Source organism: Ictalurus furcatus, chromosome 4, assembly GCF_023375685.1.
Source record: "Ictalurus furcatus strain D&B chromosome 4, Billie_1.0, whole genome shotgun sequence".
Lineage (NCBI taxonomy): Eukaryota > Metazoa > Chordata > Actinopteri > Siluriformes > Ictaluridae > Ictalurus > Ictalurus furcatus.
In genome coordinates, this window is record NC_071258.1 from 24,851,777 (window position 1) to 24,923,865 (window position 72,089).

The window sequence follows — 72,089 nt, forward strand, 5'->3', positions numbered from 1 at the left end:
GTAATTCATACAAGCTTAATCTCCATCTCTCTGATAGATATTTGTTAATTCATTCAAATAAATGGAATCTTATCACACTACTTTATCTCTGTGTCTGATTTATATCGGGCAAAATTCCAGATCTAACGACCTAACTAATGGAAATTAACGGTCATTTTAAACTTCTAATCAAAGCTTGCGCTTCTAAAATCAATAACAGCTTTAACGTTATTTATTGTGGAAAGACCATGGTATAAGTGGGGTAATCCATGACTAGGTGTGCATTAAATGATTTGAATGAGTAGTCCTTTGCCTCCACATCACGCATTAGAATTGTTTAATTCACACCTATCCGTGGATTACCCCTTACATATCATCTGAGAGAGACAGATAATTCTGTATGTAAACAGATATACTTGCCAATCACAACCTCCCTGAGTTGGAGAGTTGCCAGTGAAGTCTTTCCATTGACTTCCCTCCAATTGAGGGTCTTTACCAGGGAATTGGCAATCACCCTCTTCAATATGCGCCAGGTGCAGTCGCACACATCCGCCCTGTCAATAAGCGCCAACCAGTTTACCTGAAACCGATTTTTTTTTAATATAAAATAATATAAAATAAATAATTAATAAGCATGATACACACTACAAAACTATACAACTCCATCCTCAGTCTTATTCCTAACCTACACAAATTCCAGTAAGAATAGTGGAAATTACGGTTACCTGGTTCTGATGATTACTGGGGGACTCCTTGTAAACTCTCACACACTGTCAGCGCAACAAGCGAACACTGTGTTAAGGGAAGTGAGGAAAAATGTTCTACAAAATTAATACCTACAAAAGAAAGTCAATCAGAAAGCAGAAGAAAACACTCACATGGCATATCATCCATCGGCTGCCAGTTCTGCAGCAGCTCTGTGAACGAGTAATGTGCTGCTGGTGGTGGTGCTGCTGATAAAGTGGTAGTGGGAACAGGGGTGAAAGTGGTGTTTGGGGTGACTGTGGGGAAGTTAACAGTGGGGGCAGGTGGAAGAATGTGTTTGGGTGGTGTGGCACACATCCTCTGAGTAGAACAAACAATACTCCTGATCTCCAAGGGGACCAATCCGGACACTTCTCCTAATAAAAAACTTAATTGATCAAAACTAAATGTACGCTTCTAAAATATTGACTATATTGTCAAATTCTACAATGTTTCATGAAAAATACAACATTAAAATGGCCTCAAAACATCAAGGAATAGTAAAAGTGATGTGCTGAACAAATATCTGTATGTTTTACACCTTGGTGGTCTTTGCCCATACACTTCCGCTTCTGACTGGAGGTCTGACCAGGTCCTGCCCTCTTTGGCTTTCCTCCTGCCCTCTTTATAACTGTCTGCAAAATACAGTTGCATTTAAACATTATTCAATCCCTTCAGGATCACTCAATGAGACAAAAATTTATTATGTTGCTAGACTAAGGCTAAGAATTGCACAAATGCAAAAGTTTTGAGCCGGACAACAGGTCTGTTATCATGCCAAGTGGACAATATGATCTAATAACGGGACCACAGCATGCTGCAAACTGTGTGGGTTTTCTGACAGAACATATTAAATTAGCATTATCTCCATGTTCCAGAAAGTTCTAACCAAACATTCAGGAAAAATGAGTAAAAGAGGAAAGGGAAGGAATAAATGAGGAGTTTGTGTCTTAGTTGTAGAGCAATAATAATAATAAAAAAACTAGATAAAACTGTTGAGCTGTGAGAATCAGCATTTGTCATGACCATGCCAAACGCTCTGCGTTTCCAGACTCTGCAGTTATCCCGAAGAAAAACTGAGAGATCAAGGTTATTTAGCCAAGCTGTGGACCCTCCGTTTCATAATTTCTGCCCAAACATTAGTGAGTTAGTTATCCTGAGGTAGCTATTCAAATAAATAAAAGCATAAAATAAAAAACCATCATGATCTACTGCATGAATGAATATACAATTTCAGCACTTTGTCACGTCCTCCTGCCTCTTATACGCATCATTAATGTTAGCTAAATTAGCTAACCAGCTAGCTAGCTGATAGTACACCATCTGATGTTATGTTCTCATTGCCATTACACATACCATTATAAAAATATAAAAAACATTTTCTTCCTGACATTTTAAACATCAAACAATATTGTAGACTGAAATTACTCAATTAAATTACTTACCTTAGTTGAAATGATTCCTCTTTAAAACGAAGAATGACTACAGCCTCGAGAATCCTAACTGATTTTACCACCAAATTTTTAATTTTTTTTTCCAGGTGGCTGAGCTCCTTAATTCTAGCTGTGGCCTGACTATGACATAACGAACTCGGGCCAAAATTAGATACACACAGCACAACGAGTATGGACCTGCTGCAAGTACACCTGCTTTCAGCCGAGATTGGCCCACATAGCAAAAACCATCTGTCAGCCATAAGTGGTGTGAACAGTCGGCAGGGCTCTGGGCAATTACCTTTTCACTGACTCCGGCATTGAGCCGACAGTGGTGCATTTCTATCGGAATCGGCCCAAATGTGCTTGCTATCTGAGTAGGAGTACTTCCAAGTCCTAGAAGTAAGTGAAAGTCTGAACTCCAGTTATCAGAAGCATTTTAATTGCAGTTATTGCTGATAAAGGTGGCACAACCAGATTTTAATTTTAAGGGGGCAATTAGTTTTTTGCATGGGTGATAGGTGTTAGAGATTTATTTATTTTTTTTTGGCTTCAGTAAAATAAATCAATAAACAAAATCTGTATTGTGTGTTTACTCAGGTTGCCTTTGTTTTATGTTGTATTTTGTTTGAAGATCGAAAAATATTTAGTATGAGATAGACACAAAATATACACAAAATAACTTTTCACAGCACTGATTATATATATGTGTGTTTTTGTTTAAATCTTGTTTGTTTATTTATTAGACAAACTACTCATAAAAGTGTCAAGTAAACATTTTTTGTTTTGCTCTTCTTCATGCAACTTTATCTTTACTTCATTGTCTATGAAGTTCATCTTAGACCTTTCATTATCATCTGAAACAAGCAACAGCACAAACAAGCTACTGTGCTGAAATTGTTTACCATATATGGAGATGTGAAGGTGTTTCTTTATGCAAATGGGTGTGGCTGTGCATGTGCAAATCAATTTAGAATGAGTGGGATTTATCAACAGTCACTGCTTACAGCTGTGCACACACACACACACACACACATTTTCTTTTGCACAAGTATGGGTCAGACAGTACTTCTTATATGCATGCTTTGACAAATGAGACCCCTGAGCAAAATTTTTAACCTGTTACAAAATATTAATGAAACCAAACATACATAATACACCTAGTGTTGTGTACATTGTTTGTAGTAACATGATATGCAAAAGCCTGTATTTACAGCTCAAAATGTTTTACACATTTACACACAAAACTGTTATATTATGTCATTCTATTTCTGAAATTATAAACATGTCTGGCCAACAACAAATAACTCTGAAATGCTGATTTGATTAGAGCACCATACGGAACTGATGCCGCTTGACTGAGAGCGTACATTACACACATACCATTTCTTAAAGAAAAACATGCTGTTTTTCATCACAAAAAAAACAGAAATCCAGTGGAAGTGAAATTACACATGAAGTGTGGCAAGCATGTCTTAGATGGAGCAAGACCAAATATTGGAATCAATCAAAAAATTATCTGGTTTACTTTGATGATCTGGTTTCTTCAGCTTCAATGCTGTTCAAAGGAGCAACTATAATTTATTTGTAATTTGTCTATCGGGGGGGTGGCATGGCAGTTTACTGGTAACTCTATGGTTGGGGGTTGGATTCCTACCTCCGCCCTGTGCGCATGGAGTTTGCATGTTCTACGCATACTTCAAGGGTCTTCTCCGGGTACTCCACCTTCCTCCCCCAGTCCAAAGACATGCGTTGTAGGCTGATTGGCATTTCAAAATTGTTTGTAGTGTGCAAGTGTGTGTGATTGTACCCTGCAATGGATTGGCACCATGTGCAGGGTGTGCCCCAAGTACCCTGTGATAAGCTCCAGGCTTCCCGTGATCCTCTGTAGGATAAGTAGTACAGAAAATGAGTGGATGGAATTGTTCTATTTGCTGAAAGAAAACCATTAAGGGCATTATATTCATATTCACACACCTGGAATGATCCATTATGGACTTTTAAGAGAGTAGGAAAGAGAGAAAGGCCTTCAATTTTTCTTCTTTGGAGCAGAATGAGGTTTGTGATACCCATTCTAAAGTAGACAGAACCTGTGGAGTAATCAGCAAAAAAAACAAAACCCTTCCATTCACTCATACCATTCCTCTTCCTTTAGCTTATTGTTAGTTTACAGCAAGTTAGGATATGGTGATTAGCTGATGAGAGTTTACAGTAAAGGAGAAGCATAAACTGAAAATAGAAACCCTTAATGAAAGGCTGGCCCCCTTTTTTTTTCCTACATTAGGATTATTCTAGTACTGCACCAGAACCAGACATCTAGTAATATGCTACCTAATGAAATCTGGCATTGAAGTCCTATAAATATAAGTGCAGGTTTACAATTAGTTTCTTAGTGTTCCTTAAGTGTGTGTTCTGACTAATGATGTCTATAGTGTGCAGGCTCACAAACCATTTACACTGTTCAGTGCTGGTTGTCATTGCTTTCTTTGCTTCATAATTAGCTCTCTGGCTCTTCTTCTATGCTACATTAGCGATGTTCTCTGGAGCACTGCTAGTCCATGTCACTCTATAAGGGTGCAGGGATGATAATTAATCACTTGTCTCAGCCAAGGCAGGTCATGTTAATGGAAAAGATGTCTGCATTGGTGCAGTGCTAACCAGGCCCTGATCTGCTCAGCCACCATGTAAAATATTATTAGGCCAGGCTTGCCTTCCTCTCAATATTATCTTAAACTGGATAACTAATTTTCCCCTTCTTAATGCCCTCTCTATCCCTCTTCTTGCATCTTTCTCAGTGAGTAGGGAAAATTTTCTGAGGTAATTAAATCTTCTTTCAGCTGGGCACCAGCTCATCATCTCCTTCAACCTGCACACACCTTATTTTTATGTTGGGGATTTAGTCAAGGAAGCCAACCATGGATTTGTGCTGAAAGGGGAGTCATTCTGATTGGCTGATATTCTGGATCATTAACACAATGACCAATTGTAACTCAGAATAATGGTTCTCACCTGTCAGGAATTTCCTAGTCTTGGCAGTGGCAACGATCAATTTAGTTAACAAGAAGACAAGAACTGTAAAGCAAAGCCAATCAGTTCAGGCTGTTTTTGCTTTGGCTAATGAAGGACCGAAGTGAGCACTTGCTTTTGATGTAAATATTTTCTGGATGATTAAAATGCTTCAATCTCACCAGAAGTAAGATGTTTGGAGTATCAGCAGATCATGAGCCATAGTATAGTCAAAGAGATGGTTTATTACATTTACATTTACATTTATTCACTTAGCAGACGCTTTTATCCAAAGCGACTTACAAATGAAAAAGATACAAGCAAAGCGATATATCAAGCAGAGAACAATACAAGTAGTGCTACCATACAAGATCCATTAATTGAATTCCAGAAGAAGCAAAGTGCAGAGTAGAGGTGTAAGTGCTTTTTTTTTTTTTTTTTTTTTTTTTTTTTTTTTTTTTTAATTATGAGTTGGTTAGGTGTTCATGGAAGAAGTGGGTCTTTAGCTGTTTTTTGAAGATGGTGAGAGATTCTGCGGTCTGGATTGAGATTGGAAGTGCATTCCACCACTGAGGAACAGTTAGTGTGAAGGTTCTGGAAAGGGACCTTGCGCCATGCTGAGTTGGAACTGCTAAACGTCGGTCGCTAATCGATCGCAGATTGCGAGAGGGAACGTAGGCCTTCAGGAGAGAGTTGAGGTAGGAGGGTGCTGTTCCTGACAAGGTCTTGTAGGTGAGCATCAAGGCCTTGAACTTGATGCGGGCAGCTACAGGAAGCCAGTGGAGGGAGATGAAGGCGGGTGTGACATGGGTTCTCTTGGGCTGGTTGAAGACGAGGCGCGCTGCAGCATTCTGAATCATCTCAAGGGGTTTGATGGAGCTGGCTGGGAGGCCTGAAAGCAGTAAGTTGCAGTAGTCCAGTTTAGAAATAACAAGAGCCTGGACTAGTATCTGTTATTATTAGTACATAGTATTATTATGCATGCAGAGACACCCTGGGCACTATAGCATTTTGTAGTCTCAATCTTAGTCTAAACATAAGTTGGATACAGTTTTTGTACATGCAAGCAACATACTCAAGGCCAGTTAAGGAAAACATGTGACAAAAACATAAGACAAAAGACAAAACACCTTGACAAAAACACAATTAAGGACAGAAACCCAAAAACTTCATGAGACCATGAATAAGCAAAAATCACATTGAACTCATATTAAATGATTGAATCATAATCAATGAAAATAAGGAAAAATATTTCACACTTTTATGCCCAATTTGAATGTGGAATGCATAATCTCAGTATGGTGAACACTGATGGCAAAATGTGAGGATGAAAGTGCTGTAAGCTGCTGTCTACTCAGCTTAGTTTGTGGTGCATATCGAGCCCCTGCCGAGAAACCCTGCCGTTCTTGTTTCACCTGACACTGCATAGCCTTCTGAGTCAGGCTGAACATGTGGAGCAGGTAAATAAGCAGTGTGATTGATTCAGTGTTGTTGAGATTAGTGAGGGGAATGCAGACACACTATCAGCCATAAGGTGATTTAGTGCCACGGGTATGTGCATGTTGAAGATGGTGACCATTTATTCTAGTATGAAACGTAATAAATCTCAACACTCCTCTGGGCACTCACAGACTCCTGCTGTGGTCATACTTTGGGCTGTGCATCAGGAACTGGCTATGCATGTGGGCTGGAAACACGTGTATGACTGTGTCCACTCCCTATGGACATAATAATAATAATAATAATTCATTACATTTATATGGCGCTTTTCTAGGCACTCAAATGCGCATTGCATTGTATGTTGGGGAAATCTCCTCAACAACCACCAGTGTGTAGCATCCAGCTGGATGATGCGATGGCAGACGTACTGCGCCAGAACTCCCACCACAAACTAGCTATTAGTGGAGAAGAGGGGAGAGGGATGTAGCCAATTCAGTGATGCAGATTATTAGAGAGCCATGATAGATAAGGGCCAATAGGGGAATTTCACCAGGACATTGGGGTTGTACCGCTACTCTTTTATGAGAAGTGTCCTGGAATTTTTAATGACCACAGAGAGCCAGGACCTCGGTTTAATGTCTCATCCGAAAGACGGTGCTGTTTTTACAGTACAGTGTCCCCGTCACTATACTGGGGAATTAACACCCACACAGACCACAGGGTGAGCACCCCCTGCTAGCCTCCCTAATATCACTTCCAGCAGCAAACTTAATTTTCCCCAGGATGTCTTCTCTCCAGTTACTGGCCAGGCTCAACCTTGCTTAGCTTTAGTGGGAAACCAGGCGAGAGCTGCAGGGTGATATGGCTCTGGCTAATGATGTTTGTGATACTCCTTCATCAGACATACAGTATCTCACAAAAGTGAGTACACCCCTCACATATTTGTAAATATTTGATTATATATTTTCATGTGACAACACTCAAGAAATGACACTTTGCTACAATGTAAAGTAGTGAGTGTACAGCTTGTGTAACAGTGTAAATTTGCTGTCCCCTCAAAATAACTCAACACACAGCCATTAATGTCTAAACCGCTGGCAACAATAGTGAATACACCCCTAAGTGAAAATGTCCAACTTGGGCCCAATTAGCCATTTTCCTTCCCCGGTGTCATGTGACTTGTGAGTGTTACAAGCTCTCAGGTGTGAATGGGGAGCAGGTGTTTTAAATTTGGTGTCATCGCTCTCACACTCCCTCATACTGGTCACTGGAAGTTCAACATGGCACCTGATGGCAAAGAACTCTCTGAGGATCTGAAAAAAAGAATTGTTGCTCTACATAAAGATGGCCTAGGCTATAAGAAGATTGCCAAGACCCTGACACTGAGCTGTAGCATGGTGGCCAAGACTATACAGTGGTTTAACAGGACAGGTTCCACTCAGAACAGGCCTCGCCATGGTCGACCAAAGAAGTTGAGTGCACGTGCTCAGTGTCATATCCAGAGGTTGTGTTTGGGAAATAGATGTATGAGTGCTGCCAGCATTGCTGCAGAGTTTGAAGGGGTGGGGGGTCAGCCTGTCAGTGCTCAGACCATACGGCGCACACTGCATCAAATTGGTCTGCATGGCTGTCATCCCCGAAGGAAGCCTCTTCTAAAGATGATGCACAAGAAAGCCCACAAACAGTTTGCTGAAGACAAGCAGACTAAGGACATGGATTACTGGAACCATGCCCTGTGGTCTGATGAGACCAAGATAAACTTATTTGGTTTAGATGGTGTCAAGCGTGTGTGGTGGCAACCAGGTGAGGAGTACAAAGACAAGTGTGTCTTGCCTACAGTCAAGCATGGTGGTGGGAGTGTCATGGTCTGGGGCTGCAAGAGTGCTGCCGGCACTGGGGAGCTACAGTTCATTTTTTTCATTTTAATTTATTTATTCATTTTCATATGATACATTTACCTGTGATTCATTTTCATGTGATTCATTTACATGTGATTCATTTTCATGTGATTCATATTCCTGTGATTCATTTACATGTGATTCATTTACCTGTGATTCATTTTCATGTGATTCATTTACTGATTTGCTTCTCTTTAAATCCAGTTTTAGACTGTGATATTACAAAGGTCTTTCCAGATTATTACTTGCCACACTGTATGAGATAACCCCAGTAAAATTGCCTGAATTCTATAATATAATTTGTTCACCATGTTAGATTTAAATCCTCTAAAAACAGAATCCAATTGACTAACATTACTCTGTTCCAGTTCACATCCTTCAAAGCACTGGCATGTTTTGTTTACTCTCACAATCCCCCAAACACACACACACCCAAAGTGTCCATAAAAAAAATGAGACAGCAGTGTTTCCCACAATAACCAAAAGTTGTCCACAATGTGAAAATAACTCGGAGAGTAAGCTGAACTAACCAACAAAATTACCAAGACAAAAAGTTCCAGTAAGAGAAAAATCCCCTACTGATTTCAAGTCTGATAAACAGTCTGCGCACAATAACAAATATAATGTCTTTAACTTTTAAAGACTTGTAACAAATAATATAACAGTGTAGCACATAAAGCCGAGGAAAGAACACTAATACAATTAAATAAACAGAAACTCTAACCCAGTCAGAGCCTCAAAACAGAGAACCACATTAATACCGAAGTAGATTTAATAGGAGTCAGTCCACAAAATCTAGGCGAAGTAATGCAACGACAATATCTTCAATAAAAATCCAAATACTGTAGAGCTGGAAGGCTGAGTGCAAAAAATAAAAATAAAAGAAGAGCGAAAAAGCCAGGGTGTACCCCACCTTGTGCCCGATGCTCCCTGGGATAGGCTCCAGGTTCCCCCGTGACCCTGAAAAGGAGTAAGTGGTTGAAGATGGATGGATGGATGGATGGAAGAGCAAAAAAGACGAAGATGTATAGGTGATGCAGTTCACCCCGATATCAAGAGTTTAACATAGTCTCCTGCTTCCTCCGCTGAAATAAAGTCCTTCTGAACACTGTTATATGTAATGCGAAGCCGAGCTGGGTGAAGTATTCCATAGCGAGCGCCCTCAATACCACGAAGTTGATGCCGAACCTCATTAAATACAGCTCGGGCCTGGGCTATCTAGGCTGTGTAGTCAGGGAAAATGGAGATGGTCAAATCCCTCACTTTAATCCGCTGGATCTCTCTCGCACGGCGTAAAATGTCAACACAGTCACTGTGATAGTGGAATCTGCACACAATAGCTCGTGGTCGTTCACCAGGCTTGGGCTTCGGCTGAAGGGTCCGGTGGGACCGGTCCAAAACCGGCTCCTTCTCCAGACCAAACGCCTCTTTTAACAAGGCCGCTACAGCAGCAGTTGTACATGTGTCAGGGCCCTCTGGAACTCCGACTATCCTAATGTTATTGCGCCGTGACTTCGACTCTAAATCCTCACATTTATTCTCTAATTGAGTCATGGTCGCAGTGAGCAACTCGATAGTAGTCTTCGTGTGAGCTATGTCATCGGTGCAACCGGAGAGAGCGTGCTCCATTTCCCCAACAGTACCTTTCAGTGTTGACATGGTAGCCTCGGTAACGACTTTATCACTAGCCAGCTGTGTTTTCATGGCCTGCAGGTCAAGGTGAACAGCAGACAGTGCAACCCTGAAAGTCTCCTGGAGCTCCTTTTCAAAAATATCGGCAATGTCCTTCCTCAGTAAAGCCAACAGCTCGAGCCCGAGTGCGGCGAAGTCAGGGTCACCGCTCGGCGGTGCGGATTTAGGAGAAGAAGGAGACTCGCTCGCGGCGCGCACACTTGGCCTCAGTCGTGTCTGAATGCTACCATGGGTTTTCATGTTCTTTCCAGACATTTTAACGTACCACAAAGTTAAAAGTGCAAACAAGGAAACAGAGTAGGATAAGTCAAAATCTATTGTATGACCAAAAAGCACTAATTAATTACAATTTTAATCGAAATCAGCAGGAGCCTCCAACTTCGCATCCTACACCATCGAACTCCGAATTCAAATCACCGGAGCTATAGTTCATTGAGGGAACCATGAATGCCAACATGTACTGTGACATACTGAAGCAGAGACTGGACCGCAGGGCAGTATTCCAGCATGATAACGACCCCAAACACACCTCCAAGATGACCACTACCTTGCTAAAGAAGCTGAGGATGAAGGTGATGGACTGGCCAAGCATGTCTCCAGAACTAGCAGAATGAGCATCTGTGGGGCATCCTCAAATGGAAGGTGGAGGAGCACAAGGTCTCTAACATCCACCAGCTCCATGATGTCGTCAGGGAGGAGTGGAAGAGGACTCCAGTGGCAACCTGTGAAGCTCTGGTGAACTCCATGCCCAAGAGGATTAAGGCAGTGATAGAAAATAATGATGGCCACACAAAATATTGACAATTTGGGCCCAATTTGGACATTTTCATTTAGGGATGTACTCACTTTTGTTGCCAGCGGTTTAGACATTAATGGCTGTGTGTTGAGTTATTTTGAGGGGACAGCAAATGTACACTGTTACACAAGGTCTACACTCACTACTTTACATTGTAGCAAAGTGTCATTTCTTCAGTGTTGTCACATTAAAAGATATAATCAAATATTTACAAAAATGTTAAGGGTGTACTCACTTTTGTGAGATACTGTAATTTCTATCTTCGGAAAAGCAGAGTGTTATACAATGTAGTATGTTTGTCTGAAGCCAGTGGTTGTTTCAAGTCCCATTGTGGAGCTCTAGTCCATCATTATCCAGATATTTAATTCACTTAGTGCAAACACGCTCCAGCTCTGCAAGACACACAAATGTATATTGATGTAAATCGTACAACGACATGACATAGAGATCAGGTAAATTGGTGCAAAATGTTCTCTTCCACCTGTATCACTTCTTCAAAGTCATCATGAACACCAAAAATGTTGTTATTACTCATTCTTTCATTTTTGTAAGATGTGTCAAAGTACAAAATAGATCTTTTTTGGAGTTACCTGGTCAATGCAGGAAGCATTGTTAAACATCAAGCATTTTGAGAGCCAGCCAGTTATGTCAGCACTAAATAAATTAGTGCACCAATGTGCCAACACATTGTGGACCAATGCACCAATTTATTTTGTTTTATTTTCCCCAATCACCCAAATTTAATGGTCCTTCTAAAAGCGAAAACCAATATAACAGAAACACTATGACAGTAGAATTATGTCATTTTTAACTGATGTGCTTGCTCACTCTGTTGTGGACAGTGATGTAAATCTTTTCTGGATGATTAAAATGCTTCAGCTTCACCAGAAGTAAGATGTTTGGAGAATCAGGAAACCAAGAGCCAGGGTATAGTCAAAGAGATTGTTTATTGTGCACACAGAGGCACCCTGGCAGGCAATTCACTATAGCCAGTGCTACCACACAGCAATAAGTACATAAAGCCGCTGGAACATGACAGTATTCACTGATTGATAACCAGTTTATCCAAGGACCAGGTTCAGAGATACAATCCTCAAGTGAATGAGCTTTGAACTTTGTTTGGATTCAAGACAGAGAAGGATGAGAGACACCCTTTAGATGATATTTGTCTAATTCCATGGTGGAGCCACATAATGCTTTAGAGATTTCATCTACTGGGGGTGACACACCATAGTTTTCTAAACACCACACAAATGGAGTAATAATATGAGTGATCCTATGAGCACAGAGGTATGTTTGATTACAAATTGTGAAGCCTGGGATACAACATTGAGTGGTGACTGCTCATGTGACATTATGGCGTGTGGTGACATTAAATGAGAGAACATCTGTGTGTAGCAAGGCACAAGTGTCACAGGCTGAGATAGTGTGTCCTTCCCATGGGATGCCAATAGAGACACTCACTGATTGAGGAATGCAAACCTCACAGCCTGGGAACAGAGTGTTCTGAGTTAATGTAAACAAAGTTTAGAAAGTGTTTCCCTTATCATCAAAAGAATAAATCTGGGTGGAAGTATCACAAATCTCAACTTCCCCATTATATATTTTAAGAATTTCCCACCCCTTACTAAGCGTATCAGTACCTATAAGCACAGAACCTGAATGATGACCAAATGATGACCAAAATATGACCAAAATAATATAGAGTTTCCTGATGTGTCTTTAGGAAAGTTTTAACCTTCATTAGAGAATTTACCTGATATGTCTCCAACTCTTGGATTTTAAGTGTGGGAGGTGTACACATACCCCCCCCCCCCTCTTGGGGGACTTAGGTTTCTTAAAATACCTAATCAAACAACCTCAAGGCCCAGTGGCCACATGTGTATTATTGTACAATGTGAAACCAGTCATTGTGACTAAGTTGACTAAGACTATCCTGTCTGAAGTCTCTGTTGAAGTATAGTTTCAAAGGCAGATGCTTGTGTTGTGATGATGGCAAGGACAGATGGGTCTTGCTTCAGCACAGTATGCACAGACAGTGAACAACATTTAGCTGCAGAATGGGGCCAACTGGGAGTCAGAGGGATCCCGATGTATCCAACAGTAGTCTCTTGGCTCTCTCGTAGCACCCGCACCAACTTCAGATACGCCTCATTCGTTTTTTTCTGCAAAACACAATTACACACACAAAGGTGACATTATCTTGTGACAGACTTGAAAAACAACTCGTTTTTTTTTCTTCTCTCTCTCCAGGATTTAACATGGACTTATGCTAGATGTTTTTTACATTTTTTATTACCACTGGAATGGGTTACCGTCTCTCTCCCTGCCTAACTTGGGTCCTGTACACTGAGAGGAGAATGTAGTGCTAATCGCATATTGGGGAAAGGGAGTTTTCACTTCAAGTTTGACCTCCGCAGCCTAAACGCCATTGGATCCTCTCAAAGCTCTCCTCTCAGATTCCCCCAAGCTGTCACTATTTAAGTGGTAATACCACTTTACAGTGTGAGACATGTATCCACGTCTTACGTCCCTGACACAACACTGCCGAATCAGTTACTAAGAGGATATGGAAAGGACCCTTCCATTTAGCCTCTAATAAACTCTAGTGTGGTTTTTGACCATTACCCACTGTCCTGGCACAATAGCATGTCCCCCCTTTTGCAGTGAAGTCCACGCTTCTTGGACACACTTTTGCGCAGAGCTAACAGCTTCAGTGAGCTCTTCACAATGTTTCATTAGTGCATCAGACGTAAGATGCACATCTGCTTGTCTCAAATCAATTGTCCCTGGGAGGGCCATTGGTCGACCCGTGAAGATCTTGTATGGACTGAGACCAACCCTTCTCGTGGGTGTGGATTAAATATTGTGCAGAAAAGCTAACAGTGCATACATCCATTGTACCCCACTCTGATGTAACTTGGACAATCAATTTTTCAAAGTCTGGTTTTGACATTCAACCTGTCCAGAAGCTTGAGGCCAGTATGGACAGTGAAGATTCCAATGAATGTTTAGCATTCTCATGACTTCCTGTCCGACTTGGGCAGAGAAATGAGTTTCACGGTCTGAATGAATGCATTCAGCAATTCTCCAGTGAGGGGAGAAATCTTTGACCAATCATTTTGTGGTGTGCATGGCTGTCCTTCTTTTGGTGGGATATGCTTCAACTCAACGTGAAAACTTATCAACTATCACCAACACATCTTGTTTACCTTGACATGGGGGAAGGGTGATGTAGTCGGCCTGCAGGTGTTTGAACAGCCCTGTAGGTGCTGGGGTATGAGCTGCAGGTGTTGACACTCCAGCTGCATTGTTGTTAGCCTGGCACAGAACACACTGTCGCGCAACGTCAAATGCATGTGCACGGAACTTAGGGTTCCACCATGTAGAAAAAAAATGGTGACCCATAATCTGGACACCCACGTGTCTTAGACTGTGGATTTGTTGAGCTAAGTGTGGCAGCAGTGCTTCGGGAGCAACATATCTTCCCCCTTTCCTCCATATACCAGCAGAATCTAGGCTTGCACCCTTGTCCATCTGTAACCACACCTCTAATTCAGGAGCATTAGCATACATGTTCATTAGGGAAGACAGTATCTGCTGTGTGACAGGCTTAACCTCATCCGAGTTTGTAAGGTTTAAGATTGTGGCAGCTGAAATTGAGACAGAGGGAAGACTGCACGCCAATTTTGCTGCAGCATCAGTCATAGCATTACCTCGAGCTTCAATATTGTTGGAGGCACAATGTGCCTTAACCTTGGCTACAGCCAAAGGTGTGTACATTCACACACCGACAAAAGATCAGACAAAAACAAGGCATGTTTGATGGGCGTGCCTGCAGCTGTTAAAAGGCACATTGCCACCAGATACTGACAAAATCATGTACAACACCTAAGGCATATCATGAATCTATGTAGATTGTAGCAGTACAACCAGTAACTAGGACACAGCCATTAGTCAAGACCACAAGTTTGGCAACCTGAGCTGAGAGGTGATCAGGGAGGCAACTCTGAGCTATCACTCTGTGTGATGAGCAAACAGCCCATCCAGCATGCCTGCATGCAGGACTTGAGCTGAAACATCTGTAAACAAAATTATGTCTGGATTTTCCAGAGGAATTTCAGAAACGCTTGAAGGCTGTGAGTGTGAGAGCATCACACAATCATGATCATTATCACCCAATACCTGTTCATCTTGTGTATCACACATTGCAGTCATTATTAATGATGAGGGATTGGAGATCTTAGCCCTTTGCAGGGTAATGTTAGGTGCTGTGAGAACATCGAGCCAATTGCCCCATCTCTGGGCAGTCACTGTGATCACATGAGCTGAGGACAACAAAGAAAGAACAGCATGAGGACAATGTACAGTCAGATGATATGTCAACACTATTGAAGCACAAGCAGTAACAGCTAAATATGTGTCTTGAAAAGCATGTAAGCATGGACCGAAGCCACTAGCAATAATGTCCAACTTAGCTGAATAGTAGTGGACTGGGCATGATCCTGCAGTAGGCATGCCGTCATGAACCCATCATGCTCATGCACATACAGGGTGAAAGGCAGCTCTGGTTGCACAAAACCTAAAGCAGAAGCTGATGAAAGAACAGCTTTAAGTTTTTCTTACAGCAGACATCTCTAAAAAGAATGAGAAGCAGAAGGGGGAGGGGGAGGAAACAAATCTGAATGGGAGGGGCGTTGTAACATCTGAATTATTTGCCCTGCCATCACCAGTGAGATGGCGCTGCCCAGTGAGTCAGGCTGAGAAACTCCTAATTTGGAGTGCATTTCTCACTCCTGCATGCTGAGACACCCTGGGTACTGCAGAGTATTGTAGTCTCAATCTTAGTCTAAACAGTTGGCTTTTGTATGTGCAAGCAACATACCTAAGGCCAGTTAAGGAAAACATGAGAGAAAAACATAAGACAAAAGACAAAACACCTTGACAAAAACACAATCAAGGACAGAAACCCCAAAACATAAACATCTTAAATGATTGCATCATGGAACATAAGGAAAAATATTTCACAACATCTTGACTTTTAATAACTATCACACACTGCCAATTTGCAAATTTATTCTAATAGATTGTCAAACCCACCATTATCTATATTGTATACAATTTTCACCTTTAAATTGTGATGTATGAATTAGGTTTAAACGTGCCATTATGGACAGGAGAAGAGCTTTCCCATGGCTTAACATGTCAATTCATCCATCAAACACCAACATTCACTTAAATGTACTAACAAAATTTACAATGCATTCTGCAGCAAGCACCATTAGTTTACAACACACATTCACTATCAAATACCAACATCATATGACTTTCCACACCATAATCCAACCTCAATATGAGTTAAACAAACTTCAACATTCATCAATGCCAACACGTATAAGCATATCCACTAAACAGCAATATCTTCCAATAATAGCTATATTCATCATTAAACTAACATAAGTAGCTCTTGATAACTCAAAATTCCCCATCAAACACCAAAGCTCTTGAGTAACCCCAACATTCTCATACAAGTATAGTAAACTCAAAAATTCACGATTCACCCACATACACAAACATCAGTAATTCTCAACAAGCTAAGTAGAAAAAAGTGCTAAACATAGAAACCATTCTAGGGAGCTCCCAGCAAAATATACACACTGGGACTGTACAAAATCATTGGCATATAATTTATCTGAAATGTGCTTTAAAACAGTTGGTCCATATATCATCAACCTAACTCCACTCCTAAATTCAGAAATTGTGTCTTCGTTTTGGCATTTGATTCTTTTTTTTATAGACTTGTGTAAAGCATGTTTCTGTGTAAACATTCTGATGAGCCACCATCTCCCTTGTGTAGCCTTTTATAATTTGCCATCTCTCAGCCCAAGAAATGAGACCGTTTACATGAAACACATCATATCTATCATATTGACCTACCAGATATACCTTCCCAGAAATCATTATAAGGAACCCAAGTTTTAAAATAATTATGTTTAAAATCATCTCATGAACTCTGGTCACACATTTCTGAGAACATCTTGACCCACACCTGATAGAATGTAAGGATGTGAATACACCTTAATGGATCACTTTACCCTTTTTTCTCACCACTCTCTCCTCAGATAAAATGACCCAAACATATCCTCAGATTCCACTACCTTTTGTGCTACTTTTGACTAGTTTTTCTCTAATGGTAAATACAAACATGGCTAACCCATACACGTTGCATGGTATTTTCCACAAAACTTAACTGAGGATACAGAACCAGGGACCTCTCAGCATCTCATCTAATCTATATCTCTTTTTTTTTTTACAGCTTAATTTACAGACACTAATCATCCATAACTTTAAAACCAGCTCTCTAATATTGTGCATATCCCCCTTGTGTAACCAAAACAGTACTGGCCTGTTGAAATATTGACTAGACAAGAACAAGAATTTCCTCCTGTTGTAGCCTTTGCAGCAACAGCATGCTTCTCTACTTCTCCATATCTGTGAATGTCAATCAGAGCAATTATTCCTACTCACTCAGAAGCAGCAGCAGCAGCAGCTTAGCAGATCTTGTCCGCCAAGATCAAACCTCTATTTACACTCAATTCCTATCTATAAAACCTCATTTCGAGAGTTGTCATGACCGAAAAATAGTTATCTAATCAGCCAATCATGTGGCAGTGTCACAATACAAAAATCATGCAGATACAGGTCAAGAGTTTCAGGTAATGTTCACATCAAACATCAGAATGTAGAAAAAGTGTGATCTCTGTGACTTTGTTCATGGCATGTATATTGGTACCAGATGGGCTGGTTTGAGTATTTCATATCAACAAGGCTCATTTGGTAGCAACAACCCTGCCACATAGGTGAAGTCACAGAGATCACTTTTGAACATTAACTGAAGCTCTTGAGCCATATCTGCATGAATTTATGTACTGTGCAGCTGCCACATGGTTGGCTAATTGGATAACTGCATAAATGAGCAGGTATACAGGTGTTCCCCTTAAAATGACTGGTGAGTGTATATAATACTTGACTACCTGAAGCCGTGCAACCCCAGTAACCCAAAGGCTTGTTGAATGTTTTGTTTGTTTAAGCAAGTTTTTGACTTGAAGAGACCAGCCAATTATCTAGGTCAAAACTGTCAGATATTCATGGCCCTTTGGGGGCATTTGGTTGCATACATGGTGATCTAACCTTGGGGACAACATGGCCACACACACACACACACACACACACACACAGAATCATTGAAGATACTACAACACAAATGACTATTTCAACAGGCAATAGATATACAAAAATATTTTATAAAACTCAGGTGTGTTTTTATGCCCCAGGCCATCAAGATTTAATCCAACTTTGTTCAGTAAGTTTGGGCCTTATTTTTTTATTAGCTTAGCATGTTAATCACACAAGTCAATTTCTCCATGCCACATTAAAGTGGTAGTAAACAAGAAGTCAGTTATTCTGCTCTCTTAAGTATCAGGGATGTGCATAATACAACAGCAATGGCAACACAATGTGATAAGGTAATTGGGAATAATTATATCTTCATTGTTATGCAATAAAATAAATGTTACTTCTCAGTGCACTATGCATTGCAGGATATTTTGCTTTTCCAACCTACAATGCCCTGCGAGTGTCGTGGCAAACAATCTTTCCAGGGTAACAAAAAACTTCAGTGACAGAGGGTTTGTAGATGTCAAAAAGTAATCAAACTTTATTGAAACAATAAAGTGAAACCAATCTCCATTGCCTTAATTAATAATTCATATCTATATGATACCTTACATTTGTGGTACATGTGCTGTCAGTTGAATTTTCTTAAAGGTTTTATCAGGACATGGTTTTTACTTTGTCCCATAATTCACCCTTATACCTTAATGATTTTCTGGCTTTAGTCCCAGCCTGGTACCCTTCCTCCTGGAAATCTTATCTGTTATGTTGACACTGGTTTGCAATCTTAAAGGGTTTGATTGGAAACACAGTTCTGGTGAATGTCTAATTGCCATTTATTGGCATAAAGCTGCTTCAGACAAAACACAAGGTTCTTCTAACAACAGGAAATACAGAGATATAGAAGGTTCTTCTACCTCAACAGCAAATACAGAGATACAGAGAAACACCTGCTGTGCAGTAAAACATAGAAGTCTTCTAGCTCAGTACACACGTAGAATATAACTTGATTAAAAAGTGTTTTATGGTTTTAGATTATGCTTCTAAAAGGAAATACCTGCTGTGCAGTAAAACATATCCAAGTATTAGTTACACATATTGATTACACTTTGTCAATATATTCTACACTGCATCCGGAAAGTATTCAGAGCACTTCACTTTTTCCACATTTTGTTATGTTACAGCCTTATTCCAAAATGGATTAAATGCATTACCTCAAAATTCTACAAACAATACCCCATAATGACAATGTGAAAGAAGTTTGTTTGAAATCTTTGCAAATGTATTAAAAATAATAAACAAAAAAGCACATATACATAAATATTTACAGCCTTTGCCATGACACTCAAAATTGAGCTCAGGTGCATCCTGTTTCCACTGATCATCCTTGAGATGTTTCTACAACTTGACTGGAGTCCACCTGTGGTAAATTCAGCTAATTGGACATGATTTGGAAAGGCACACACCTGTCTATATAAGGTCCCACAGTTAACAATGCATGTCAGAGCACAAACCAAGCCATGAAGTCCAAGGAACTGTCTGTAGACCTCCGAGACAGGATTGCATTGAGGCACAGATCTGGGGAAGGGTACAGAAACATTTCTGCAGCATTGAAGGTCCCAATGAGCACAGTGGCCTCCATCATCCGTAAATGGAAGAAGTTTGGAACCACCAGGACTCTTCCTAGAGCTGGCCGCCTGGCCAAACTGAGCGATCAGGGGAGAAGGGCCTTAGACAGGGAGGTGACCAAAAACCCGATGGTCACTCTGACAGAGCTCCAGCGTGTCTCTGTGGAGAGAAAAGAACCTTCCAGAAGAACAACCATCTCTGGAGCACTCCACGAATCAGGTCTGTATGGTAGAGTGGCCAGACGGAAGCCACTCCTCAGTAAAAGGCACATGTCAGCCCACCTAGAGTTTGCCAAAAGGCACTTGAAGGACTCTCAGACCAAGACCAAGACAAAGATTTAACTCTTTGGCCTGAATGGCAAGTGTCATGTCTGGAGGAAACCAGGCACCACTCATCACCTGGCCAATACCATCCCTACAGTGAAGCATGATGGTGGCAGCATCATGCTGTGGGGATGTTTTTCAGCGGCAGGAACTGGGAGACTAGTTAGGATCGAGGGAAAGATGAATGCAGCAAATGTACAGAGACATCCTTGATGAAAACCTGCTCCAGAGCGCTCTGGACCTCAGAATAGGGCGAAGGTTCATCTTCCAACAGGACAACGACCCTAAGCACACAGCCAAGATAACAAAGGAGTGGCTACAGGAGAACTCTGTGAATGTCCTTGAGTGGCCCAGCCAGAGCCCAGACTTGAACCCGATTGAACATCTCTGGAGAGATCTGAAAATGGCTGTGCACCGACGCTCCCCATCCAAACTGATGGAGCTTGAGAGGTCCTGCAAAGAAGAATGGGAGAAACTGCCCAAAAATAGGTGTACTAAGCTTGTAGCATCATACTCAAAAAGACTTGAGGCTGTAATTGGTGCCAAGGGTGCTTCAACAAAGTATTGAGCATAGGCTGTGAATTCTTATGTACATGTGCTTTTTTTGTTTTTGATTTTTAATAAATTTGCAGAGATTTCAAACAAGCTTCTTTCACGTTCTAATTATGGGGTATTGTTTGTAGAATTTTGAGGAAAATAATTAATTTAATCCATTTTGGAATACGGCTGTAACATAACAAAATGTGGAAAAAGTGAAGCGCTGTGAATACTTTCCGGATGCACTATATACTAGCTCACACAGCGTGTGAATTCACACTTCCCATTTTGGCTGTTTTTGGTAGACGGTTATACATTTTCAGAACAATAATATGTTTGTGATCCCTTGACCTGTTTGATTTCACACTTCCCATTTTGACCTGTGTGAATTCACACTTCCCATTTTGAGCTGTGTGAATTCACACTTTCCATTTTGACCTGTGTGAATTCACACTTCCCATTTCTTGTCTGAGCTGTATTTTCCATATGTGGACATAGTTTTTTAATGTTCTTTCTAATTTTTAGAGTATGTTCTTCAATAAACAAAAACTTTCTCCCTTCATTAGTATCACTTAATGGCCTTGGTGTGTTGTTAAAAGAACCATGTGCTGAATACGACACACTGTGAAACCCCATTCCGTGAAAAAGTCATGTCCCTTCTGCATATGTTTTGCTAATACACAAGTTCACCTTTTACTCCTGTGTGTGTGTATGTGTGTGTGGTCTTTTTGCCTGTGCCTGGTTTCTCTTATCTTTAACAGGCCATCTGACAGTTCCTCATTCTTGTGCTGGTGTGCTCTTACGCAACCACCACAATGTCTAATGTCAAAATCCAGCTGTCTTTAGGTTTTAACATTTCACTTGACGGTTCAATATCAGTTATCTATATTTTATTCATTAGCTTATATACTTTATATTTTATCCCAAATTTCCTACAGCATCTTAATATATGCTGTGAACTTCGTCTTGTTTCTTTTAAAAGAAGCAAAATCAGAATTTCTGCATTTGATTTCCAGATAAAATGAAGCCTTAGATCAATCCTCTTACCAAATGTTTAAACAATATTCTAGCAGGCCTCCCAAGCAAATAACTAAAGCCTCACTCGGCTGCTGCAGTGTTATATTGCTTTTAATGTCAGTAGGAAATTATACAGTGATGTAATAAAAATAGTCATATTGGGTTGGACTTTTGTCATGCTATAATTTATCATACTTATACAACCCTAATGCAAACAATTGTATTATGCTGAGAATAGTCCCTCTAACTGCTAATGATCTGAGGTGTCAAAGTTATATTTTCAGACATGAAATACCTTTGTTAGAAGTAGTGGTTTAACAGTTTAGCAAAAAAAAAAAAAAAAAAAAAACAAATGAGAGAAAAAAATCTTGTTTTTTGTGCTCCACTTTCTCTGTTGACTATTGTATGACATATTGATGAGCAGGGTTGGGAGGGTTACTTTAAAAATGTATTCCGTTACAGTTACAAATTACTCCATAAAAAATATCATAAGTAACGTAATCCAAGTATCACAATATGAAAGTAATGTAGGTAACACTTTCTATGAAGCCCATGCTTATATTGAATTATAGGCCCATTTAAAATTATTTATAAGCAAGTATTACTACTCTATAAACACGTTTATAAAAACACATAAAGACCTATACTTTGTTATAATAACAGTTATAGCTACATTTATATTATTGTTATAATTGCTTAAAAGTGATGCACTTGCTTTTTCAGTGCCCATGCTCATAATTCATTATACACCAAGTATTTATTAGTCAGTCTTATGGTTCCTTGAATGAATCCATAAAAATACAGCCTGCATTTTTATAATGTTAGTATATTAGTTACAATGACTTGTTAGTAATGCAGAATTATTTATGTCCAATAAGTGAATTATTTTATATTGTTGTTGATAGTTGTGTTGTGCTGCCTTATAAATACTTATTGTGAGTTATAATACAATTACTAACCTTTATGAATGCATCATTGAGGCTTTAAGTAAAGTGAAAGCATAGGATGCAGTTTTCATAATGCAAATGTTAAGAAATCATGAAGATGTGTTTTATTTGTAAATGTATCTACTGAACAATAATGGTTTTAATAACATAATGAAAAAACAGAAATCATATTAACGCAAACAGTTGCAAAGTTGTTTTTTTTTTTTTTTTTTTTTTTTTTTTTTTTTAATGTTTACATACCATCAAAATATTGTAACATTAATTTTTGAATAATGTCAAATTTCCATGCATATGGCTGAGGAGCTAGAGCTTTTAACAAGTCAAACATTCTACTCAAACAAATACTTGACAAACAAATCTCACACTGTGTCTCAGAAGGTGCTGGCATTGATGGCACTGCTGACTGCAGCAAATGAGGAGAGCTTTTCCACACACTCATTCCATGGTGTTAAAGACCTCAGGAGCAGCTCATTTCAGTTCGTTAATATGATTTGTTGCATTTATATGTTTTTTCATTATCTTATTAAAACCATTATTGTTCAGTACTAACATTTTTACCAGTACACTCGTGTTCCATTCTGCCAGTGGAATGGAAACCGACTTATCTGACACTTTCAACCAGTATAAACAAATGACTTATTTTATAATGCAAGTCTGTTATAAGATTGGCTTTCTGTGTGTGCAGTGTCATGACGGGAGCTCACACCAGGCTAAGCATGCGTATTTTTGTCGGACGCCACTGCGAATATGGGCGGGAACAGGATAGGATATCATGTGTCCTCTTTTTAAGCTGTTTTTATGATCTTTCAAAGCTGTGTTGTAAAGTATAGGATAGCTCGATACCGCTAAAATTAGCGCTTCCATTTTTTAATTTCTTTTTTTTTTTAACTAAAAAGGTCACGATCATCTATTGGCCACACATCTTTACGTGATAGAATTATGCAGGTCAGAGTTCATGAAATTTGAACTTTCATCATATAGCGAGCTTGAGTTTCCGGTCTACCGTTTTCAGATGCGTTTGCGCCCTAAACCTACTGTGACCGCCCAATGACTCTGGTGAGGAATTAAAGGTTTTTTAGAGGAAGACAGCACGGATTGAGCCGAGGAGCATTCCAGCATGGGGTGGACACAGTATTTGAAAAGTACGTAAATTATGTTGCTTTCTATTTTTAATTTTTGCTTGTAGTGTGGAAATATCTTTTTGCAGGTAGTATGGAACTATATTTTTCTACATGTAGCATGGCAGTAATGTTTTTTTCATATGTAGCATGGCACTGCATTTTTTTATAATAATAAACAACAGCAAATGCACCAGCAAGGGTTATTTGAAAGCTAAATACAAATATAGAATTATTATTGTTATTATATAAATATAAAAGCCAATTTAGCATTTACTATGGGTGATTTGGGGTATTTATTGTACTTTGTATTCATGATCATGCATTGTTGCAGAGAAGAAGAAAATGCTCCAGATCCTCCTCACACTTCTTCTGAGGCCTTCTCCCCCAACATCCACATGGAGGTTTCCTCTGCAAAACTGACAGCTCCATCTACCCCCCAGAGAAGTCAGAGAAGAGAGGTCACTTGTGTGTCACTCATTTGAGCCATTAGGAGAGCTAGTGCTCCTGCACCTACAACATAACCTGAACAGGACAGGTGGCACAATGTTAACGAGGATGATGTGCCTCCCGTACAATATCACGTTTCTCCTGCCCACACTCCTGGGGTACAGCTTGATAGCCACCAGCAGTACAGTTCTCTAGAGCTGTTCTATTTATTTTTTGGTAAAGCCACAGTCTCTGCAACAACACAAACCTGTATGCAGAGTAAAATCAGAAGGATATGTAGACAACATGGAGTCCTGTAACTAGCCTGAAGCTGTGCAAATTCCTGGGCATAGTCACTTACTGTGGCCTAATAAAGCCATCAAGAATTTGAGATTTGTGGAGAAAGAATAAGCTACATGAGTTTCCATTCCAAGACTCTGTCCTGGCATTCTACAGATTTGAGGTAATATTCTAGATCCTGTAAAACAAATGTCAAAGATGAGTAGAGTGACCGGCTAAAAGGCAGCACTGGCTATGATTGGCTCTTTTATGTGAAGCCCACCAGGAAGCAGCTCTTATTGACATGCAGGGTATACTACCAACCTCACCAGAACCTGGTCATCGATGAAAGAATGGTAGCCACAATGTCTAGAATATTGGGAGTTTGAAGCCATAAGTTCAGCATGACTGAGCCAGTGTAGACTGCAGCTGTCAGTGAAGTGTCACAGGTGGCAGAGAAGAGGCCAAGAGGCTCAACTTCTGTCAAGAGATACAAAGCCTCAACTGGGAGAAAACACTGTGTACTGCCTTCAAAGGAAGAAGTACAGTAAGACTATTTACAAATGTAGGTGTTGTAATGTGTTCCTGTGTACTGTAGTAGACCATCTTTGTTTCACTGAGTAGGGATGATATCAAGGACAACCAATCTCAATGATGTGCACTAGACTGTCGTGGAAATTAGACAACACTCACAGACTCGTCCTCTGAAGGTAAAAAGGTTTATTACAGAAAAATGGTTAATACAGGATAGAATAAAGCAGGATAATGAGAGTGCTCTTAAGTGCTTGTGCTGAACCACTACTATATATATGAAATGCAGAGCAGGACACACTTCTGTGTAGCGATAAGAGGCAGTTTGAGGCAGTTCAAACAGGCTTTGTTTTAGGGTCTTAGAAGATGTGCAGACGATCCTTGAACAGAAGAACACGTTTGTGACTCTGCATGCAGATAAGCATTCTGTACTAATCTAAGTGACATAACATAGCCTTCTTAGGCGTTATCCTCTGATGGGAATGAAACAGAACAAGAACAACCTATGACAAAGTAAAAATGAATAATTTCCCTCACAACTCTGACTCAGGTTTTTTGCACATTTGTTCATGTTTTGCATGCACTAGTTTATGTTTTGCACTTTCATATTTGTTGTAAATAGCTATTTTGCCTCCTAAAATCCAATCCCACATCCCTGTCTGCATGCCTATATTATATATGTGACAGTGCTGACAGGGCTCTGGTGCTGATTTCAGTAAAGGCTAAATGAGATGAATAAGTTTCAAACTTTTTATTTGTGAAATTGCACATTTTTTAGCTAAGCGTTTCATGCTATTCCCATTTGTTATTTCATTTTGTGCCATTTGGATACATTTTTTGTGTATTTTGTTGGTGGTTTGTGCCATCTGGACATGTTCTATTTGTGTAATAAACACATCTTCATGATTTCTTAACATTTGCATTATGAAAACTGCATCCTATGCTTTCACTTTACTTAAAGCTATCAATGATACATTTATAAAGGTTAGTAATTGTACTATAGCTCACAATAAGTATTTATAAGGCAGCACAACATAACTATCATCAACAATATAAAATAATTCACTAATTGGACCTAGATATAAATCTGCTTTACCAATAAGTCATTATAACTACAATATAATAACAGTAAAATGCAGGCTGCATTTTTATGGATACATTAATGGAACCATAAGACTGACTAATTAATACTTATAAATTTGTGTATAATCCATTATGAGCATGGGCACTGAAAAAGCAAGTGTATCACTTATAAGTAATTATAACAGTAATATAAATGTAGCTATAACTGTTATTATGTGTCATTATAAATGTGTTTATAGAGCAGTAGTACTTGCTAATAAATAATTATAAATAGGGCTATAATTAATTACAAGCATGGGCTTCATAGAAAGTATTACCATAATGTAATCTGATTACTTTTAGATTACTTCAAGGTCACATATGTAAATAAAGTCAAGAGAAAAGCAATATGATGTGAAATACTTTTATTTAGAGCTTATGTTAGAGCTTAAAAACATGTTCAATGTTTGGATTTGTTTTAAGAAAATAAATAAATAAATCGATTAATAAATAAAAGATCACTGTACCTGATCACCATATTCTGGTTTTCTAAAAAGAGGACACCTTTTTTTCATGTCTTAATAGTGTTCAAAATAGTGTTACTATGAATGCAGATTTTAATACATTGAAAAAGACACACTATTAGCATCGCATAAATAAACAACTGAGACATAAACTGAACAAGTTTCACAGAAATTTGATGAACAGAAATGGAATAATGAGTCCCTGAACAAAAGGGGGTCAATATCAAAAGTAACAGCGAGTATGTGGTGTGTTCACCAGCTGCTTTAAGTACTACAATGCATCTCATCCTCATGGACTGCACCAGATTTGTCTGTTCTTGCTGTGAGATGTAACCCTACTCTTCCACCAAGACATTTGTAAGTTCTCCATCACGTCTGGAGGTAACACATGGTTACATGTAATTTTCCACTGCAAGGACAATCAACAGTCCTTCCTGTCTCCCTGTAGCACTGTTGTAGGCGTCTTACATTACCGACATTGCAGTTTATTGCCCTGGCGATATCTCCAGTACTCATGCCTCCCTTAAGCAGGCCTATAATATTATTGAGTGCTATCACCATACCAAATGTTTGTACCCTGTTCAACTGCTCATTTTGTTTCATGTTCATTGATATTGATTCTTGTTTCTCGTTCTCGATTCTTGCCTTGCCCAATTTATGCCTGGGGAGGTTTTTTTTTTTGTTTTTTTTTTTTTCAGATGACCAGTATGTAAATATAATAAAAATATAAACATATAAATATAAACACCTATATAATATATAATAACAATACGCTTATTTCATGCCTCCTCCAAACAATATGCTTTCTTGAGTATCCAGACAGGAACATGAAAGGTCATTGAACAACATTCATGAATTATGTGTCACAAAATAAACATCATTCATTCATCCTTATCTTCCATATCATGACCCTCTGCCCTCTCACTCCTAGCTAATTTACTAAGTACTCCAAAGTAATTTAACAGTTTTTTTTTCATCCAACCTGACTGTCTCTCTCCCCTTCAAACTGTTCTCTCTCTTTCTTGCCTTTTTTTTTGACTATCAACAAAAATAAGAGTGACAGTGTCATATCACAGCCAACCAGTAACTCAGTTTCCCAGGAGACACCGCTAATTACAAACATGGCCGCTGAGGACTACACTTCCCACACATGCACACGCTCGCCTTCTCCGGCATTCTAACTACAGACACCTGCACCCAATCTCACACACACTCACAACACCGCATATAAGAGACTTTGGGAACATTAAGACGTCGCGAATTAAACGCACGTTGACTTGTTCTTTGCCATTCTCCAAGCCTTATCACCGTGTTTTGCCAAAGTGACTTTGACCATTGTTTTTGCTCTCGACCTCGATTCTCTGCCTTTCCTAGTTTTATTTGTTTGCCTGATTGCCCGACCCCTGCGTCAACCACAGACTTTGCCTTACCCCTTTGGATTATTGACATTTATGTCTGCCTACCTGCACTTGCTTCCGTCTCCGCCTACAAAGCGTGACAGACAGCCTGTGTCAGTGCAATAAAAAAATTTAAGTGGTACAGTTAAAGCCAATAGTGGCTTGAGAATCTGCATAAATTATAGGTAAAACACCTCACAAACACTACATATCTCTCTGTGTTAGTATTGGCCAAGTTTCTATTTGTAATAAACATGTAGGCTAACATAACTGTGGATGTAATATTTAGCAAGCTATGATAGTGAAAATAAATTAACAAGGGCATTCAAATAGGTTACGCCTGGATCATTTCAGGTACATGCACACATCTTTATCCATATCAAAGTTTATACTATCGCATCTGTTAAAGTAACCGTTTCTGTTAATATTTTCAGCTCCATTAAGACTCCATTAACATTTTAAAAGAATCTGTTAACTTACCTCAGGTGATCTGATCAGTCCTGTGAGGACATGTGCTGACAGAGAACTGTTCCCAATGGCTACAGCCTGTAGGTATTATGGCAAATCATGAAAATCAACATTGCACAACCACATGCAGAACAAACCCACTACTCTTATGTGTGGAACTTGCATTTATGTGCGGAACTTGATTTCATCGGTTTTCAAGTGGATAAAAGATATAAATACTTTTAATTCCCTGAAAAACTGTAGCCGATTTTAACTGGAACGCTGTCTCCCCCTGAAGTTCACTCACCGGACTCTGGACTCCATTCACCCAAAATTGATGGCTTGTGTCAGTTCTATGCTGAGAATAATTCAGCACCCTGTTGTAACTTCTTTTCATTGATGAACAGAGTAGAAGTTAGCTTAAAATTTTGGTTGCAGAAACTTACTGCACTTCCTCCATGAAAAGAATAATTCCAAGACTGCTTCAAACATGAGTGGAGAAAAAGCTAATTTTAACATTTCTATTTAAGTATAACAGATTCTCTGTAACATGTCCCATCACAGATGCAATTTCAGTATATTCAATGCATGGAGTGTAATTTGTGATTGTTCACATTTCAATTGCACCTGGAATGATTATTCACACACAGAGAAGATATTGATTTGTATAATTCAACAAAATAAAGAGATATAATAGTGTAGTGCAACTGAAGACAGCAAGTTTGGAGTGCTTCTTTTGTCCTCTATGGCTTAACAAGTAAAACTGTATCTTCTCTGAAATGTATGGCACACGAGAGGCTTGACATTTAGAAGTGCCATTGGACAATCCTTGTCAACAGGGAGAGAACTATATTAGCTGTGGAGTGTGACAGGAAAAGGGTTTCAAGCTGATAATTTAATGTCACCACACATATGGGGTTTCCACCTGTTTTCATTCTTTCTTTTTTCTTTCTTTCTTTCTTTCTTTCTTTATTTATTTTAAATGGGGACACCCATTGGTTCAAAAGGAAGTTTTCTTCTTGGCTGAAGTGTAAAAATAGGTGTGTGGATAAAGAAGAGGTACAATAAATGCTTCTAGTATTTAAAATATATGATGGCTTTGTAGGATGGTTTCTATTATGTTATTGATTATGCCAACTTGTTTACTGTACTTACATCTCTTCACAAATTAGCTCTACCCTCTGACAACATAATGTAATGAAATGCAGTTATTTCTCTGTGTTCCCTGCTGTTTTAATGACCATGCCTCCTTGGTAATCACTTATCATTGAGCCCTAGTCAGGGGGCGTATATAAATGCATTACTAGGGTGAACAGGTGTTTCATAATTTTTAGCTGATCACATTTCCAGAATTCCACGCTATATGAGGGGTATGTGTTTGGTGTTTTTCATTTTTGGTTGTTGGTGTTGTAGACACTGCTGGTTTTCCACTTTGGATTTAGCCAGCAGGTACAATCAAGTTCCTGTCATTGAGGGGGATAAGCAGAAGACAGTGTTTTGCACCACATTTGGTTTATTCGAGTGGAATTGGATAATGTTTGGGCTCTGCAATGCCCCCAGTATGTTCCAGCAGCTAATGGAACACCTGTTTGTAGATCAGCAATGTCAATCACTCTTCTTTACTTGGATGATATTATTGTGTTCTCTTCTTCTGTTGAGCAGCATTTGTTGAGCAGAACAGTTGGAGGTTGTTTTGGGCTGACTAATCTTGGTCATTCTAATCTTTACCATCTTCTCCGTACAGTAGAGGCTTCACTCTCTATTCATTCGGTACCTAATTCCGTAGCTGCTATTTCTAGGCCTTGGAATTGAGCTCTGTGGTCACTATTTGTTAGATCATCATCGGGTTGACGATGCAAAAGTGGGGGTAGATTGTGGTTAAATGCAGTTATTTCTCTGTGTTTGCTGCTGTCTTAACCACCATGCTTCCTAGGTTACCACTTAAAATTCAGCACTAGTTGTTGGGGGGGGGGGTCGTATGTAAAGGCGTTTGTCAGCTGATTGCATTTCCGGAATTCCACACTGTATGAGGGGTATGTGTTTGGCATTTTGTATTTTTGGTTGTTGGTGTTGTAGACCGCTAAAAGTAATCTTCCTTGTGAAGCTGGTGTATGCTCGGATGTTCGCTCCGACATATGTTGATGGTTGTGTTGGAAAAAATTAATGATAGAAATAAAACACAAGGGAAACACCTATGAAAGGTAAGAGTTTAATGAGAAAAGGGGAGATACAGGTTAATAAAGAGGGCTGGTAGGAGAATAATCGATAGGAGAAGGTGATTGGGAATACTGGGATAAGGAGTGTAGAGAAGAGGCAGGAGAATATTTGGGACTGCTAGGTGAATACGGAGTAGGACTGAGAGAATCTGAAGTAGGGTTAAAGTCAGGGTCAGCCCCAGAGAAAGCCATGTCCTCATCAGGAGTAAGCTCAAAAGGATTCACAGAGGAAACAACAGAAGAAGTCTCTGTTTGAGTGGAAGCATCCATGCAAACCGTAGCAGGAACAATCCTGTAGTGTAGAGGTGGAGGGAAACCAGAAACACCAGGGTCAGCAGCAAGGGATTCAACCAACAGAGTCAGATCAGCAGAAAGGTGTGCTAATTGATAGCATGTGTTCAGGACTAGGCCAGCGTCATGGAAGGATGGTAGGAGAAAAGGATGCTGCCCAGCTGAAAAGGTAAACCATGAGAAGAATAGGGTTACATTCTTTCACTCATAAAAATGCCTTAGAAAGCAGAAGTTGTTTTTAAAAAGAAAAGGTGAACTTAAGGGTAACGGAAAATACCTAAAATTCAGACATAATAGGATCGGAAAATACCTAAAACTCACACTTAATGGTAACAGAATGTACCTAAAAATCAAAAGTATTGGAATCTGGGCAAGGCAGGAGGCTTACACAAGAAATGGCAAACTGTAGAAAAGGGAACCCTCAACTGAGGGGGTTTTAGATTTTTTGGGACGTCTCACTGTGTGGATCTCATGTTGGTGAACAATAAATTGGACCCTTGATTTTCTCACCTACGGTTCTTGTGTGTTTCTTCCTCCGCCTATTGGTCTAGCTGATGTAAGTATTGACCTTAATTGGTAGGTGCTAATTTTTGGTGATTTCAACACAACAGTTGATCACCTTTTTACTGCTGTTGCAGTTCTCCGCACTAAAGAATTGTGTGCCTTATTGCATGGTGCATCATTGGCTGACTGCTGCTGCCTGCATGGTATGTGTATTCTCTATTTAAATGCATATTTAGTGCATTGTGTGGGTTATTGGGTGTATGATTTGTAGTACTTTTTTGTCTAGTGATTTGGAAGGTGTTGGCTGCCAGATAGCTGATGCATGGTTTGGCATGTAAAACCCATTCATGTCTTGGTGGCCCTCGTAAAGTTATGTTCAATAGTCATTAATAGCAAATTTCTTTAATCCTTCCAACTCCACTTTCCCATAACAAGGAAGGAATGCAAGGACAGAGAAATTGACTCCAAACATATTTGATAAATTTGATGGTCTTGATCTTAGGACCACTTTGATTTTCAATAAGTTATTAATTTGTATGTGTTGTTCTTATCACCTTCTCATGTTTGGAATTTGTCAATCAAGTGTGCATGGAAAGCACTTGAAAGTGAGTTCATTGTGTACAAAAACAGTGGATGGCATTCATCTGTTCTAAGTGAAATATAAATGTGCCATCCTTTCCCAATTTGAAAAACAAAAACAATACAAAAAACAAAGAAACAAACAAACAAAAAAAACCCCAATAGGCAGCAACACACAAAAGCCAACATGCCACTGGGACATCAGTGCAGATTTTTCACATTCCACCTCCAGGTTTCCTCTGTGTTTGCAAACAGAAATAATAGGTCTGTAGATTTGGCTCTGGACTACATCCTGCAGTATGTGGACAGTCCTCATGGTCCTCACAGTCATATGCCTATATTATGTTATCATCCCTGACCTACTCTTGAACACACTCAAGGTAGATACAGTGGGGGAAATAAGTATTGAACGCATCAACATTTTTTTCAATAAATGTTTGCAATGAGGTTATTCACATGAACTTTTCACCAGACATCAGTATTAACTCGAGAAATCCGCAAATATGAAGAATTCAAAACATTAAGGTCCATAAATAAAGTTATGTGTAATAAAGTGGACTGACACAGGAAAAAAGTATTGAACACACTAAGAAAAATCAGTTCTCCAAGGCAAGGTAAGGCAAGAAACCATCTGAAATCCATAAGTAATTATACCTACTATCTGTGCAAATTAAAATCAGCTGGGTAAATAAATTGATGGTCTATAAAAAGTATTTTCATTATCAAGGTGTCTCACAAGAAATATCTCATAATGGGTAAAATGAAGAGCTTTCCCGAGACCTTCGCAACATTATTGTTGTGAAACATATTGATGTAATTGTATACAGACATATTTCAAGACTTATGAATCCTCTAGTAAGCACCATTGGGGCCATTATACACAAGTGGAAGCAATATCACTCCGTCATCAACTGGCCATGCACAGGAGCTCCTCACAAGATTTCTGACCAGGGAGTCAGAAAAATAGTCCGAAGAGTGGCCCAAGACCCAAGGACCACTTGCAAAGAGCTCCAGAAACACTTGGAGGCAGCAGGTACCACCATCACAGAGAAAACAATAGACAATGCACTTCACTGCTCACACTCACCCTGCAAGACTCCATTACTAAAGGGAAGGTATACCAAAGCTTGTTTAAAGTTTGCTACAACTCATTTGGACAAGCCGATGAAATTCTGGGAGAGTGTAGTCTGGTTAGATGAGAGCAAAATTTAACTTTTTGTCAGTCATATTACACACTATGTTTGGTGAAGAAATGTCACTGCACATCACCCTAAAAACACTACACCAACAGTGAAGTTTGGAGGTGGAAGCATCATGGTGTGGTTTTTCATCACATGGTACTGGCAGACTTCATATCACTGAAGGAACAATGAATGGAGCCCTTTACCGGGAGATTCTTCAGAAGAATCTGCTGCCATCCACCAGGATGATGAGATGTGGGTGGAGCTTCCAGCAGGACAACAATCCAAAGCATACAGAAAAGGAAACTCTCAATTGGTTTCAGAAAAAAAAAAAAAAAAAAATCAAGGTGTTAGAATGGTCTAGTCAGTCACCTGACTTCAATCAAACTGAACAAGATTTAAAGACTATGTTTAGAAGAATGTGCCAAAATCACACCTGAATCCTGTATGAAGAAATTACTCTGCCACAGTAAGCATCTTGAAGTCGTAATTACAAACACATGTCCAATGTTAATCTGTCCCTTTTAACCTGATTAAATTTGTTATGCTTAAAAAGCAAGTACCTTGACTAAACTTTGATATAGCAATCTAGCATACCAGTCACTGTGTCATGGAAAGGGAGTGCAGATGGATGCAAATGCAGTTAAGGTAGGCAGACAAATCCAAATCGATGAGCCATAACAAAAATCCAAAAAAAAAAAAAAATTGCCTTCTATGCTATGGTCCAGGATAGTGTTTGTTTCTCAACCAACTCATGGCATTCTAGTGTCACGTAATGAGGGTTAGTACAGAAGCACGTAAAGCTATGGCAGTATAATAAAGTAACAAGTCCAAGGGATCAGATAGAAATCAATAAACAAAGTCAGGCAGGGGTCAGGCGATCAGGCAAACAGTCTAAACAACATAAGGCAAAAAGATGAGGTCAAAATCAAGAATAAAGTCAATACCAGAACACACAAACAAGGTATCAAGGCCTGGTAACAGCAGACACAATACATAACTGTGCATATACTTCACCATGGCTGTGTGTGTGATATTCTCTTAAGTAGTGTGGTGTCATTGATATTGTAATTGGGAACAGGTGTGTCTGATTAGTTCTCAAGAGAAGGTCACATGACAGTGTGTAGCTTTGGGAGTTGTAGTCGTCGGTTATGTTTGTAGTTCGTGGTGAATTCTGGGAAATGGAGTCGCTGGTTTGCCATGACATGATATCTAGGGGGTTGAATTATGGCTTTGTTGCAACATCCTAGTCAGATGACCCCTCTGACAAAGACCATTAGGGTTACTCAATGTTCATCCACAACCCAGACAAGCTGGTACCAATCTTGACAGAGTCTTTGACTTATGGCTTTGAGGATGTAGGTTTGGGTCCCCTAAGTGGAATTTTTTAAAAAAAAATCTCTTACTGTTACCACCTTTGTTGCCTGGTTCACCCTGAGATCCTACACATACCACGTAAAGAAGATGCTATAGATAGATTGCATGTAAACATTTTTTTCTGTGAGACTGTGTTGGTATCCTGGCAAAATTTAATCTGTAAAGATTATACCCAAAAACAGATTATGCAACATCTCATCCTTCCTTCTGAGTTTTCCTTGCCACTATCTCCCGTGTCTTGCTCATTAGGAATCTAAATATAAATCTACATCTGGAATTCTTTAAACTGTTTTTGAAAAATGTCTATTGTTAAAAAAGCTGTTTCATTTTAATTGTGAAAGTAATTATAGTATACAACATCAGAAAAATAGAACGTAACATGTACTGATGCACATATCGAACAATGTCCCATGTACACTCTCTCTTGAAAAAACATGTTTTTATGTTTTTTTGTCATCATCCCTTGATTCATAATGACTCTTGCATCTATGTCTGTTTACTGTGCAAGTGTGATAAAAACAGACATCCACTTTTAGAGGTCTGTACCACTATAAGCAGTAATTAAAGGTGAGAAATAGACCACCTCTACATTTTCCTCTGGACCTTTTCATCACCACAACACACACTTCCACTCCTGTTTATCATTTCCCTGAGGCCTTCATTTGTTGATTTCTATTTCAGTCTTAATGGTCAACAAAATGCCTCTTGTCACTCATATGTACTGCACGAATAAGCATAGTGCTGAGTTGTTTATCAGTAGCAATCAGCGGGAGCTGAGGCTGAATTTCTTTTCTTTTTTTATACATAACTTTCTGCATTTGGACAATTTTATTATTCAAGGATTGTGGTTTCTTATTTGTTGTATCTAGGTTTCATCGTAATGATTGATTAGTCTAGTTTTAGTGAAGGATGCGGAGCAAAAATTAACATTACATAAGTTTGTCTGAATGTTCATACAAATAAAAATGTTGCAGAAATTGCAACAGTTCAGAACTTTCAGAACACCCCAATAACATGAAAGATTATCTTTACTCTTAATACTGAATTGTTAGATTTTTTTGTTTTCTGACACTATACTACTATACTACAGTTATTTTTTTCTCTGTTAAAAATTCTACCTCCCACATACCGCATAATGCAAAAGCAGATGAAATGACAGTACGTGACTTCATTTGTGGGCCTTCAAGTTTGATCTGTCAGCAACAGATGCATAAAATGATGATCATTACAAACTCCAGAAAAATGGAGAATTCCTGACCTAAGACAATCACAAAAAGTATTTAATGTCATTACAACAAACATGAAAATTGATCAAATCATTGCACAATATAATATCATACACTGAAGGTCTCTAAAGCATTTGGGCCGATGACCTTTACATAGCTGCCTACATGGTTAATGGTAATAAGAAGGAAAAGGCAGAGAAAGAGGAGAGGAAAAATAAAAAGTATTTATTAGAAAAATTAATCATTTTAATAATTTGCCTACTTTTGGACTTCATGCTGTGATTGTGAGGCTAATTTGCTTTTCATGGCTGTGCACAGTGGATAGCAGCACCAATACGCTGGTATTATATACAGTGAGGGAAAGAAGTATTTGATCCCCTGCTGATTTTGTACGTTTGCCCACTGACAAAGAAATGATCAGTCTATAATTTTAATGGTAGTTGTATTTGAACAGTGAGAGACAGAATAACAACAAAAAAATCCAGAAAAACGCATGTCAAAAATTTTATAAATTAATTTGCATTTTAATGAGGGAAAAAAGTATTTGACCCCCTCTCAATCAGAAAGATTTCTGGCTCCCAGGTGTCTTTTATACAGGTAACGAGCTGAGATTAGGAGCACACTCTTAAAGGGAGTGCTCCTAATATCAGTTTGTTACCTGTATAAAAGACACCTGTCCACAGAAGCAATCAATCAGTCATATTCCAAACTCTCCACCATGGCCAAGACCAAAGAGCTCTCCAAGGATGTCAGGGACAAGACTGTAGACCTACACAAGTCTGGAATGGGCTACAAGACCATTGCCAAGCAGCTTGGTGAGAAGGTGACAACAGTTGGTGCGATTATTCGCAAATGGAAGAAGCACAAAAGAACTGTCAATCTCCCTCGGCCTGGGGCTCCATGCAAGATCTCACCTCGTGGAGTTGCAACGATCATGAGAACAGTGAGGAATCAGCCCAGAACTACACGGGAGGATCTTGTCAATGATCTCAAGGCAGCTGGGACCATAGTCACCAAGAAAACAATTGGTAACACACTACGCCGTGAAGGACTGAAATCCTGCAGCACGCGCAAGGTCCGCTGCTCAAGAAAACACATATACATGTCCGTCTGAAGTTTGCCAATGAACATCTGAATGATTCTGAGGACAACTGGGTGAAAGCGTTGAGGTCAGATGAGACCAAAATGGAGCTCTTTGGCATCAACTCAACTCGCCGTGTTTGGAGGAGGAGGAATGCTGCCTATGACCCCAAGAACACCGTCCCCACCGTCAAACATGGAGGTGGAAACATTATGCTTTGGGGTTTTTTTTCTGCTAAGGGGACAGGACAACTTCACCGCATCAAAGGGACGATGGACGGGGCCATGTACCGTCAAATCTTGGGTGAAAACCTCCTTCCCTCAGCCAGGGCATTGAAAATGGGTCGTGGATGGGTATTCCAGCATGACAATGACCCAAAACACACGGCCAAGGCAACAAAGGAGTGGCTCAAGAAGAAGCACATTAAGGTCCTGGAGTGACCTAGGCAGTCTCCAGACCTTAATCCCATAGAAAATCTGTGGAGAAAGCTGAAGGTTCGAGTTGCCAAATGTCAGCCTCGAAACCTTAATGATTTGGAGAAGATCTGCAAAGAGGAGTGGGACAAAATCCCTCCTGAGATGTGTGCAAACCTGGTGGCCAACTACAAGAAACGTCTGACCTCTGTGATTGCCAACAAGGGTTTTTAAACCAAGTACTAAGTCATGTTTTGCAGAGGGGTCAAATACTTATTTCCCTCATTAAAATGCAAATCAATTTATAACATTTTTGATGTGCGTTTTTCTGGATTTTCTTGTTGTTATTCTGTCTCTCACTGTTCAAATAAATCAACCATTAAAATTATAGACTGATCATTTCTTTGTCAGTGGGCAAACGTACAAAATCAGCAGGGGATCAAATACTTTTTTCCCTCACTGTAGGAGGTGTATACTTAAAGAGGACCTAATTGAGAACAACAGCTAGGTTGTGGGACTACAATGGATGTAAAAAGTCTACACAACCCTGTTAAAATGGTAGGATTTTGTGAAGTAAAATAATGACACTAAGATCATATCAGATCTTTTCTCACCTTTAATGTGCAATTGCAAAGTAAGTGAGTGCAAAACAGTCAGAAACTTGTATATGGGAAAAAAGAGAAAAAATCTTACGATAATCAAAGTAACAGAAACTTATTTGTTAACTTGTTATTGTTCTAACAATAACCTAGTTGCATAAGGATCCACACCCCTAAACGAATACTTTGTTGACACTTCGTTTGATTTTATTTCATCACTCTGTCTGAGTCTATCAGCGTAGCACAACTTGGCAATATTTTCCCACTCTTTCCTGCAAAAACATTCTAGATCCCATCACATTGTAAGTGCATCTCCTGTGCACAGCTGATTGAGGTCACCCCACATATTTGTTGGATTCAGGTCTGGGCTCTGGCTAGGCCATTCAAAAACATTGATCTACTTTTGGTTAAGCCATTCCTTTGTTGATTTGAATGCATGCTTTTGGTCATTGTCATGCTGAAAGGTGAAATTCCTTTTCATCTTCAGCTCACTAGAAACCGACTGGTATTTGTAGCTATTCATGATTCCCTCCACCTTGATAAAAGCCCCAGTTCTGGCTAAAGAAAAGCAGCCCTAAACCATGATGCTGCAACCACCATGCTGCACTGTGGGTATGGTGATATTTCGGTGATCTGCGTTTTTTTTTGTTGTTGTTGTTGCACAAAACATGCCTTCTGGAATTATGGAATAATAATCACTTTTAGAATTGGTGAAACATTTTGCCACATGGGTTGGTGTGATGTAGTTGGGCTTGGATATTTCTTTTTTGTGAGAAAGGGCTTCCATCTAGCCACCCTACCCCATAGCCCAGACATTTGAACAATACAAGTGATTGTTTTCACATGCTGAGAGTAATCAGTACTTATCAGATATTCCTGCAACTCCTTTAATGTTGCCATTGGTCTCTTGGCAGCCTCCCTGGTAAGTTTTTGTCTTGTCCTTTTGTAAATTTTGGTAATTTCACTGTGGTGCTCCATTTTCTACACTTGTTCATGATAGCCTTCACATTGTTCCATGGTACATATGTTTTAGAATTTATTTTTGAACCCTTTCCTGATTGATTCCTTTCAACAGTGAGACCCTGTCAACTTTGCACCTTTGCAGACGATGGCTTCAGCAGTCATAGAACAATAAAAATCCTACAGAAACAGTTGGTCTTTATTTGGGGTTAATAGGAATAATTTAATTGATTATAGCTGTATGAGCATTACCATTGAGCATGAGATTGGATGTGATTGGTTCATTCTGAACAAAGCCACATCCCCAGTTATAAAAGGGTGTGCATACTTATGCAACCAGGTTATTGTAACATTTTATTTTTTCCTTCTTTTCCCTAAAATGTTTCTGATTATTTTTGACTTAATTTTTGTACATTGTAATTTCACATTGAGGGTGAGAATAGTTCAGACATGATTTATCTTTATTTATTTACTTATTTTCATCACAAAAACTTACCCTTTTATCAGTGTCGTGTAATGGGGTTTGAGACAGATGCAATTGCAGTTAACAGCTTTATTAAGAAGCAGGCAGACAAATCCAAAACGTGTAGCAGAAACGTAGTCAAAAACAAGCAAAAGGCCGGGTGAACGGCAAACAGGATGAACTAGGCAAAACAAGAATCAACAAATGTATCAACTAAACAGGATCAAAAACCATGAATTAATGAACAAGGATAAATGGCCTGGTACAATACTGACACATAATACTTCACCTCGAACAAAGATACATGAGGGGTATAAATACTAAACGAAATCACTGGTAGAAACGAGAACAGCTGACACATTTAGGAAATAACCAATAACACAACAGGGGTGGAGACAGGACAGAAACCAAAACAAACACACGTTTTAAAAGTAGACAAAGTCACTTACAAAGTGTAAGCATGCGCTGTCGCGCTACGGGCTGTTGAGCATGCTGCTCACTTCGGCGCTCAGCGAGGACAAATCCGTGACAATCAGGGCCATACAGACTTTTATATCCACTGTAAAATGACTCATATGGTATTCCCAGAGTTACTGCTGCTGTTGTACACAATATGTTGTATATTACAAGTAGCTCAAAGTGTGGAAGACAAGTTATTCTGAATTGGCCATTAAATGAGTGGCTATACTGGACCTTTCTCTCATTATTTTCTTAGAATGGGGTGTCCTAATGTAATTGGGAGAAAGAAAGAAAGAAAGAAAGAAAGAAGTGTTGAGCTCATTTCTATGAATGACACTCACTGCCTTCACGGCTGTAAAATATTTAGCAAGATACATTCTGTTCAACTGACTTTTTTTGGAGAAAAATATTTGTTTACTCTAAAAAACACATTTCCGAATCAGGAAAATCTTTCCACAGTCCCTGTAGTTTCCTTTTATTTGAAGGGTTTACATATTTTTATGTCTGCAACATGGGTGTTGTGCCTGTCTGGTGTTCAGGTTTTCCTTTCACTCTCTATTCAAATGTTTATTACTTGCTATTAATATTTTTTTATATATTTGTGTCATAATGTTGTACAATTACTATATATCATTATGCTACATCAATAAAATATACTTCTCACAAATAATTTCCAGTTCATACCTTACTTAAAATATACTCCAAGGATGACTGGTGTAACCCTTATTACGAGGTAGTAAGAATGTACATAGGTGTAGTAGTCTAAAGTAGTCTTAGAGATTATCAGTAATGTGAATTTGGACCAGAATCAGAAGATGCTAAATTGTTGAGAGCCTGAGAATTGAAGGTCAATAAAAAGAATACCACACCAGAATGACAGTTTGCATAAAGTGTATTAAATACACAGGGCTGGTACATACATATAAAAAATAACAGTTATGAAAAATAACAAACTAAAATAATAAAGTGCGCACGTAAATAAATCCCCTTTTAAATTCCCTTGAGCTCAGTTCGTCCTCAGTTTCACTTGCCTTTGTTGACAAGAGTTCAGTTACCAACGTTGGGCCCTTTTTAGTTTATGTTAGTGTTTGTCCTACCACCATGAAGATGAAGAAGATGATCCTGGCAATCCGTCTAAAGTCAGAGTCACAAACACGGTTGGCTCGCCACCCAGCCACCCGGACTGGGAATCTATGAATCTCTGGAAGAACACCTGGAACATGGGGATCTGTATCATTCCGTGGAAAGGATCTCTGCACGATGTTTCCAACTCTTTACCAAAACCTGACCTATAAATAAGGCCAGATCATTTCTCTCAATTACCATTCAGTGAATAAATGGACTGCTACAAGCTACTATAATATAAAATGAGATAATACTTCAGTACACCTATAATGCAAATGTCAAAAACTCTCTCTCGTTGTACAACAGCTCTTATGTTTCTTCTCAGGTATCAAAACTATATGAATTTCTAACTCAAGTTGTATGAAACCTTAGTAACGTTAGCATTATGAAGAATAAAACTGCATGAATTGCATGTAAACATCGATCAACCTGTATTACTTTAAATTAGAGGCATTAAGGTGTTAGCGTGCTTATTTATCCCCCTCTGCACCGGTAACAGTGGAAAGAATGCACTAAAATTTGTACCTCTTTAACCTCCAGTAAACACAATTAAATCCACAACTTTTAACATCATTATTTAACAAACTAACCATTTAGCAACAGTAGGGAAAAGTAACATTTCTTTTTATAACCCACAAACAAAATCATTAGTTGCTTTCAAAGGCATTAAACAGTAGTCAGCTAGCCTATTGTGGCTAATTACCATATTAGCATTTGAATACAGCAGGCTCACATTAGCTTTCCACCATTATCACCTTTGCATTGCTTACCCGTTAGCGCCAATTAGCATAAATGCTAGCGAACTCATAGTAAACTCAGCAGGCTAGGTTAAATACCAATGGGCATCAAAAGCCTGAGGCCTGTTAGCATGGATGCTAGCAAACTCAGAGGCCTAGCGCCAGGTAAACAACTCACCATTTTAGCAGAATTCACTGCCTTTAGCTCTGTGACAACAGTAGATTCAGGCACAGCTCTCTTTTACTCTCTATGTTACAACAAGGTATAGTCAGTATAAGCAATAATGAGTACAGAACTTGTTTAATTCACTCCATGTCGTTTTTCGTCTTACCAAGTGGATAACGCAGCCTCCTATGCTCAGGTGCAAGCGCCAAAAGAACGTGCAGGGACACTAACCTAGAGGTGTAACAGAGCCTAGGTGGCAGCTGAATGGTCAGCTCACTGCCTCATAGAGTTCACCCATTTGCTCACTTACAAATCCATCAATGATAACAAGAAAATCAAAGTTAACCCTTTTGTGACTTGGTTAGACAGCTATATAGTGTTTCTCATTATTAAGCCTGGGCTACACTGGCTTAAAGAGGTGTGAATCTAAATTTTTTACATTGATCTAAGGAACTACTGAAGCTGTTTCAGTTAGATCTTATTTGGACACATTGAACACTTTTGTAGTACATAATTGCTGTGTTTGTATGTATTTGTCTAGTTAAACTGGCTCTGTGTTAGCATGACACACTACTGCCTACAATAATGGCATAAATAGCACAAATTAGGTTGTCTGTGTGGGACTGTTTTTTTTGTTGTTGTTTTTAGTTTGAAAGAGTTTGCTTTAATTCACTCAGCTATTTGATTTTAGTGTTGGGGTCTATTTTTGCTTATTCCTTTTCTACTTCTGTGTGTTTATTTCATCATAATACTTTTCCTCTTATTCTAGTGGTATTTTTTCCATTTCTTCTATTTTATTCTCCACCTATCGGCATCTATTTCCTTTTTGTCTCCCTTTGGCTCTTTCTTTATATCTGTATTTTTCTCCTTGTGTCTCTCTCTGTTTCTCTCTCTCTCTCTCTCTCTCTCTCTCTCTCTCTCTATATATATATATATATATATATATATCCACTGCTGTTTTTTTATATTATTATTTTATCTTTTCTCTTTCATTTCAAGATTTCTTTCCTTTCTATGCACATAATGCAGGTCATGTGTCCTTCTGTAAAATGAACATAGCACTTGTCCACCAAAGCAGCACTGAGACATTATTAAATAAAAACTGACTTGTGCAAAATTTTGAAATTTTTTGAAAACTGAAATTTTGCAAAACATTCCAAAACTGTAATAATTTATCCATTTTTGAACCAGTGTTATCTACAAGTTTTTATGTTGTACACTGTCCAAATGTTTTCATTGTATAAGCATTAATTACTGATACATTACATTATTCTGATAACATATTGCTCTATGGATCCTTAATTAATGATTATGTACTTACTTAAAAAAGCAGTCAAGAGTTTCCTTATCTGTTCTCAATTAATAACAGCAATACTAATGAAAGTATAATAATTTAGTAAATAATCTTAAACAATTGTGCTAATTAAATTGGGCTTCTCATCACTACTAGCCTTAATGACTATTAATATATCAGTAAACTGAATGTAGCCTGGACTGCAGAACATAACTTTTGCCAGTGAGCTCGAAAGCTAACACATATAATTGTAGGGAAAATTAGCTGTTTGCATTAAGTTGTTGCATTCTCCACCATTAAATGTAAGGAAAATTAGCTGATTCTATTGAGCTACCTGTATTCTCCCCCAAATATGTAGGGGAGACTAGCAGATTAGCTGAGAATGGGATATTTGACAAATTTCTGATCAACTATTCATTCAGTGATAAGTTAATTATGCATTAGATATTACCTCCGTGGCTACCAGCAATAATATCCTAGATATAGTGAATCATTATGTAGCAAGACCAGCAATTCAAGGCAGTATTCATTTGTAAAACATATAAGACAATTAAGTTTAAGAACAGATGATATTTTATTAAACTATGCTACGAGACAGAAACTAATCTAACACATAAACACACACACACACACACACACACACACACACACACACACACACACACACACACACATAAACAGGGGTGAAAATGACTTTTAACAGAGTGAATGAAGTCCTGAGTTTATAGCACAGTATTTCACAGACCATGACCTGAACAGACCATCAACTTATTAAACTACTTTCACTTCTATAGAAGTGCTTTAAACTTAGCATTATATGCACCAGTCTTAGCTAGATTCTGGGTTATTGCTCTTGCCTGTTGAGGGGATTTCCTTGTTACATCATGTTGTTGAGAGGATTCCCACGATGGTTATACATCAGTGGTCTTTTCAGCGTTTGAGTGGCATCTCAATGATGACCGGCGTCTAATATGAGGGATATTTGGAGAGCTGGCATCTCCGAGCAGATGTGGTCTGGTCTGATCTCCCCGGAGTCGATTGGGGAGAACTCTCTGATGGCTCTGGAGACCCCCACCTCTGTCCCTCTGATGAGATTAGTTCTGAGTTGAGAGAGATGCTGAGAGTGACAAGAGACAAGAGAGCATTTATTTGGTATAGTTTGGTTTTAACGCTTTCTGGCTTGGCCAGCCCCAGAATGTTTCCTCCAATCAAACATTGTCTTAGGGTGTAAGCCATATTCTCCATCTCTGATGTTAATCAGTCTCTGGATGGGTGTTCCACACTTTTCATGATGTGTGGATCAAATTTTGTTAGAAATATAAACATATACATATATGTTATATATAATGACATTCTACCTGAATCTCCTTACTCTTATCCTTCAACGAACACACACATACCATCCATCCATCCATCTTCAACCGCTTACTCCTTTTCAGGAGCAAGCTGGGGGAAGCATCGGGCACAAGGCGGGGTACACCCTGGACAGGGTGCCAGTCCATCGCAGGGCACACAATCACCCACCCATTCATACACTACGGACACTTTAGACACGCCAATCAGCCTACCATGCATGTCTTTGATAGAGATGCACCAACATATCGACCGATAAGCGGTACTGGCTGATAAAGGCAATTTTTCATGCTATTGGCCATCGGCTGATCAAAAACATCTGATGATCAGGGCTGATTATTTCCTGTCAATCAAAAGAGGGCAGGAAAACACATCGATTTCGTGCTGTTTGTAAAGAAGATGTATCTTGTGTGGAATGATGACAAAACTGCAGTTTGTAATATCTGTACTGCTAAAGGTTTACACCGGAAGTGAGCAGCAGTGAAGCAAGAGTTTCGGCGTCGAGACAATTTTTTTTTTTTTTGCCACGCTGCTTGCGCTGAATTAAAGGGCCAGTACACTGTTGAAAGATTTAAATGAAGATGAGTTGACAAAAAAGTATATATTGCACAGAAAAATATATTTGTAGAGTAGTATATTTCATATCCAGTTAATCTTAATATGTAAAAAAAACCTTTATATTATGTATTAACAGTTTGATGTTCAATGATGACATAGAAATGCTTTTGTTTGTGGTGAGTGAATGTGAAACCTAACAGGAGTTTTTTTTTTTTTTTTTTTTGAATTCAGTCAATTAATTCTGTTAATATGAATTAATAACATTCAATAAGTTAATTTAACCTTCAGAATTTAGTAAATGTGTTAATGTTAATTTGAGTAATTAGTCTTTTCTGTTTATGAGACCAGTTACTGTGAAACAACTTGTTGAAATGGAGAGAATACAGTTTTTATATGCATTTCCTTCAGAATTGTGGAATTAATTATTATTAATTTAAAAGAAGACATAAAAGGCAAAACTATCTTTATCGGTATCGGCCGATATCACTCTGAATAATCAGTTATCGGTATCGGCTGAGAAATTTTGTATCTTTAGTAGAGAGGTAATTTTAGTTGTGTATCAAACCATTGTGCTCCTTCCAAAATCTCTTAATTGCCGGATTAAGGCTTAAGGATCAAAGCATTAAAATTTCTTATTAGCCTAATATACAGTAACTTTAGATATGAAATGATTGATGCTAAATTGAAACTTAAGGTGTATAGAGTGTACAGAGTTCATGGCATAAAGTGAATCCACACAAAATGTGTAGAAATGCTGGTGTGTCCATTGAGAAACATCCTCCCTCTTTGCCACTTCTCAAATTTAATCATAGGCAATTAATACTTGCTGAGTCTTTTCAATTGCATGACAGCTATCATTTTGGGAGGGTGAAGTCTGCTGCTTATAAATAGTTTAGCTGATCAAGGCTGGTGGTGAGTGCTAATTCTCCCATGCAAACTGACAATTCGCTAGTGTTGTTCTGAAGAACAGGGGAGAGAGAAAGTACTTTCTGAGTATAGACCAAAACCTATTAGAACACATTTTTCAAGATCTTCACATCTTTTAGATTTAGAATACTTTTATATGTGAGGGTCATAGTTTTCATTTTGAGAACTAACAACAATCAGGAAAATGGGAGTTTTAGTTAGAAATAAACATAGATTGTCTATCTGTTTATCATCCCTATGCTGCTGCAGAATGACAAATATGTCCCGGAATAGTTGGGATGAAATTAGTAAGCCAGTATGGTAAGATGTGTAAGATGTGAAGCAGTTACACATGCATGTGTAGTATAAATTCATATCAATTTATATCAAGCATAAATTCAGCCAATCAAAGCTTTATGTCTGAGATGAGTACAAACTGGGTTAACAAATGTTGTGAAACTATTAAGTTTTTCATCTAGCTGTATTGTGAAAATTTTAGAAATAGACAATTTTTAAAAAAAAAAAGTGAAGAAAAAGACTAACATTTTGAGGGGGAAAAGTTGGACTATCAATTATACTGTAAATTTCATTTTGAGATCACTTCGAGATTTGTTGTCTTTCTCCAGTTCTTTGTAATCATGACCATAGTTGGTTCATTTGCATTATATTGCCAACATTTCAGAATTTTTTTTCAAACTGAAATATTTCAATGAAACCCTAACAGATGACATAGTTATAAGACAACATAGGAATCACAGCCTCACCTAAAATTTCATTAAAATGCACCAATAAAATGTTTACCAATGTGTTTATATTATTCATCATCCTTGATTAAATTCAATATTTTAGTATTCAAGTACTAATGGAGCAAAGATTAATGTTTGTTAGACAACAAGCTTTTAATACATAGTTTCACTGAGAATCAATGATTGTGTCATGTGTGGTTTTTGGAGGAAAATCACAGGAAAAACTTTCAACACCTCAACATCTAGGGAAAATTAGCTCTTTAGATTAAGCTGTTGATTTCCACCATTATATGTAAGGAAAGTTGAGATGTTTAGATTAACTTAGCTGTATTCTCCACCAAAATATGCAGGAGAGGCTAGCAGATCAGTGTGTAAGGAGAAATTTGCTAATTTAGTATTTCTGATCAACTATTCGTCAAGTGATTAGTTGAAATTAATGTATTTATTAATTATGCATTAGATATTACCTCTGTGGCCACCAGCAATAATATCCTAATTATAGTAAAACATTATTTTAAGAGCATACTAACAAGTTTGACACTTCAAGGCAGTAGAATTATAAAGCAATTAGACACATATATTTAAGAACAGACGAGACTTTAAGAAACTATTCTACTACAAGAAACTAATCTAACACATAAACACACACATGCACGCACACACACACAAACAGGTTTGATAATGGCTTTCAGCAGAGTGAATGAAGGTCCAATAAAAAATCTATTAATAAGTTGAACCATCAACTTATTAATAGACTTTTGCTTCTTTTAGAAGAGCTTTACACTTAACACTCTACAGTCTGAGGCCTTTCAGACACTTTTGAGGTAGTCTGACATGCCTTTACATTTGAATATATTTCACCTATCTAAAAAACATTAATTAAAAAATGCTACATATGCTTATATTTACTACAAACTCACCAACAGTAATTTGAGAGTAGTAAGAATGTCATGAATATAGGTTTTGTTTAAATTAACTGTAAATTTACACTTTTCAGAAACCTATTTTCAGAGGTGTTGGGGATACTGTGATTGTTACGCCACGGCCAGCAGAGGGCACTGCGGCACGGCTTCTGACTGGTCACGTGACTCTTTTGTTTTCGTTTGCTTTCTGCTTGGACATTGATTTAAGTCTGATCATGTCTCTGATTTGCCCCAGGTGTCCATGTTTTGGTTTGATTATGTTTACTATTTAAACCCCTCGGTGACTGTGCACTTCGCACAGTATTATTTGATTTACGTTTGTCATGTCGAGGAAGTATGACGGTATGTGCTAACGTGTAGCATGCTAGCGGTCGTAGCTAGATGTCCAGAGTTTGTATAGTCAGTAGAGACCGCAGTCCCTGTGTTTGTTTGTCTGCTAATTAATAAAGACTTTGACCTGCACCTGCATCCGCCTCCAGTCCCGTTTCGTAACAGAATACTGCGCCAAAAATGCGGAAGCAGCAGGTAGCCATGAGCGCCGCCGAAGAGGCCAGGATTTGGGCGCTTTACCGTTCGTCCCTGGAGATGAGCAAACAGCTCAAAGAGGAAATTGCTCAGTGCAAAGCCGAGCTGCGTGCCGTGTCATCCCTCACACCATGTACCCCGACCCCGACCGCCGAAGAGCGACGCCGTGCAACACAGCCAGCAAAGTGACCTGAGCATCTGGGGCTTCCCACTGCAGGGGAATTGTACAGCGCCACGCAGCCAGCAAAGTGACCTGAGCATCTGGGGCTTCCCACTGCAGGGGAGGTACACCATGCTGCACAGTCCAGAGGTGAAGGCTGGCCCAGAAATTTTTTGGGGGGGGGGCAATGAGGACAGCAGAGCTCCAGCCTGAGGCCTACGGGGAGGTCTCAGCTGTGGAGCTCCCACCTGAGGTCAACATGGCAACCTCAGAGGGACAGCTTGAGGCGGCTGAGGAGGCCGTCCCGCTGCCCTGCACAGCCAAGGAAGCTGTCCTGCTGTCCAGCCCAGCCGAGGAGGCCGTCCCGCTGCCCTGCACAGCCGAGGAAGCTGTCCTGCTGTCCAGCCCAGCCGAGGAGGTCGTCCCGCTGCCCTGCACAGCCGAGGAAGCTGCCCTGCTGTCCAGCCCAGCCGAGGAGGCAGTCCCGCTGCCCTGCACAGCCGAGGAAGCCGTCCTGCTGCCCTGCCCGGCCGAGGAGGCCGCCCAGCCCTCCAGTGCCGCCGGGGGCGGCGCCCAGCATCCCAGAGCCGCCGGGGGCGGTGCCCAGCGTTCCAGTGCCGCCGGGGGCGGCGCCCAGTGTTCCAGTGCCGCTGGGGGCGGCGCCCAGCGTCCCAGTGCTGCCGGGGGCAGTGCCCTGTATTCCAGAGCCGGCGCCCAGTGTTCCAGAGCCGCCGGGGGCGGTGCCCTGCATTCCAGAGCTGGCACCCAGCGTTCCAGAGCTGCCAGAGCGGCACCCTGCGTTCCAGAGCCGCCGCCCAGCGTTCCAGTGCCGCCGGGGGCGGTGCTCCGACTTTCAACCCCGGTGGGAGTGCTGCTCCGCCCCTCTGCTGCCTGACGGAGGCTGCCTCGCTTTCCATGGCAGCGAGAGACAGTTCGCACAGGGGCCCGGGACCCCCGGTGGAGGGGGGTTCTTGGTGCTCCGGGAGGAGCACCCTTTGGAGGGGGGTTCTGTTACGCCACGGCCAGCAGAGGGCACTGCGGCACGGCTTCTGACTTGTCACGTGACTCTTTTGTTTTCTTTTGCTTCCTGCTTGGACATTGATTTAAGTCTGATCATGTCTCTGATTTGCCCCAGGTGTCCATGTTTTGGTTTGATTATGACTACTATTTAAACCCCTCGGTGACTGCGCACTTCGCGCAGTATTATTTGGTTTACATTTGTCATGTCGAGGAAGTATGACGGTATGTGCTAACGTGTAGCATGCTAGCGGTCGTAGCTAGATGTCCAGAGTTTGTATAGTCAGTAGAGACCGCGCTCCCTGTGTTTGTTTGTCTGCTAATTAATAAAGACTTTGACCTGCACCTGCATCCGCCTCCAGTCCCGTTTCGTAACAGAGATAAACACATTATAAATATTTTTGACAAGACTTTTGAGCTCTGAACCTTGTAAACATAGGTGTTGGCTACACACAGGTGATTAAATCATGCAGAATTGTCATGTGGTCTGACTACAAAAGTTGTAGAACTTTGAAGTGACACTATTTTTTTCAAAGCCAGTGGCTTACACAATGAATACTGATGAGATAGGTATCAACACCTGTAATAGTTCCCCTCCCCACTGTCAAAGGTAATTGCCCATCTGGGATGTCATTGTGTAGCCCACACCCCAGCAGCTATGCAGCTATTTACACATTACAGATTTTGCCAATTACAAATTACAGTTGCCATGGCACATATGTACAACTACATTTACACCTGGCATGTGTTACAATAGCCCTACACTAATGAGTAGTGATACAATAAGGGCACAGTAGTAGTTATATCTTACACTTTCTATCAAACTGTCAATCAAAGTAGTGTGTTTGATAATTTATGACCCTCTGTGCTTCCCTGACTGGCAGGTCTGTAGGGGTGGTGAGGGGGGTAACCCTATTGAGTGTATCAGCTGGTCAATCTGGCTCCTTTGTGTCTGGGGGTGTTGAGAGAGGTGTGTGTGGGGGGGGAATAGCCCCCCTCCCAATAAAAGGTGTTGATGTTAATGAGTTTGGTTTTTGGTGGGGTGAAATACGTCTGAAAAGAAATAATGTTTTTAATATGGGGATGTTTTTGTGTTACTGTGTGGCGTTATTTCGTTTGTGTAAACACATTGTTAGAAAAGCATGATGTTTGAATGTGTACATATATGAGTAGAATATTTGTTTTGTGAAATAAATGAAAACAAATGTTGATTACGTTTTTAGGGATCCCGGTTTACCTTTGAATAAAAAGTTTAGGAGGTAAAGCATCTTTTTTTAAAAAAGAATCTGTTTAAAAGAATCGTTTGTATTACATACATTCTAAACACAAACCTTTAGGATGTAAAAATGATTAAAAGAGCTGTTTAAAAAGAATCCGTATTACTAGGCTTCCAAAAAACACATAAAAACTTTAGGGGGTAAAAATGGTTAAAAGAGCTGTTTAAAAAGAATAGCACATATTACATGACTTCTAAACAAAGATCCTTACAAGGTAAAAATTTTAAAGTGCTGGTTAAAAGAATCACCATAATGTTTAAACTAGGAGATAAGTTTTTTCCAGAGATGTCTTCCATTCGCGGTGTTAAGCATTAATGAAGTTAAACTGAAACACCTCTCTCTCTCGCTAAACCCTGCCCACACATACGTGTTTTCAGACACGCCTCTCTCTCTCTCTAACCACACCCATACACGTGTTTTCATCGTAGCCAGTACGTTCTGTCAAAATGTCAATCATGGCGGTAGAACTAGCGGGCTAATTTATGGCCTCGTCCTTGTCAGGCCTGCGTTTCTCTAGGAGTGCTTAATTTATGGCCCTTTGTTTCTTCCTGACCAAGAGTTTTTTATGACCAGGGGGGTCGTGGTGTGATCCTACAGATTGTTTATGATAACGAGTGTCTGTGGGGGTGTTAATGGCTTTACGACACACCCTACAATCGGTATGCTTTATGTTTAAAAGTAGGGTCAGTTACGCAGAAGTCTCTAAGATCTCGGCTGTGTAACAGAGTGCTGTGTAATTTTAGGCGAATCGTCGATTCTCGTTTTAACTCACCACTAAATCTTTATATTTTATTTTGGAGAATACTTCAAAGAGGAGATGGCCGTCTATTGTAACAGTAAGTGTTTTGTTTTATTATTATTATTATTATTATTATTATTATTATTATTATTATTATTATTACACATTGTTAAGAATGTTTTTATTTATAAACGAATTTATGAGTTTATTGTGGTGGATAAAACAGGTATCTAACGCTACAGGTGATGCTGACATTGTGTCTATCTCGGACATCGTAGACAAAATAAATTTTCTGAACAAGGCAAGCGGTACGTATGTTGTTATTCTTTATAAGTATTCAATCCTATGTATGATGTATTGTGTATGTGTTTAATGATTTTACTTTATTTTACACAAAGGGTCGAACACAGAAGTCCCGCGAGTCTGCTTGGAAAACCCTGTCTTGGGTATGAATTGTGATAAATAGATATTTGTCTGTTATGTTTAAAAGCAGTTTAAGATATTTTCTTAATTTATTGTGTTCGTTTGTTTACTGTTCAAGGCTTGTCAAATCTTGTAAATAAGATCGCTGCACCCGAGTTCAAAAATAGTGCTGCGGTTTCTACTGAACGCTGTATACCAACGAGCTCTGGAAAGGCCACGCGTAAAACAGTCGCTCAAGTCCACAGCATGGGTGTCGCGACGTCTAAATGTAAACGATCAAGATCTCCCCCACGATCGACAGACGGTATGTAGCATGTATTTTTTATTTTTTTTAAAAAAGAGCGTTTCATCATCCTAATTCGTACCGGTATCCTAAGCAATGTTTTGTGTTTTTTTTTTTTCCAACAGAGTCAGTTGTGAATGAACCGCGCGCTATAGACTCTTGTTTGAACTGGAATCAGGAGCTGTTTGATTCGCTTGTGTATTTATCCCGGTTCCTGGAGATGATCTGCCTTCAAACCAGGAAGCATTTGGTCGCGAGTCGCCGTCTATTATAAACATTAACAGAGACTAGTTGGAGGGGATACGAACCGGGTTCAAGGCTATCGAGGATCGTATTGCTGGATTTGAAAAGACTTTTGCTAGCATCGCTGAGCATCTGGACATTATAGAGAAGAATCAAAGTCTTTATAATCAAAGCGTTGTGGAAGCATTACAAAAGCATACCATCACACATAAACATATCAGTATTATATAAGTATTTATATAATAAGTATTTTATACCCCTGTGTCTGTGTTTGTGTCTGTGTGTGTGTGTGTATGTGTATTTTTGCTGGTTCATATCTGTTTTACCTTGTGTGATTTTTTTACTAGTTTTTGTTTCAATTTAAAAAAATCTGTAAAAATGTCAAAGCGGTGTGGTGAAAACTCATGTAATATGAGAGCAGCAATTAAATTTAGAAGATGCGACGACGATGGTCTGTGTACTTTTGAACAGCGTGGTAATACAGAGACGTTACAGGGTTTAATTCGGACAATGGAGGATCTGAATAGACAGCAGTCTACCACTGATACTTTGTTGGACTTATTAAACAGTGTTAGATCAATGGCTGAGGTTCAAACAGAACCAATGCCTAATTCGTTGTTAGACATCGGTTCAAATTCGTTGTTACACAGCGATTCAAATTCACAGCAGGTGGGGTGGGGGTCAGACAGTCAATCGTTTAATCCTTCGGAGCCATATTTTGGGTTATCTGTAGCCGTTATTGAGTCTATCGTAAGAGAGGGTGGGTCTGTCGGTGGTTATACGGTGGTACCAAGATTCAGATTTAATGGATTGGAGATACGGCGTCATATAAACATGCATGTGATAACCGCTCCAGACCTGGCAGCGTACACTATATTTCTTCATGATATCATGGCTGAAATAGTGTCATTTTCCAGACTGCTGGCCGGCGATGCGGGCTTAATCAACATTACCTTGAGAGGCCCCAGTCTACCCTCTGATGTTAACACTGTCTTGTCACCTGATAACGATTACGATTTGCACATATTCACACAACAACTTGAGAACATTTTGCAAAGTAATTCTGAGCTACGGGCTGATGAATGTCTAGATCTGAACGTGTCTATAGCTCGCGGTGGTGCTTATCGAAAGACACATGATTTAGCTCATAACGAGGTAATTGCCAGAAATAGAATTAATCTGTTTTGCCCCAACAACATATCTAACAATCTGTGTTTTGCGATCTGTCTGTCCCATTTACTACAACCGCATACGCCATGTAGTGAACTTGAGTCATTAGCTGCGTCTCTACAGAAAACTGCAGGGTATTCGGTACAACAAAAGATAGGGTTTAATGACATCACATGGTTTGAACAGTTGTTATATGTTAAAATAGTGGTATTCCATAGAACATCTTCTGGTCTGTTGGAACACTTTACGAACAATGACGAGCCTCATAATAAGACCGTGTTCTTGTATCTACACAACAAACATTATTTCTTGATTAAGAACCTAAAAGCATTCATTGGTACACCATACGTGTGCGAATACTGCTATCATGGTTTTACTAGCCGTAGAGACCACAGGTGTAAATACGTTTGCGATGTATGTAATGCACCTGTTTGTCATAAATACGATGGCAAAACGAGGCAATGTCACGATTGTTTGCGGTACTGCAGATCAGCCTACTGTTACAACGCACATAAACAAACGCAAACAGGACAATAGTACGCTCAGTGTGATGTCACTAAATACTGTCAGAAATGTAATAGGTGATATCACGTCAATGGAGCCGCACCAAAAAAACACGTGTGCCCTGCAGAACACTGTATCCATTGTAAAGCTGAATTGGTTAATGACGGAGTACACCAATGTTTCATACAACTGATAAAAATGGAACCACCTAGCGACAAATACATTTATTATGATTTTGAGACACAGCACACAGACGGTAAACATGTTGCAAATTTCATATGCGCGATTACATTTAAAGGGGAAGAGTTCACAGCCGCTGGTACAGACTGTATAGATCAACTTGTTAAAAAGTTTAGACAGCCTCATTATCAGATTTACACATGGGTTGCACACAACGCTTCAGGGTTTGACAATTTTATACTATTAGAATATTTTGCAAAAGCAGGGCTAACACTCCAAATTACCATGCAAGGCTGTCGGATCATTTTAATGTATGATAAGACATTAAAGCAATGTTTCATCGATAGCTACTCTTTCATCCCTATGCGTCTGTCCATGACATCCGCCGCGTTAAATCTAACCTGTGCTGAGAAAGGTCATTTTCCACACCTGTTCAATAGAATAGAAAATTAAGACTACGTAGGCCCATGCCCTGACAAGCATTTCTACGGCTATGAGGCAGTGTCTGACAAAGAGAGGGCTCTGTTTGATGAGTGGTATGTTACGGTGTCGGGTAAGGTTTTTGATTTAAAAAAAGAGCTCACCATGTACGGCAAGAACGATGTCGTTTTGCTCCATGAGGCATGCATGAAGTACCGTGACGAATTCATACAATGTACCAAACTCGACCCATTCAGATACACCACTTTAGCAGCGTGCTGCATGGCCATGTATACCCACTACCTACCAAAAGACACCCTAGCTCTGACCCATAACAATGCATATACAAATCAGAACAAGACATACTCAACCGTTTCCATTGAATGGCTTGAATATGTCAAAACAACATGCGACGTGAACATTCAGCACGCTTTAAATCATGGAGAGATGGTGATTGGAAAATATCATCTTGATGGTTATTATGAAAAGGATGGTGTCAAATACGGTTTCGAATTCAACGGATGCATGTTTCACGAGCATGAATGTCATTATAACCCAAACCATTTACATCCGTTATCAAAAGTGCCCTACGGTTTGCTCAGAAGACAGTTTGATGATAAGGTCGAAATTTTGGAAAAGGCGTATGGTCTCGATGTTGAGGTGATGTGGGAATGTGCTTGGAATAACGATAAACAGAACGATGTCGCTGTAATGGCATTTATGTCCACTTACACACATCCTGAACGATTGAAACCGTGCAACGCACTATTTGGTGGTCGTACTAACGCGTACAAATTGTATCACAAAGCCGACGTTAGTGAAAAAATACGATTGTAAATCGACTGTACAAGTTTGTACCCCTTTTGCCAGGCCAAAAAATGTTACCCCATAGGAAATCCACAAATAATTTTCAAGGATTTTGAACCTCTTGAAAAATTATTAGGGGTTTGTCAAGGCTACAGTACTGCCACCACGAAAACTGCTTCACCCCGTCCTTCCCTATAGGACCGGTGGTAAGCTTATGTTTCCATTTTGTCGTACATGCGCCGAACATCAGAATCAGACAGACCCGTGTGGTCATACTGATGAGGAAAGAGCTATTTCATGGTGTTGGGTCAGCATCGAGCTGTTGAAAGGTGTGGAAAAGGGTTATATTGTAACGAACGTGGACGAAGTGTGGCATTTTCCACAACGGTCAGAAACTTTGTTTTGTGATTATGTTAAAACATTTTTACAATATAAACAAGAGGCCAGCGGTTTCCCCGCACACGTCATGACAGATGCAGACAAGGAATCCTACATCTCAGACTACTTTGAGAAAGAGGGGATTAAGATGGACACTGGTAAGATAAGTCACAACCCAGCATGGCGTTCTATTAACAAACTTCTGCTGAACTCACTTTGGGGTTGTTTCTCCATGCGTGAAAACTTGCCGTGTACAGAGACACAGAGGGGTTTGATTTCAGATTACATCACCCTTTTTCATGTGTGATAAGCGGACCTTCAAACTCAGGGAAGTCATATTTTGTAAAAATGTTGTTGCAAAATGCTGTACATTTGATTTCTAAAAAAATTGAAAATATTGTGTATATTTATGATTGTTGGCAACCATTGCATGATGAATTGTTGAAAATGTACAAAATAAAATTTGTTGAAGGATTACCACAGACTCTGAATGATGATGCTCTGTTTCCGGCCAACACGGTTAATTTGTTAATCCTCGATGACAGAAAGGAGCCAGATTGACCAGCTGATACACTCGATAGGGTTACCCCCCTCACCACCCCTACAGACCTGCCAGTCAGGGAAGCACAGAGGGTCATAAATTATCAAACACACTACTTTGATTGACAGTTTGACAGAAAGTGTATGATATAACTACTCACAATCACGGCAGTAAAACCTCCACGTCTGATTTAGTTGGCCTTCAATGATCACTACAATCTTGTTTTGTATAGTAAACAATTGAAATGCTCCAGATTCTGATCACAGGATATAGTATAAAATAATTTGTCAGTAGACTGTTCAAGGTTTTGGGGGATGTCAGTTTTATGTTTGTAGGACAAAAACTCGTGGAGATTTTGAAGCGGAAATGCGAACATTTTATTTTCTCCCGCTAAGGGTTACTATTATGCACCAGTTTAGCTATCTGGAGGTACCGCTTGCCTTTGCATGGTTGTTCCTCAGAGGTCTGGTCAGTGTTTGAGTGGCATCTTGGAAGACCAATCGGAATGATGAATGGAATGGAGTTTGGTAAGTGGGAGGTTTGAAGAGTTGGTGGATCTAGGCTGAGGCAGATGTGTAGGCCAAGCAGATGTGATCTCCCTGAATATGTTGATTGGGGAGAACTCTCTGATGGCTCTGGAGACCCTCTGCTTACTCTTTCCCTCGTTTGATGTTCTGTTGTTCTTCTGTGAATGATTTGAGCTGTGTTCCTTTGATGTTATAGGATTTTAACTGTTTTCTGGCTAGTCCAACCCCAGAATGTTTCCTCCAATCAAACATTGTCTTAGGGTGGGGTGTATGCCATATTCTCCGCCTATGACGTTAAGCAGTCCATGGTCTCTGCAGCCGAGTGGTTCCACACTTTCCTTGATGTGTGGATTAAACTTTCTCCCAAATAGTAACATATACATATAATGACATTCTACCCAAATTTCCTTACTCTCGTTCTTCAGAAAATCACTCCACGTGTACACACATGCCACACAAGACATACATTGGCTGTTGTTACCACACTCAAAGAGTAATCATACTAGTACTAATATACTAATACATGCTAAATAGATGAAAAAAATTGTGGCAACTTGGTGGTTATACGCATGATAGTTACAGGGTAACACATATAGAAAATATAGGGTATAGTTGTTAATGTATTACTCTCACAGTCCTTGCCTCTGTAGGGTATATGGATTGCTCTGGTTGGGATGTGTAAATTTTAAGAGCACTGGGTGAACTTTGTGTTCCTGGCTGAGGGAGCATAAGCTCTTATTCCAAGGGGAAGGTTCCCCCCATTCTTCCTGAAGTTATCAACTTTACTGGTGAGGGTCCTTTATCTGTTGTGTAAGCCATGTGGTCTTGCCCAAAGGCCTAAATCATGTGCTTTGACAGAGGTTTCTGTGGTTGAGATGGTTCAGCCCTGGGTCAGAGATGTATCTAACACTTGCCCTATTGTTGCAAGATAGCTGGGATATGGCAGATGCAAACAGGCAGTAATTAAATGGCTCCTCAGTGTCTGTAGAGGGAGGATTCATTGCTTTATGGTTCCCATGGCTAACTGAGTGAAGTTAGTTTGTGATGTTTGGTCCAGGGCTTTCTGTTGGGTTTTCTGGGTGAGAGTGTCCATTGTTTAATGATTCTATTTTGTGGGACATATATGCTGCTTGTGTGTTGAGGTCCTAAAACATGTATTTAACAATATAAATGTCCTGGCCCGGTCACACTGCTTCTGTATATGATGATTGGGAGACCTCTCAAAGGGGCTGTTAGGATTTGAGAATAGAGTATCTCTATTCTCAAATCCTAGGTGTTATGGGAGTACAGGTGAAGCCATGTGATTAGTGTGGGAGCCAGGATATATAGAGCCATTGGTACTATCAAGGCTAGATAATAGAGAAGTGGTTTCATTGGAAGGAACTTGTGTTCCCAAGGCTAATACAAAAAAAATCTATATGTGTATGTGTTAAGGTGAGACACGAAGAGGCCCCCTAAGGGCTGCTTGATTGTGAATTTTCTCCTATCTCGGGTGAGCTTGTTCTAGTCAGGCACTGTTTCAGCCTGCTGGCGTGGATCCACTGAGGTTGAGAGTCAGTGAGTACGGCCATGATAGTGACGGCTATCACCATTGTGGAAGGTCCAAAGGTGGCTTCTCCAACTATCCTGGGGTTGAGGCTTTTCACCAGTACTGCATGACCTGGGAGAATGGAGGAGTAGGTGTAGGAGTAGGGAGAAAGCAATATAGTGTGACTCAGGTTTTAAATATATAATATTTTTACATTAAGCTATTTCATCCCCAAGCCTGTTTTTTTTCTTTAAATAATTAAAAACACTCAGATAAGTAGACAGCACTACCGAGGAAAAGATGAGAAAACAACATTATCAGCATAAATTGCGAAATGTGGTTCTCTGTAATTAGGCCTTTGGGAAATAAGATGGACAAGTTCTCTGCACTGATTAAGACCCAGGGGGTGTACTGGGAGAGAAGTATTTTGTGCTTCACGGTGACATAGCTGCATGCGGACTTCTGGTACCACAGTGCCTCCATACCCAGCTTCAGGATTATTAGGGGTACAGGGATGTTACGCTGAGTGGTAACAAGAAAGGCGGAGGGATTTCAGTATTTGTGAATGAAAGGTGGTGCAACCACAATCAGCTGACAAGGAAGCAGATGTCATTATACATTCTACTGTTGCTAAGTTACAGTCTAAACACCCTGACGCTTTTGTGGTAATTACTGGAGACTTTATCCATGTCAATTTGGATTCCACTCTCACAACTTTCCTCCAGTTTGTTGACTGCACTACACGGGAAAACAGAATACTGTACCTTTTGTATGAAAATGTTAAAGAAACATACAGAGATACTACCCTACCCCCACTTGTTAGATCAGACCATAGCTTAGTCTTGTTAACACCTGGTGGACTCAGGTGTGGCCCTACAGGATTGCTATGAAACATTTATCCATTCAGATTTCAAGGTGTCATTGGGGAGGTAGACTATAAGTGAGAATGAGTTGTAGATACGTTGTAGATACCCTAGGCAGGCCTATAGCAGGCACAAATTGGGTAAATTCATGTGATGAACAAAAGTTATTGTCATTGATTTTTAAACTGTAAAAATGTTGTCTAACTCATAGACTTCATAAAGCATATTTTTGAGTAAATATACTCTGTTTGCTCAGTGACTCTGTTTGGCGTGTTGAGGCACTGAAAACAATATTTGAAACTTTCAAAAATAAGACTTGTAACTGAAAATAAAACTTTACTCTGACTTAAAAAATAGAGCACTTTCTTTTACATTTATTCTTTTTTCAGATTCTCAGTTTTAATTTCAAAATAATTTAGTTCAGATTTATGATTTATGTTTTTCACAGTTGTAGTTTCACATTTAGTTGTAGATGTGTTGATTACACATTTCACTCTACAGATGTTTTGTCACCCATCTTTCTGGGTTTTTTTTCAAGTCATTATCCACACTTCAGCTTCATGCACACCCCTAATAGACAGTGTCATGTATGTAAGTATGATCTAATATTGAAAATAACATTAAAAAAAAAAAATTGCCATTCACGTTCCAATACAACCATGCTTTTATTAAATATAAATTGCAAAGAGTACAGTCAGTTATAAAGTCAGTTATTATCAGAAGTGTTTTAATCCAGTGAATTGCCAGAACAAAAAAAAGGGGGAAAGTTGCTTGTCTGTTTCGGAGAAGTTTGTTAATTTGATTTCTTATCCTCTTCCAGTCACGGGCTGTCAGGTGGAACTGCATCTGGCAGTGTTTGACACAGGTTGTTAGGCAGTGCATCTTTCCCCCTTGATCCATCGAAGTTAACAGAACCTGCCCGTTCTGATAAATGCCGAGGGGAATTAAGCTTTTAAACAAAAGCACAGCGAAACGATCTGCCCTTGGTCTCCCGTCTGCTCCTACAGAATCCAGATACAGTTTTTTCTCTTTCTCCAGGGACACGTGATTTAAAATCACATCTGGTAGAATCTCCCTGCAGGAGAGACCGGTGAACATGATGCTGTGAATGTTACGTTTCTCTGCATTTCAGGCAATCTCAAACAGAATGAGGACATTGCCAAAGCACAATACTGTGAAGGGGTGGATGAAAGACAAAACGCTGAAGACTGATTCTTGAACTGGCGAATCATCGGGATCAAGCATCGAAATAGTTGTCAGTGGGTGGTTTGTTAGTTCTGTCAGGTTGAGAGAGCGGGCAGTCAAGGGTGTAGATGCTGCAGATGGAAAACCTAAAGCATCATCACCCAAGAGCCCATGACCTGATGGCAAATGACCTTCATAAGCAAGCTGATGGCAAGGAGAAAAATATTGTTGGCAGTCATTTTGATTGCCCAAAGGCATCGGGGTCACTGAAGGAACAGTGACAGGACAGTCTACTGTGGATCTAGATTGATCAGATGTCGGTGGATGAGACGGGGGTTTCTTCTCATTCAAACGTGCCTCCAGCAAACCAACCCTTGCCTCCAATTTTCTCCAATTTTCTTGTGAAAGCCATTATATGCTCATTGGAGATGCTGACTGCAGCAGGGCATTGACAGCTGATCAGTGCAGCCTGTAGAAGCCAAAATTAAAAGTAGTTTTGAATAAATTGTTATCACAACACAGAACTGCACATGGTACTGTAAGCATTACAATAAACTAGCAATTACCCAGCAATTTCTTTTTTACAAGCCAGGTAGTCACTGTTTTTTTTCCTGGCTGTAGACACAGCTTGTTCTCCTTACCAGAATTATATGGAGACAAAAATGTATGATAGTTAACATACAACTGCAACACTAAATAAATGCAGAATGACAACTGAATGTTAGAAACAAACAGACCCAAATGCTTAAATTAAGAGGTGTTCTTTTGTTGCTCTGAGAAATTACAGTGATGCTCTTGGAATAAAATGCCTTTGTCTCCATTGCTGTTTCTTATAGAGAATGCAAATGCTTACAGTGATAGTGAGTTCTACCTTAGGACCCTCCCTCCAAGACACAAAGGTATATTGATATGGATACATTTTGTCTCACACATGTCTTGAAAGTGCAAATGTTTTCATCAATGTTAACTGCATTTAGACCTTCTTTAAAATATGTACCCACCCCAAATTACCAAATGAAAAGACAGTTAAATGGTTAGGACAATTTAATAACTATTGCAATTCTAAGAATGACTCGTAACTTGTTAATAGTTCAAATACGGTTTTACAAATAATCTCATTATTATATATTCAAGTGCATTGTTTTGTAATCCCATCTCTTTATTATGCAGGTACTTTTAAAGTGCTTCAAAAAACTCACTTTTTTCACACAAGACAGATAAAAACTTGATACTATAACTGTTGCCATTGCAGACTGTGAATTGTAATACTAACTTAGTTGAGTAATTTTGTTTAAATGTATATATTATGAATTCAGAATACACGTGAATGAAAAAAGAAAACTAAATGAGTGCATGAACTTTAAAAATATATATTTTATATCTCACATTAATTGAGTAATATTACTGTTAATTGAGTAATATTTAAATTGGTGCGCTGAACTGAGTAATATTTAGGTAAATATTATCTTGTGAATAGCTGCAGAGCACATAAATGATCTGCTGCATTACACTCATGTAGTCACATGTAAATGGATTTCCCAATGTCCTTATTACTAAATATTCATACCCATTATTAGGCTATTTTTAATTAATATTTTATTGTGGAGATTTAATGTTTTCTCAAAATTACGACATTAAATGTGCGGTTAACAAATTATCAGATATTATCAGAGAATGATGTTCAATCCTCAAGTTTAAATTTATCCAGGGCATTGAAAATACATGATCAAATCATGTTTGTTTCATCAATTCAATCACGTGGAACCAACATACGAATTTGAATTAAGTAAATTCACTGAGCTTTTTTTCCAGGGTGTGGACTTCTGTGTTCACTTTATTTTTTTTTAAATAGTGAAACTTTAAGTCTAAGCAAAGTACAAAAGTTTCCATTGGCAATAAAGGAGAAAATAGAATACAGTGAGGGAAAAAAAGTATTTGATCCGCTGCTGATTTTGTACGTTTGCCCACTGACATAGAAATGATCAGTCTACAATTTTAATGGCAGGTTTATTTGAACAGTGAGAGACAGAATAACAACAAGAAAATCCAGAAAAACGCATGTCAAAAATGTTATAAATTGATTTGCATTTTAATGAGGGAAATAAGTATTTGACCCCCTCGCAATCAGAAAGATTTCTGGCTCCCAGGTATCTTTTATACAGGTAACGAGCTGAGATTAGGAGCACACTCTTAAAGGGAGTGTTCCTAATCTCAGCTTGTTACCTGTATAAAAGACACCTGTCCACAGAAGCAGTCAATCAATCAGATTCCAAACTCTCCACCATGGCCAAGACCAAAGAGCTCTCCAAGGATGTCAGGGACAAGATTGTAGACCCACACAAGTCTGGAATGGGCTACAAGACCATTGCCAAGCAGCTTGGTGAGAAGGTGACAACAGTTGGTGCGATTATTCGCAAATGGAAGAAACACAAAAGAACTGTCAATCTCCCTCGGCCTGTGGCTCCATGCAAGATCTCACCTCGTGGAGTTGCAATGATCATGAGAACAGTGAGGAATCAGCCCAGAACTACACGGGAGGATCTTGTCAATGATCTCAAGGCAGCTGGGACCATAATCACCACGAAAACAATTGGTAACACACTACGCCGTGAAGGACTGAAATCCTGCAGCACCCGCAAGGTCCGCCTGCTCAAGAAAGCACATATACATGCCCGTCTGAAGTTTTCCAATGAACATCTGAATGATTCAGAGGACAACTGGGTGAAAGTGTTGTGGTCAGATGAGACCAAAATGGAGCTCTTTGGCTTCAACTCAACTCGCCGTATTTGGAAGAGGAGGAATGCTGCCTATGACCCCAAGAACACCATCCCCACCGTCAAACATGGAGGTGGAAACATTATGCTTTGGGGGTGTTTTTCTGCTAAGGGGACAGGACAACTTCACTGCATCAAAGGGACGATGGACGGGGCCATGTACCGTCAAATCTTGGGTGAAAACCTCCTTCCCTCAGCCAGGGCATTGAAAATGGGTCGTGGATGGGTATTCCAGCATGACAATGGCCCAAAACACACGGCCAAGGCAACAAAGGAGTGGCTCAAGAAGAAGCACATTAAGCTCCTGGAGTGGCCTAGCCAGTCTCCAGACCTTAATCCCATAGAAAATCTGTGGAGGGAGCTGAAGGTTCGAGTTGCCAAACATCAGCCTCGAAACCTTAATGACTTGGAGAAGATCTGCAAAGAGGAGTGGGACAAAATCCCTCCTGTTGTGTGCAAACCTGGTGGCCAACTACAAGAAACATCTGACCTCTGTGATTGCCAACAAGGGTTTTGCCACCAAGTACTAAGTCATGTTTTGCAGAGGGGTCAAATACATATTTCCCTCATTAAAATGCAAATCAATTTATAACATTTTTGACATGCATTTTTCTGGATTTCTTTGTTTTATTCTGTCTCTCACTGTTCAAATAAGTCTACCATTAAAATTATAGAATGACCATTTCTTTGTCAGTGGGCAAACGTACAAAATCAGCAGGCGATCAAATACTTTTTTCCCTCACTGTACATTCAATGCTACTTTATTTACACATGCACACACAAATCGACAATCTACAATGAAAAGAAATAGTCAGAAGAGTAGCCCAAGAGCCAAGGGCCACTCGGAAAGAGCTCCAGAAACACTTGGAGGCAGCAGGTGCCATCGTCACTGAGAAAACAATATGCAATACACTCCACTGCCATGGCCTCTATGCACACTCACCCCTCAAGGCACAATTACTAAAGAAAAGGCATGTCGAAGCTCGTTTAAAGTTTGCTACAACTCATTTGGACAAGCCTTTGAAATACTGGGAGAGTGTAGTCTGGTCAGACGAGAGCAAAATTGAAATTTTTGGCTGTCATACTACACAAAATGTTTGGAGAAGAAATAGCATTGCACATCACCCTAAAACACTATACCAACAGTGAAGTTTGGAGGTGGAAGCATAATGGTGTGGTGCTGTTTTTCATTGCATGGCACTGGCAAACTTCATATAATTTAAGGAACAATGAATCTGAACCCTTTATTAAAATGTTATTAAAATGTTATTAATTTGTTGTGCGTCATACAATAACCTGGTGGTTATTGTGTGACACACAACAAATTAATAACGTTTTTTAGAACCATGTCTGCAGGAACACACCACATGAAAAAATTTGCATTCTTAAAGGTCACATCTGTACTCAGAATACTAAGAATGTAAAATCAAATGAAGGAGAAATCATCTTTGTTTTCATTGTGGCAATTTGATGCTTACTACCTACACACCAAACATGCTACTTAATTGGTGCTCAGAGCAGTTATTCATTCATGATTCCTGTTTTAAATTCTTTTGATATGATTGATAATGGTGGCTATTAGCTGTTTTGGGGGGGGGGGGGGATTGCAAAATGACTGAAGAAATATTGAAAGGATGTTGAATGTGCTCTCTCTCTCTCTCTCTCTCTCTCTCTCTCTGTGTCTTACACACACACACACACACACACACACACACACACACGAGAACCTACATAGGAACAAGCAGAGACAGATCTAGGTGTCCAGTTTGACCATGATAAATGAAATAAGCAGCCCTGAGAGGATGAGAAGAATAGAGGAAGAGGAGATGAAAGGTCAGTACATTCGTTCAGGTCACCACTGGGTCTGAATGTCTTTTCCATTCACCTCTCACACCATCATCAAATATCTCTACCCTGGGGAGACACATGAAAAAAAGTCTGAGATTTAGAGGAAGGAGAAGTGAAAGAAAAAAGAGAGAGAACCAAATCAATCTTTTTCAAATTATACCAGGTATAGTTTTGACAATGATGCAGCTCATGGCACTGGTAAGTGGATTTTTTAAAATCATATTAGCTCAGCCAAAGCTTAGGATTGCACAGACATCCCTCTATTAAATTGTGTGACCAGTATGACTGTAACCTTAGATTAAAATCAGCAATCCATCTTTATACCTTTTTGGATAATAATCAATGTAAACGATATTAATGGATCCTAATGCAGAAGCCTCCTCAGATAGCATACAAATGTTGCCATGATCTGCATTATGCATGTATGTATATATATATATATATATATATATATATATATATATATATATATATATATACACACAGCCATTAATGTCTAAACTGCTGGCAACAAAAGTAAGTACACCCCTAAGTGAAAATGTCCAAATTGGGCCCAATTAGCCATTTCCCTCACCGGTGTCATGTGACTTGTTAGTGTTACAAGGTCCCAGGTGTGAATGTGGAGCAGGTGTGTTAAATTTGGTGTCATCGCTCTCACACTCCCTCATACTGGTGACTGGAAGTTTAACATGGCACCTCATGGCAAAGAACTCACTGAGGATCTGAAAAAAGAATTGTTGCTCTACATAAAGATGGCCTAGGCTATAAGAATATTGCCAAGACCCTGACACTGAGCTGCAGCATGGTGGCCAAGACCATACAGCAGTTTAACAGGACAGGTTCCACTCAGAACAGGCCTCGCCATGGTCGACCAAAGAAGTTGAGTGTACGTGCTCAGCGTCATATCCAGAGAGTGTCTTTGGGAAATAGACGTATGAGTGCTGCCAGCATTGCTGCAGAGGTTGAAGGGGTGGGGGGTCAGCCTGTCAGTGCTCAGACCATACGCCGCACACTGCATCAAATTGTTCTGCATGGCTGTCATCCCAGAAGGAAGCCTCTTCTAAAGATGATGCACAAGAAAGCCCACAAACAGTTTGCTGAAGACAAGCAGACTAAGGACATGGATTACTGGAACCATGTCCTGTGGTTTGATGAGACCCAAGATAAACTTATTTGGTTCAGATGCTGTCAAGCGTGTGTGGTGGCAACCAGGTGAGGAGTACAAAGACAAGTGTGTCTTGTCTACAGTCAAGCATGGTGGTGGAAGTGTCATGGGCTGCATGAGTGCTGCCGGCACTGAGGAGCTACAGTTCATTGAGGGAACCATGAATGCCAACATGTCCTGTGACATACTGAAGCAGAGCATGATCCCCTCCCTTTGGAGACTGGGCCGCAGGGCAGTATTCCAGCATGATAACGACCCCAATCACACCTCCAAGACGACCACTACCTTGCTAAAGAATCTGAGGGTGAAGGTGTTGGACTAAACCCTATTGAGCATCTGTGGGGCATCCTCAAACAGAAGGTGGAGGAGCACAAGGTCTCTAACATCCACCAGCTCCGTGATGTCGTCATGGAGGAGTGGAAGAGGACTCCATTGGCAACCTGTGAAGCTCTGATGAACTCCATGCCCAAGAGGGTTAAGGCAGTGCTGGAAAATAATGGTGGCCACACAAAATATTGACAATTTGGGCCCATATTGGACATTTTCACTTAGGGGTGTACTCACTTTTGTTGCCAGTGGTTTAGACATTAATGGCTGTGTGTTGAGTTATTTTGAAGAAACAGCAAATTTACACTGTTATACAAGCTGTACACTCACTACTTGACATTGTAGCAAAGTGTCATTTCTTCAGTGTTGTCACATGAAAAGACACAATCAAATGTTTACAAAAATGTGAGGGGTGTACTCACTTTTGTGAGATACTGTACATGCACACATACACTGCTCAATAATCATTTAATAATATACTGAATAATGTCACTTGCAACTTATTTCGCAATTGCAAAGGCATCAGTATAGCATCTGCTCCCTCCAGCTGAATTTACACCACAAGGAGATTTGTCTTAGCTTGTCCTAATAAACCACAACTGTCCTCAAAATGACTGACCAATAAATAATCAGAATTGTCAAATCATATAAAGTGGAATATGCAGAATGCAGCGATCAAAAAATGGCTTTGTGGCAACATCTTCCCGATTATCAGCAGGGTTGCATGTTACCTTGTTAAGCTGAAAATTTACATACTGTACGATATACAGTACTTGCACTAAAAGGACATAAAGAATGAAAATTATGGTGCAGCCAAAATAAAATAATTCAAGCCTATGCGAAAGACAAAATGTTCATTCACATTCCCAGCATGAACACACTACTTGCACTAAAAATACACTATGTGAGTTTGAGGATCCTTTCATGTTCTTTAGATAAACTGGGCTGAGGACATAAAGTTTCATGTTGGAAAAAAGTACATTGTTTAGCTTCTTTTTTATTTTAATTTATTTATTTATTTATTCATTTTTTTTTACATGTAGTGGGTTTCAAATAGGCCATTCTGACCCAAATAGAATGTAACAGAATTGTGATGACTTATAACTCAACATAATCTCAAATCATATATCGTATTTTCTTCAAACACTAAAAGATGACAAAAATGATGAATAGAAGCAATGGTGGGTGGAAAAAGAAGAAAAGATGAGATATTCATGCCATGTTACTAGATGTTTCATACTGCAGAAGGAATGGGATCTCATACATTAATAATTGATCTGCAGGCATTAAATATGAATGATCAGCATCCCTCCACAATTCAAGTGACTGGATAATGGGATCTGCGAGGCTTTGCCCGACTTCTCCCAAGATGCTCCATCGAGTGTGCGGATCAAAGCTCAGTTCACACTCAGTGGATTTTTATTTCCCTTTTTCTAGATGGCATTGACTTAACAGAAGAGAAAAAAAAGAGCAAGAGCTATCTTTGGGCTGTGAAGCCAAAACCTAAAAGTGTTAATATACAGTGGGGTCCAAAATGCTGAGCCTTGTTTAAGCAGATGATAACAGCAATCACACAGAAGTGCACCAAAACAACCAATCTGAGAAAGCCTGAGAAAAGTATTCTCGTTCTACTTCCAGGTGAATACTAGTTTGGTTTAATTGCAGTGAGAAAATAATTACACCCTAATTTAACCCAAATGCAGCAAATGAACCAAATACTGTATGCTTTTCACTTCCTGTGACGTAGTTCCAATTTTAGAATCATTTGCTGGGAGCCTCTTGCTTGTGTCAGCATTTAAATTATACTGTTCCTTTGTTTTTCATTAATAATTTTGTGGTATTGTTCTCATTTATTGTCGTTTAATTTTCACTTTCATGTCTTTGATTAAAGACAGAAAGCGTATTCAATCCACATTGGATCTGTCTAAAATACTATCAGCTAATCTTCGAATAAGGTACATTAAAGACCCAATATGGCAAATGTTCAGCTTGTTCATTGTGCTGAGTTCAGGATTCATCCTCTGTTTTAGTAATAGCTTTATTTGTGCTAAGTGTATATTAGTTAGCTCTCTGGCTGAGAAGATTGCAGCATTAGAGATGTGCATCCAGATTATAGAGAGGGTTGGTGAGAGTGAGAACAGCGTAATTTTTGTAGGGGGAAGTCTGTATGCCTCAGGCGGAGATAGCAACCCCCCAACTCCGGCATTGGAGCCCTCACAGCAGGGCAAATGGGTGACAACTCAGCAGCATAATCACAAAGCACCCACAGGAACAACACTCCTCTCTGCTTCATGTGTCCAACAAGTTTGATCTCCTCAGTGAAGCACCTGCTGAGAAACTTGAAAGAGCTCTGGTTATAGGAGACTCTATCTTAAGGCACGTGAAATTAGCTAGGCCTTTAGGGGCTCCAGCAGATTTAGTTAGGTGTATACCGGGATCCAGGGCACTGGACATAGCAAGTAATCTTAGGGTTTTAGGCAACCACAGGTTTTCAAAGATAGTTATTCATGTAGGAGCTAATGATATACGCCTTCATCAGTTAGAGGTTACTAAGAGTAACGTTGTAGAGGTATGTAAATTAGTGAACGTTATGTCTGATGCAGTAGTATGCTCTGACCCCATCCCAATACGGCGTGGTGATGTAGCTTACAGCAGGTTATTGTCGCTGAACTGCTGGATGTCCAGGTGGTGCTTCAAAAACAATGTGGGCTTTATAGAAAATTGGAGTACTTTTAAGGGCAAGGCTGGGCGGTTAGGGCGGAACGGCTCCCACTCAGAGAGGTGCTGCTCTAATTTCTTGCAGATTAGTAAGAGAACAGGCCTAGTTAATTGGTGACAATCCAGAGTCACGGCCAGGGAGCAGACAAGCAGGCTAAACTGGCAGGCTGCTAGCTGCACTGAGTTGTCATCTAGGTTCCACAATATCAAGACTGTGTTTGTTCCCCAAGCTAAACAAAAAGTAGAAACACTCAAAGTTTTGTGGAGGCAGGGGCGTGGATGAGCGTCGATTTGTGAATGGAGGGCAGAGCAGGAGAAGGCGAGTGGTATGGAGGGCACACCTGTAGGGAATGTTGACTAATGAATATTCTCTGTTGCAGTGAGGTGAGGCGAGGATAAAAGAGGGAAAGGCATGCACCTCGTGAGAAAAAACCATGATGCCAAGAATGAGGCAGAGTGTGTGTGTGTGTGTGTGTGTGTGTGTGTTTGTGTGCGTGTGTGTGTGTGTCTATATATACAGATATCGCCTGTTGTGCATGAGAAATTGAAAAGAGCACAATAACTGAATAAAACACTGGAGTGTTAAGCCTGCCCCTGTCATGCTTCTACTTGCCTGACGTTAAAAAGTGTCACAAGTTTGTTTTAGCAACCTAATTAACATAAAATTAGATCATACTGAATGCATAGCCAGCACCTTTGATCTGAAGCTAGGACTGTTAAATATTAGATCTCTTACATCTAAAGCACTTATTGTTAATGTGACCATTACTGATCAGGAGTTTAATATAATGTGTTTTAGAGAAATATGGATTAAACTAAATGAGTACATAACAGTAAATGAAGCTAGCCATTCTGGATAGAGTTATATACATCAGCCCTCGACAATTAGAACATAAATGGCATCAAACCAAATTGGTAGTGTTTCAAACAGCACGGATGGAGAGCCTCCTGAACTACAGAAAATCTCTTAGTGATGCTAGAAAGGTCTATCTCGCCACCTTAATTGAAGACAACAAAAATAATCCTAGATTCTTAATCAATACTGTAGCAAAATTAACTAGAAATATAACCACTACAGAAACTTGCACACAATCATTATAAAGCAGCGATGATTTTATGATTTTTTTTTTCATTGGGAAAATTGAAAATATTAGACAAATAATGCAGACTATTAATTTAAAACCAGGCAGTATTGTAACTAAGCCTGTAGATAATAATATAGCAATATCAGATCGATGATTAGAATGTTTTACTCCTCTTAGAGAGACTGAATTAATTTAATTAACTTCTTCATCAAAATTATCAACTTTTATACTAGATCTCTTACCTACTTGTTTCTTTAAACAGATTATTCTAAAAATAATCAAACCTCTTCTAAAAAATAATTAATTCTTTCCTTAGCAATGACTATGTACCTAAATCATTTAAACTAGCAGTTATTAAACCCCTGATTTAAAAAAATGGACCTCGACCCCTGTCAATTGTCCAGCTATAGGCCAATATCAAATCTCCCCTTTATCGCCAAACTCTTAGAAAAGTTTGTAGCACAGCAGCTATGCTCATACCTACATAGGAATAACATTCATGAAATGTATCAGTCAGGATTTAGGCCTCATCATAGCACAGAGACAGGACTGGTTAAAGTGGTAAATCACCTACTACTGGCTTCTGATCAGGGTTGTGTCTCCTTGCTTGGGTTGCTTGACCTTAATGTAGCGTTTGATACAATTGATCATACTATTCTCCTTGGTAGACTAGAAATGTCATTGGCATTAAGGGAATGGCCCTCTCCTGGCTCAGGTCTTATTTGACTGATCGCTATCAGTTTGTAGATGTAAATGGTGTCTTCTCTATGCATACTGAGGTAAAGTTTGGTATTCTGCTTTAGGCCCACTGATGTTTTCTTTATATATTCTACCTCTGGGTCAAATTATTTGCAAACATGGAATTAGCTTCCACTGTTGTGCTGATGACACACATGCATGTTGAATGTTTCAGCAAAGCCAGATGACAGACACCAGCTTAATAAAGTTGAGGAATATTTAAAGGACATTAGACAATGGATGCTTATTAACTTCTTCTTACTTAATTCTGACAAGACTGAAGTACTTATACTAGGACCACATGCTGCTAGAAGTAAGCCTTCTAATCACATAGTAATGCTGGATGGCCTTTCTGTTTCATCATGTGCAACCGCAAAAGACTTTGTGTGATTATTGACTTCAGTCTTTCATTTGACACTCATATAGATAATATTATTAGATAGCGCAGCTTGGTACTCCTCCTGCTGTTTGCGTAGCGTAGTCCTCCGTCAGCGGGAAGCCCAAGTATTTCATGTTTCTCTGCTGCTTCCGTGTTTTGAGACGTAGAATTCTGTTACGAACTGGTCTCGAAACGGAGGCAATTGCAGATTCAAGTCTTCATTACTCACACCAAGTCAATAAACATAAAATAACATAAACTTCAACATGAAGCGAGATACGAGGCCAAAACAGGAAACTAGATTCGAAGCATGGAATAAGAACAGGACACGAAAACCACAACCGCTTAACATCAAGGGAGCTAACACATACATGGCAAACTTGAACGTAAATAATATTGTGCGAAGTGTGCAGAAACAGGAGGGGTTTAAATAACTCACGTAATCAAAGTTGAACTCAGGCAGCTGGAAACAATAACAACACACCCTCGAACATCCACCAATAACTAAACAGGGAGGAGACATAACAGAAACCAAAACAAACGCACGTGTCCATTGTAAACAAAGTCACCATAGTTCATACGTAATCCAAGAGCATGTGCTCACTCTGGTTCGTGTACGCGTGCGCCCTCCGGCTCTCTGTGCATGTCGCAGCCGCAGCGCCATCTGCAGGGGAGATCATGACAAGTAGAGGGTGAATTGCATTTTCAATTTTATTTTAATATTTTA

General features: G+C 39.5%; 1 protein-coding gene across 1 annotated transcript; it reads right to left on the minus strand.

Annotated features, from left to right (window-relative positions):
- Positions 1-30,596: 30,596 nt before the first annotated feature.
- LOC128606896 (uncharacterized) lies at positions 30,597-41,019 on the minus strand. Its single transcript, XM_053623441.1, has 3 exons — positions 40,848-41,019; positions 35,679-35,742; positions 30,597-31,069 (listed from the first exon to the last, which is right to left on the minus strand). Exons 1-3 carry the CDS (start codon positions 40,851-40,853, stop codon positions 30,636-30,638), a joined length of 504 nt encoding a protein of 167 aa, XP_053479416.1. The 5' UTR covers positions 40,854-41,019; the 3' UTR covers positions 30,597-30,635.
- Positions 41,020-72,089: the final 31,070 nt, after the last annotated feature.

Bases quoted from the DNA above. Each gene is read 5' to 3' on its own strand.
- LOC128606896 (XM_053623441.1), bottom strand. The intron at 31,070-35,678 runs GTATGTGGGAGG...TTACCTTTTCAG, and splicing joins ATCTGCTTTTGCATTATGCG to CTGGGCAGCATCCTTTTCTC.